The sequence below is a fragment of the Corapipo altera genome, unplaced genomic scaffold, assembly GCF_003945725.1.
Source record: "Corapipo altera isolate COAL_440 unplaced genomic scaffold, ASM394572v1 61085, whole genome shotgun sequence".
Lineage (NCBI taxonomy): Eukaryota > Metazoa > Chordata > Aves > Passeriformes > Pipridae > Corapipo > Corapipo altera.
Genome location: NW_020885021.1, coordinates 576626 through 648714, shown reverse-complemented (window position 1 = coordinate 648714; position 72089 = coordinate 576626). Strand labels below are relative to the sequence as shown.

Genomic DNA, 72089 nt, shown 5'->3' with positions numbered 1-72089 from the left:
AGCTCTCTTTTCCCCCCTAATTTCCTTTAAAATTTCCCTGTTCAACCAGGCTGACCATCTTCCCCGCCAACTCCCCTTTCGGCACACTGGGACAACCTGCTCCTGTGCATTTAAGACTTGCTTCTTGAAGCATGTCCATCCCTCCTGGACCCCTTTGTTTTCAAGGACTGTTTCCCAAGGTACCCTCTGAACCAGTTGTCTGAGTAGGCTGAAATCTGCCCTGCAGAAGTCCACGGTAGAAGTTTTATTGATGACCCTCTTTGCATCCCTGAATATTGAAAACTCTATTATTTTGTTGTCACTGTACCCCAGACAGTCTCCAACCACCACATCTCCCACCAGTCCCTCTCTGTGAACAGCAGGTCTAGCAGGGCCCCACCCCTGGTAGGCTCATTTACCAACTGGAACATACACTCCATGAATCTCCTAGACTGACTCTTCTCTGCTGTGCGGAGTTTCCAACAGACATCTGGCAGGTTAAAGTTGCCCACAAGAACAAGGGATGGCGATTTTGAGACATCCGCCAGCTGCTTGTAGAATAATTCATCACCCTCATCATCCTGGTTGGATGGTCTATAACAGACTCCTACCAGGATGTCAACCTTGTTGCCCTTCCCCTTGATTCTGATCCACAGGCACTCAACCTTATCGTTACTGACTTCAAGTTCTACAGAGTCAAGAGACTCTCTAACATATAGAGTCACCCCTCCACCTCTCCTACCTTGCCTATCCCTTCTGAAGAGCTTGTAGCCATCCATGGCAGCACTCCAGTCATGCGAGTCATCTCACCATGTTTCCATGATGGCGACTACGTCATAGCTTTCCTGCTGCATGATGGTTTCCAACTCCTTTTGTTTGTTACCCATACTGTGTGCATTGGTGTACATGCACTTCAGCTGGGCTGCTGATTTCACTTCTAACTCTGACTTTCCACCCTCAGGCTCATCTCTGGAGAGCCTGGTTTCAACCCCTTCCCCCTTCAAACCTAGTTTAAAGCCCTCTTGATCAACCCAGACAACTTACAGGCTAGAGTCCTTTTGCCCTTGCTAGATAGATGAAGCCCATCTGACTCTAGCAGGCTGGGTACCATAGAATTTGCCCCATGGTTGAAAAAACCAAAATTCTGCCGGTGGCACCAATTATTTAGCCACCTATTTATGAGTTTTCCTACTCGTCTCCTCATTCATCCCTGCTACTGCAGGAACTGAGGTGAACACCACTTGTGCTCCTGTCCCATTAACTAATCGAATCAGCACCTTGAAGTCCTTGAAGATGACCCCTCAGTCCTTGATTGTTGGAGTGTATGAAATCTTTATGACACAGCAGACATAAGAAATTACCTTAGCGAGAAACCTTGAGATTTAAACACAGACAAGGGAAACCTGTGTACACTATCTTTTAATTAAATAAACTTCTAGATTCCAGAGGTAAATCCCTTTTATAACTTTGTTTACCCCATCTGCTGTGATTGTGATAAAGAAATATCTGTTTATCTGAAGAAAAATATCTCCCTGGGCTTCCTGGACCTTTAACCCTAACTATGTATGTCCCTCCTTCTCTGGACCCTAGATATACCGAAAGTTTTGTACAATCATTCAGTTTTTGGACTCTCAGACTGGATCGTGTATTATCATTCAAACTGTCTCAGAAGATGACCCCTCAGGCTGGGTGTGAAGGTGCTAATACCTCCCCAGAGGGGAGTTATCACCACTGAGTCATTAGGTGTGCCCTGGGCAGTTGCTGCAAATGATCCATTATTAACAGTCCATCAGAAATTACAGAGAGTGTGTATAAGACACCGTTTTGGTGATACCCACTGTATTGGGTCTGGTTAAGCTGAAGTTCATTTCCCCACAGCAGCCCTCACAGTGCTGTGCTTTGCATTGGTAGCTAGAAGGGTGTTGATAACACACTGGTGTTTTGGCTACTGCTAAGCACAGCATCAGCACTGCAACATTCCTTCCTTAATTGAGGGCAAGATCCTGGGAGGGGAAACAACCAGGTCAGTTGACCCAAACTAACCAAAGGGATATTCCATACCATATGACGCCAGTTGGGATAAAAAAACCTAAGGCAAGGAGCAGGAAGGCAGGCATTCATTGTCTCCAGTGGCTGCCTGATGAGGAACTGTTACGCATACTGCTTCTCGGGAGTGGCCGACCATCACTATTCATGGGAAGTAGAGAATAAACCCTGCTATCTTTCGCTTCACTTTGCTTTTGTGCGCGCAAGCTTCCGCTTTAAATAAACGACCTTATCCCAACCCACAAGTTGTTTTTCCACCTTACTCTCTCCCCTGTCCAGCTGGGAAGGGGAGTGATAGAGTGACTGGGTGCACACCTGGCATCCAGCCAAGATCAACCCACCACAGTCCTTTCTGATGCCCAACCTGGGGCGAGATAAAGGTAGTTTTATATATATATATATATATTGCATGCTATAGTAAAAGTAGCTATTTGAATAGCAAGCTCCTGTGAGGGACATGGAGTTTGCTGGTTGCACTGCTTATCACTTTATTTTGTTAATTTTCAGGAACATACTAATATAAACAATGGCTCCGTGCTTTGCTTTTACACTAACAGCCTTGTTATGCTGGGGGAGTTATCTTCTGGTGAGCTATCTGGAGACAGTGGAGGAGTACACCCTTCCCTCTGTTATAAATTTGAGAGAGGAATTTTTCTTTCCCTGCTTCCCTGTAAGAGAAGTGGAGCTTCGAATAGGGAAGGGGGAAGGGAGGTAATTAGCCTTACAAAGGAACTGACTCTGCCAGACTGCATTCCTCGGTGATGGAGCATCAGGGAGGTTGGGGAGAGAGGGGGGGGGGCTGACGCTGTTCAGAAGGGAGAGTGTCAGACGGCAGAGTTGGCTCTTGGGGGGAGACAGGGTCTGCATGCAGGCATTTGGGGAGAGGGACTGGAATCTGGTTTTTTTGACTTCTCATCCTGGTCAACTCGGACTGCTGGCTTCGACTTGCCTGGTTGTCCCGCTCCCTGGATCTGCTGTGTTTCATCGGAGAGTTACGTGCCCGCAGGAGAGAAGGGAGGAGTTTTGAGACGCTGTCACCTGGGACAGAGGTGAGTCCCGTGGGAGTGAACTGCTTCCCTTCCCTTTTTTTCCTCCCACTGAGAGAAGGGTCCCCCATTTCCTTCTCGGCTTCTCCCGCAGTCCGAGACTGCTCCCTCTGGACCCCTCTCCCCACGTGGTGACCACCGGAGCCCAACAGCACCCCCTGCCGACCACGACAGAGAACTGCAGGCTCTGCACCTTCAACGATCGAACAGTTCCCCCTGCAGGCCACTATTAGGACTGCACTAAAGGACAGAGAAGTATTCTTTCAGACTCTTTCTTTTCTAGTATTACTGTCTAGTTTTTTTGTGTTCTGTTACTGTTTTTGCCAACATACATATATCTTTTAATAAAGGGTTGTTATTTCTTCTGTTTTTTCTACACTTCCTCGATTAAAGCCCCCTTAATTCTGATTTTACAATTACTGAGAGAGAGGAGTTTGGTCTATCTTATAACTCATCCTCTTTAGTAAACATTCCAGTCTTCTCAGACTGAGACACCCTCCCTCCCTAATGTTGATATAAATGGCTTTATAATGAAGTCTCCCGGGCTCCTTGTTAATCCTTATGTGAGCTGTTTAGTAATGTTACTGTTACTAATACTGTCAGCACATTATAGAGTTTGTGGAATCTGGTGTTATACTGGTGTAGGAGAAAACAAACTTTAGGTGAGGATATATTGGGATGCGCCCTAAGGTGCCCAGTTCCTGGGTGGCAGGGTGTGTGGAAGGATTTGGGTAAAGGAAGTCGGACAAAACAAACAGGAAACTGAGGTTACCCAGTCCCTGATCTCATCAGAACTCCGGGACTTGCGGAAAGATTGCAGCCGCCAGCCCGGTGAGCAGATTCCTACCTGGCTGCTTTGATACTGGGACAACGGGACTGATAGTCAACAACTGGAAGGTCATGAAACCCAACAGCTGCGATCCCTTGCCACAGATCACAAAATTGAAAGAGGAATTGGAAAGGAGAGAACAATTTGCAGTCTTCGGAGACAGCTCCTCCTAAGCATGAGGGAAAGGTATCCATTCAAGGAAGAACTAATGAGGTCCCCAAGAAAGTGGGCCACTGCAGATGAAGGTATCCAGTACTTGAGAGAATTAACAGTGCTGGAAATCACCTATAGTAGCCTAAGAAGGGATGATACCCCCAAAGACCCAGAGGATGCTCCTTGCACAATAGCCATGTGGAGGAAGGTGGTTCAAAGCTCCCCTGCATCATATTCTCACAGCCTGCTAACAGTATTGATATGGTTTGAAGCTGGTTTCCTGCCAAGTCTCCAAACCTTACCACAAGAAGTCCCCCCCCCCCCCAAACCTCAGGGAGAAGAGGGAGAAAAAAAACAACTAAGAAAACCCGAAACGAGAGAAAGACAGCTAAAGTGATATATATAAATATATTTATACTTATATTACAGTTATATACAATTGAAATATATATACAATTTCACAAGGGAAAGGGAAGGGGGAAGGGAAAAGGAACAAAACCAAAATAAAATATATATATATATATCCTAATCAGTAGCCCGAGATCTAGTAACTAAAGAGTTAGCAAAGAAATATCCCACCACTCTCCTTGGGACAACTGAGAGTTGCTCCGGAACGATCGCCGGCAACCTCTACCTCCCAAGGTCGACAAGGCCTTACCAGGCCTCACTCCCCAACACGGCAGACTCAACAGGGAACCTGCACCTCCAAGCCGCCGGAAGGAAAGAGAGCGAAGGCCTCTCCTCCTTTCTTCTTGTAGTCCAGCTTACGTAAAAATCGTAGGGAATACTGGGTAAATCTGGACCCTTCCTTGGTTACAAACTGGTCACCAAGGAAGGCCTAGCCCAAACCACCACACAGTATATTACCCAAAGATGGATCCACCAACTGTAGAGGTGATGTCCTCCTGGCTCCAAAATGTAGAAGAAATTCTGGGCACTTCCTCATTCCCACGGGCCAGCACCTCAGCTCTCAGGGGCAACCCAAGAGATCGGTCCCCTCCTGCCCCAGTCAGAGGGAAAGAAATCCCCAAGCGCAGGCCACATGGTGAACTCTGGTTCTTTCTGAGTGACCAGGGGGAAGACATGAAGAAGTGGGGTGGTGAACCCACCGCTAAGCTGGAAGCCCGAGTATGTGAATTAAGAGGGAAGAGAACGGTTAAGAAGGGGTCACCCAGGAAATCTGTCCATGTAGTTGCTGTGGAGACCCAGGAAAGAAATCATCGACCTCTCAGACGTAAAAGGGTTTAGATCAATTCCTTTGATCCTGGTGAGAAGACCTCTGGTCTGGCATCGCAAAGGTCAGACAGTGAATACTCTGACCAGGAACAGGAAGAGAGGCTCCCTGCCTTCAACCAGGAGGAGGAAAGGGATGATAGGGTCTACTAGACTGTGTGGATTCGATGGCCTGACACATCACATCCACAGAGGTAGATACGGGTGCACAGTGCACACTGATGCCATCGAGGCATAGAAGTGGAGAACCCATCTGGATCTCTGGAGTGACAGGGCGATGCCAGGAATTACTGGTATTGGAGGTTGAAGTGAGTTTAACAGGGTACAAGTGGGAAAAGCACCCCATTGTGACTGGTCCAGAGGCCCCTAGTATCCTTGGCATTGATTACCTCAGGAGGATATACTTCAAAGATCCCAAGGGGTATTGATGGGCTACTGTGAATACAGAGAAGATCAAACAATTATCTACCCTGCCTGGCCTCTCAGAAGATCCTTCCATCGTGGGATTGCTGCAAGTTGAAGACCAACAAGTGCCCATTGCCACCAGAACAGTGCACCAATGGCAGTATCACACCAACTGAGACTCCATAATTCCTATCCATGAGCTAATTTGTCTACTGGAGAAACAGGGAGTGATCAGAAGGACCCACTCACCCTTTAACAGCCCCATATGGCCAGTGCAGAAGTCTAATAGGGAGTGGAGGCTGACAGTGGACTATCATGGCCTGAATGAAGTCATGCTGCCTCTGAGTACTGCTGTGCCAGACATGTTGGAACTTCAGTATGAACTGGAGTCAAAGGCAACCAAGTGGTGCCACAACTGATATTGCCAATATGTTTTTCTCCATTCCTCTGGCAACAGAGTGCAGGCCACAGTTTGCCTTCACATGGAGCGGTGTCCAGTATACCTGGAATCAACTGCCCCAGGGGTAGAAACACAACCCAACCATCTGCCATGGACTGATCCAGACTACACTGGAACAGCGGGGAACTCCAGAACACCTGCAATATACTGATGATATCACTGTGTGGGGCAAGACAGCAGAAGTTGTTTTTGAGAAAGGGAGGAAAATAATCCAAATTCTTCTCAAAACTGGTTTTGCCATAAAACAAAGCAAGGTAAAGGGACCTGCATGGGAGATCCAGTTCTTGGGAATAAAATGACAGAATGGATGCCGTCATGTGCCTCTAGATGTAGTAAACGAAATAGCATCTATGTCTCCACCGGCTAAAAAGAAGGAAACACAAGCTTTCCTAGGCCTCGTGGGTTTCTGGAGGATGCACATTCCAGGTTACAGTCAATTTGTGAGCCCCCTCTATTGAGTGACCTGGAAGAAGAACCATTTTGAGTGGGGCCTTGAGCAACAACAGGCGTTTGAGCAGATCAAACAGGAGATAGCCTGTGTGGTAGCCCTGGGGCCTGTTCGAACAGGACCAACTGTGCGAAATATCCTCTACACAGCAACTGGGGAGCATGGTCTCACCTGGAGCCTCTGGCAGAGAATACCAGAAGAACCCTGAGGTTGACCATTAGGGTTTTGGAGCCAGGGTTATCGAGGATCAGAAACCCACTACACTCCAACTGAAAAGGAGATATTAGCAGCCTATGAGGGGGTTTGAACCGCCTCAGAAGTTGTTGGAACAGAAGTATGTCTTCTCTTGGCACCACGTTTGCCCGTGCTGCACTGGATGTTCAAAGGGAACATCCCCTCAACACATCAGGCAACCAGTGCTACATGGGGTAAGTGGGTAGCTATGATCACACAATGGGAAATCCCAGTTTCCCAGGAATCCTGGAAGAGATTATGGACTGGCCAGAAGGCAGAGATTCTGGAGCATTGCCTGAATAGGTGACTTGTGCCCAAGAAGCACCACCATATAACAAGTTACCAGAAAACAAAAGAGGCTATGCTCTATTTACTGATGGATCTTGCCATGTTGTAGGAAACCCTCGGAGGTGGAAAGCTACTGTGTGGAGTCCCACACAACAGGTCATCGAAGCTGCTGAAGGAGAGGGTGAGTCAAACCAGTTTGCAGAAGTGAAAGCCATCAAACTGACCCTAAAGATTGCCGAATGAGAAAAGTGACCTGTGCTATACCTCTGTACTGACTCCCGGATGTTGGTTAATGCCCTATAGGGGTGGCTATAGCAATGGAAGAAGGACTATTGGCAATGCAGGGTGTCATGGTTTGAGATAGCCCCAAAATCCAATTCTCTAGCTCCATCCCCCCTCCCACATCTCAACCTAATGTGAGATGGGTTTTTCCAGACAAAACACAACCAGACTCAGAATGGGGAAAGGGAATATATTACAATGACTGTACAAATAAATACTATAACACATTATACACACGATCACAACTATCTCTACCATGACATATAGTATTTACAATGGATCAGATCTCTTCTCCCCTCCAAATAAAAGTCCAGGAGGGAAAGAAGGACAGATCCCTTCCAGTCTCTCAGGGCAGCAGCTTCTTCAGAGTAGCAGAAGCAGTCTATCTCTCTCTCTCATGCATGCAGCTGTTGCTGGATCTCTGCCAGCACTCACGAGGGGATATCCAAGCCCCTCGGCCCCGTCATCTTTCAAGTGAGGGGTCTTCTCTTCCGTGGGCTTTGTAACCCCAGACAAGGCCGTTTCACCACGTCATATCACGAGACGCAGGGGTCTTCGTGATGGTCTGGTATCTCCAGGAGATTCAAGCTCCTTGCAGGACCTCTGTGCCCTGTCTCAGGCTGCGAGCTTCTTTGTAGCTTGCAGCAAGGGAGGGCCCCCCAAGGCCAACCTCCCACACCGTCCTGGTTCAGCTCTCAGGACGACTGAGCTTCTCAACTCCTCTCTGCAGTGCATGTTGCACTTCAAGGCTTTTTCAAGTAAGAGTCCATCATCTTCCTCCTTTCTAGGAGGTCTCAAAGGAGTTTGGGGGGTCTTGTATCAGTTCTTACCCCCAGAACTCCGTAGCTCTGCTGCGGGTTCTCTTTTCCTCGGCTCTCCTTCCAGGAGTCTTCTCTGCGGTGCTGCATGTTGTTCCTGCTGCTCTTTCGGTTCAGGTCTTATCAGTTGGCTTTTAGCCATAACTTCTGGACGCTACCGCCGCTTCTGCTCTGTCTCTGCTCACTCATGATGGAAAACATCTCCCAACTCACAGCTACAGACACATAGTCCAGCTTAACACTGTTCCAAGTCTCTGTAGCCCCCAACTGGGGCTGGGGGGCCCCAGAGGCCCCGAGGGGCTCCAGACCCCTTTCCTCGTGGCTCCTACAACATGGCTACTTCTACTACTACTCAAACTACAACTCTTCTCTTCTGGTGCTTGTGATATGTTTACATTTCTGCAGGGGTACTCATTGGACAGAACTTCAAAACTTCCAGGGGTTTCCACCCCTGGGGGTTACCACTTTTCTTAGCCTCTGGGGGAAAAACAAGGTTCAAACCACTACACAGGGGGACACCTATCTGGTGCAGTGTGGCAGGACATCGCTACATGGTTGGAAAAGATGACTCTGAAGGTGCGTCATGTCAATGCTCACATGTCCAAAAGTCGTGCCACTGAAGAACATCAGAACCATGAGCAGGTGGATAAGGCTACCAAGATTGGAATAGCCCAGGTAGACTTGGATTGGGAGCGGAAGGGTGAGCTATTTATAGCCCGATGGACCCAAGAAATATCAGGACATCTGGGAAGAGATGTGACATACAGATGGGCTCATGATCGAGGGGTGGACCTGACCATGGAGGCTGTCATAGGTTTACTTTTAAAAAAAAAAAAACAGCTTGGAATTTTTTCCCCTGCACCACTGTGAAAGAAAGGTGTTTAAGAGGGAGGGGGTTGCTAGAGTGATTCACACACACAAAAGAACTAGCCAGCAGTCCCACATTCAAAACTAATGGGTCTGAGAAAACTGTGGGGGAGGTGGTTTTTTTTTCTCCTCAGGAAACAGGATCCTATGGTACTTTTGCCTGGGACTCGGAGGAGAGTGGGTGTGGAGAGAAAAAAAAGCTCCAGGTTTGCATCCTTGTTTTTGGTCAAGTTACCTAATTGCCTTGGCCCCGGCTCACCTGCCCACTGCCTGATCTGCCTCAGATTTCATCGGAGAAGCCAGTGCTATCTGCGGAGGAACTTTTGAGGGAAGAGGCTGCCACTCCCCTTCTCTATTTCCTGTGTTGGCAGCAGCTTGTATCCATCGACGAAGGGGGGGACCCCAGCCAGAGTCAGACGTCAACAGCATGAGTCCATAGGAAGAACTCCTTTTCCCTCTTCTTCCCCTTTCTGTAGGGGAAGGGATCTCCATTCGGTTTCTCCCACGCACTGGGGCCCTGCAGTGCCCCCTGCCGACCACCACAGAACAACTCCACGGTCTACTCCTCCAGTGATCCAACATCGCCCCCTGCTGGTCGTGGTTGGAATTGCTCCGAAAGGCAGAAAGTACTGAACTGCTTTTGGTGGGAATCTTGGGTGGAGGATTGTTGGGGTTTTTTTGTTCTTTTGTTGTGCTGCCTATGCGCATATATTCTTTAATAAAGGGTTGTTATCTTTTATCTCTCCATACTTCCTCTACTGGAGCCTCTAAATTTCTAATTTACAATTACTTAGAGGGAGGAGCTTGATCTTCCTCATCCTCCTTAGCAAACACTTCTGTCTCATTAAACTGAGACAGAGGCTATCATATCGGTTATTCATGAATGTGAAATGTGTGTGGCAATTAAGCAAACCATGTCAGTAAAATCTCCCTGGAATAGAGGGCAGTGGCTGAGTTTCCAATATGGTGAGGCCTGGCAAATTGACTACATTGGACCACTGCCACCAACATGCCAGAGCAGGAGCTATATACTCACCATGGTGGAGGTAACAGTTGGCTGACTGGAAACATATCCTGTAAACCAGGTCACTGCTTGAAACACCATCTTAGGCCTTGAGAGGCACATTCTGTGGTGACAGAGAATTGAATCAGATAATGGGACTCACTTTCAGAATAATCTCATAAATTCTTAGGCAAAGAAACATGGCATCGAGTGGATCTATCATATCCCTTATCACCCACAAACCTCTGGGAAGTTTGAGAGGTATAATGGACTGTTGAAAACTATGTTAAGAACATTAGGTAATGGGACATGGAAGCATTGGGAGGCAAATTTAGCTGAGACCACTTGACTGCTCAACACTAGGGGATCTGCCCAAACAAAACCCCTACACACTGTGGGAGGGGATAAAATCCCAGTACTACACATGGGGAAGTGGTTGGGGAAGTCAGTGTGGGTTTCCCCTCTGTAGTGGTTTGGTTTTAGGCCTTCCTTGGTAACAAGGTCGAAACCAAGGAAGTACCATATCCCAGTATCTCATTCTATTTCTTTATGTAAGTAGACATATAAATAGGAGGGGAGAGAAGGTCGAGCCCTTCTTCTCTTCTGGTGTACTTGGAGAAAAGCAGCCTCCCTGCAACTCCTCCAGTCATGGGGTGTGGGGTCTGTGGTTTGTCTAAAGGCTGCTGCCAAACTGTCAAAAGGCTGTGTTGCCAAAGCCTGCTATGTATCAAATTTTTTAAACCAATGGAAGGAGGAAGGTCCTCCTATCCACTGTCACTTAATTACAGATGATGTGAAACCTCAGGAAAAAGCCTAAGTTATAATTAAAAACTTGCAAACAGGTCAGTGGGAAGGACCTTTTCCCATCATAACATGGAGAAGAGGGTATGCTTGTGTTTCTACAGGTTTTGGTCCATGATGGGTGCCTGCAAAATGGGTCAAACCAGCATTGCCACAACCATCCACATGATTTTGCAGCCTGTCTCCTGCTACGGTGTTCTGGATCTGCCTGGTTGGAGAGCTGGCTGACAAATGACAAATCCCTAAAGCACCAAGGCACAGCACAAAATCCTTCGGTGGAATGAGGGACAATTGGGATGGCTGGGTTCTTTATTTGCCTGATGCAAGGTTTAACCTATTTGGGGATCTCTTTAAGGGATGAGAGTTAAATAGTTAGTTAAATATATGTTGCAGTTAGGATTAGTTTACATGTATATTTTTTTACTATATTTATTGAAATGTTTATAATGTTTACAATTAAACAAGTGTCCTTAAAAAATAAAGAAGGTGGAATTGTGGGAAATAGGTAGGCTGAAGGTCTGGAATGAACCAGACCTTTGCAGAGCACAGAGTAACTCATCACAGGAATGAATTTGCAGCCCCGAGAACCTGTCATGTCTCCATGCAACAACTAGCAGACAATCAGATGCTGCGGTTACACTTTTTGCCTTATAAGGAATGTTTTCCTGTTTGTGTTGGTCATAAAAGGCTGTGTCCTTTTGAATAAAATGTCTCAGTTCTTCACCCCCTGAGTCCATGCCTCTCAATATGCCACACTCAAGCTTGTCCAGGTCCCTCTGGATGGCATCCCATCCTTCAGGAGTGCCAACCACACCACTCATCTTGGTGTCATCTGCAAACTTGCTGAGGTTGCACTCGATCCCTTTGTCAATGTCATTAATGAAGATATTAAATAACACTGGTCCCAATACGGACCTCTGAGGGACACCGCTTGTCACTGATATCCATTGGGACTCTGAGCTGTTGACCACTACCCTCTGAATGTGGCTGTCCAACCACTTTCTTATTCATCTAACAGTCTACTCATCAAATCCATTTCTCTCCAATTTAGAGGGAAGGATGTTGTGGGGGACCATGTCAAAGGTTTTGAAGAATTTCAGATAAATGACATCTGTAACCCTTCCTTTGTCCACTGATGTAGTCACTCTATCATAGAAGGTCACTAGGTTGGTCAGACAGGACTTGCCCTTGGTGAAGCCGTGCTAGCTGTCTCAAATCACCTCCCTGTACTCCATGTGCCTTAGCATAGCTTCTAGGAGGATCTGTTCCATGATGTCGCCAGGCACAGAGGTGAACCTGACAGGTTGGTAGTTCCCAGGGTCCTCCTTTTGACCCTTTTAAAAGATGGGTACAATGTTTCCCTTTTTCCAGTCACCTGGGACTTCCCTTGATTGCCATGACTTTTCATATATCATGGAGAGTGGCTTGTTAACTACATCAACCTCAGGACTTTGGGATGCATCTCATCAAGTCCCATAAACCCATGTACATTCAGGTTCCTCAGGTAGTCCTGAACCTTATCTTTACTTACAGTGGGAGGGACTTTGCTCCCCCAGTCCCCATCCTGCTGTTCATCCACTCAAGGGCTGTGGGAAAAGAGGTTGCCAGTGAAGACTGAGGCAACAGCATTGTTGAGTACCTCAGCCTTCTCCTCATCTGTTTTTACCTGTTTACCAGCATTGTTTATTGGGGGAGGGACGCCTTCTTTGACCTTCCTTTTCTGATTAACATTCCTGTAGAAACCCTTCCTGTTATTCTTTGCATGCCTTGCCAGGTTGAATTCCAGCTTCACCTTGGCCTTCCTCACCCCATTCCTACACAACTGAACTTTGTCTCTATACTCTTCCCACGTTACCTGTCCTTGTTTCTACTGCCTGTGCATTTGCTTCTTTCCCTTTAGTTTGACCAGCAGTTCCCTACTCAGCCATGTGGGTCTCTTGCCTTCCTTGCCCAATTTCTTGCTCCTGGGGATTGCCAGCTCTTATGCTCTATGGAAGACTTCCTTAAAGATCTGCCAACTCTGTTCCACTCCCTTGTCCCTGAAGGCCATCTCCCAGGAGATCTTATTGACTGTCTCCTTGAAGAGCTAGAAGTCTGCTTTCCTGAAATTCAGGGACCTGACTTTACTCTTAACCTGACTCATATCCCTCAGGACTGCGAAGTCCACCAATGCATGACACTGCAACCCAGGCTGCCTCCAATCTTGATGTCCATGATTAGCTCACTTACATCGGTGACTATAAGAATTGATATGCATGCAGGTAACCCAGAGAATCAAACCACAGCTAAGGTATTAAGGAAAAGTTTATTACGAAGTCAGAAACCCTGAATACAGTACAATACATCACTGAATGATCATACAATGGGTGGGAGAGCTGCGCAGGTCTGTTTTTTGGTACTTTTATAACACCTTTTGCATGCATGTAACTTCAAGGCTGTGTTCTACCTTGTGTTTTTTATGGACTCTCCCTCTCCCAGTAGGGGTCTCACAGCATGCCTGCAAGAAAGTGTTATCTCTACTCAGGAATCCTACTTCTCAAAACAGGCAGAGAATAAACATCTGTAGGTGTAATAAATGGAATTTTCCCACACTGATCTTTTCCCAGGCCTAGTTTTCCTAGCAGCGAAAATTTCCTTGAGCAAAGACTCTTTATCCTCCTTGAATAAATCTTCCACATTTAACTTTTCTGTCCCTACAGTGACCATCAGATGTAGTATCACATCCCCTCTGGTAGGGTCGTCTATTACCTGGATCAAGAAGTTATCCTACATGTGTTCCAAGAATCTCCTGGATTGCCCACAGTTTGCTGTGCTACTTTCCCAGCAGATGTCAGGGTGGTTCAAGTCCCCTAGCAGGACAAGAGCCTGTGAGGACGATGTCTCCTGTAGCCGGAGCAAGAAGGTTTCAATAGGCTCCCATTGATGAGATGGCCTGTAGTAGGCTCCAACCACAAGGTTCCCTTTGTTGCCTTGGTGTCTTATTCTTACCCACAGGCTTTCGACCTGTTTGTGGCTGTTCTTCAGAGACAACTCTTCACAATCAATCCACCTCTTGATGTAGAGGACAACCCCTCTGTAAGGATAATCTTTCCAGAAGATTTATGACGAGGAGATCAGAGCTTGTTTCACTTAAGGAGACTTTCTGCCTAAGAAGAAACTGATGGAAGGGAACGGACAGATGCTCTTAGGTCAATATGATCAGGTAAAATGTCGTCTTTATTAGGAGAAAGAAAGATTATATAGTGCTCATGACGCTTAGTTTCTTGTTCACACTACATTGGTTGCATAAGGAAAACATGCTCTGCTGTCCACTGCTAATTGGACCACAACAGGTGGTCATAGGAGATGAGAAAACTTTATTCACCTGTCAAAACTCTTCCTTGGCATCTGGCATGAATCCACTTTTGTTCTAACTTCAGATCCTGTAGCCATCTTAATGGCGCAGTATTTTTTACTGTCTGCACCCAATCATGCCAAGGCAAAAATCTCAGAAATGCAATAGAAATTGTTCACACAATTTCTGCCTTACGACAAATCCCCCTTTCGATTTTTGAACAATTTATATTGCATTTCTGTATCACTCTTTATTGTACCAATAACATATCAATAAACATGATTACATATTACAATAATAGTGCATTAACAAACTTAACTTATTAACTTCAAGGTTTGTGCTCTTAAATTTTTTTAAAAGTGCTTTTCTAAATATAAGATTTATCCTTGAAAATCTTTATTCAGTCTAAAACACTTCTGGAAATGGAACTTCATTCATTTTTGAGTTATGTGTCTTCTGTGTTTATTTAAAGATGTTTGTGTATTTGTTGGATCAAAACACATTAATCATCATACATTCACATACACATACATGCTCTCACAGTGGCCACTGTCAACATTCACACAAGCATACTTTTGAATTCCATATCACTGTGTTTTATGAGCTAAGAAGTTATAATTCTTTAGTACCTTATAATGTTAAAACTTCTTGACCAAATAGATAAACTTTCTTTTACTAATATATACTTAATAATCTAAAGTTTACACAACACTTCTTAAATTCTAAACCTCTATAATTATGTGCTTCTTCTAGACTTATGTGCTTTAAAAATATCAAAAAATTGTGTTCATAATACCTAAAAATTGTGCTTTTGTAATACTGAGAAAACTGTGCTCAAAAAATTGTGCTCTCAATAAGACTAAATACTGTGCCCTTTTGGTAATTCACTGTTACCTGCAACAGCAACAACATCAACCTTGTTTTGAAGAACCAGCTTCTTTCCAGGGTTTCATTTATGAGCAGATAACCAGAGAACACCTGTGCACAGAAAACTTAAACACATGAAACACTTTTGCAAGTCAATAGAGGAAAACTGAGATCTTTCTTTCCCCCTTTTTCTTTGTGCGAAAGTGTGTTAAAAAATTCTTAAATCACTGATTTCTTTACTAGATACTCTTGTACTAATAATCTTAAATCTATAACAGCTTTATTCTGTAACAAACTCCACTATACTAATTCTATTATTTAATAATTCTGAAAAAAATTCTAGGAATGTTGCTGATCTGTTCTAAACTCTAGCATTATTTTCTTCTTCATCATCATCAGAACTTGTGTCTGATTCTGAAGAGGTGTCAGTCTCCACAGACAAAAAAGGTTTTATAGCTGCAGTTATTGCATCAGGTAAATAGGCTGCTTTCTTTTGTTGGACTATTTTTGCAGTAGCTTCTAAAAACTGGGCTGTAGCAGCAGCTTCTAAAAACTGGGCTGTAGCAGTACCCCTAGGTAGTGTACCCAAAACCTGTTTTGTATTTTCATTAGCATTATTATAGGTCAGCATGTCTAAGAATTTTGTTTTCATGTTATTATCTATGTCCGGATCTGAATTGATCGACTCATGTAAACGAACTACAAACTGATTGTATGGTTCAGTGGGTCCCTGTTTGACTGAAGTACATGGGAGTCTTGACTTTGCATCCCTTATCATAAGCAATGACTTATAAGCTAAATCCTGACTAGTTTTTAATACTGCATCTGGAAACTGTATTTGCAAATATGCACTGTTGTACTGACCAAAACCCATGAGCATGTCAGCAGAAACACCAAAGAGAGGGTGTCCTTTCTGCCTAGATTGTGCAACCATTGCTGCACAACTGGCACTCCATTCAGTGAAGAATTCCAGTTGCTGGGAAGGAGAAAGTAACATAGATATAATTATACGAATATCATATGGTGTTAACAAATGAACAGTAAGAGATGCCACAGTACTATTTGTGTATAAGTACTCTTTAAACCATACTGCATAACAGTCATTTTAACTTCTTTTAAAATTTTCCAGTCCAAAGCTTTCCAGGTTTCACTCTCAATTAAAGTTGAAACATTAGAGGGGGCTGTATTCAGCTGAACAAACTGTCTCTCTCCTAATTTAGACTCAAGCTCTTGAAAGTGAAGCAATAAGGTCTTTGAGGTCTTTTATTGCAAGCATAGTGGCTTCCTGGCTTCCATTGTCCAAGCTCTTGTCATCAGGAGACAAACCTGAGGATGGAGATGATGAAAATAACTCTTTTGCATTACCACGATTAGGTTTCTCGTCCTCCTCCGGCAGCAGAACTGAAGCAGGCGAAGGAACCATGCTTGCTTCGGTGGTGGCCCCAGTCCCCGTCGGGATGGTGGTGGTTTCTGCCGAAACGGCAGCTCCTGCTAGGACGGCAGCTTCTGCCAAGGCGGCAGTCCTTGCTGAAATAGCTTCAGTTGCTACGGCAACGCTTGTAGGGGTAACCCCGACTGCAGCAACTGCAGTTTCCGTGATTTGACTTCCTGGTTCTGATGAGACGACTGCTGATGACGTAATTTCAGGTGACATGATGGTTCCAGGCAGTGGCGATGTAGTGACATCTAGTGGTTCGGAGGTTCCTAGCAGCTCTGTTCCAGGCGGCGCTTGCGCAGTGACAACTTCTAGCTCTGCTGACAGCACAGGCTCAGTAGAAGGTAGCAGTGCTGGCAACGCAGGTGCAGAGAAGGGCGGTGGCATTGGCAGGGTGACAGCATTGCTCTCCGCTGCTCCTGCTTTTCTTACAGTCTCTGCTGGCACAAGCGTGCTACTAAACTGAGTCAGTCCCGCTGCTTTTATTAGCGATCGCGACTGTGCAGCTGCAGGTACTAGGACCTCCTCGCAAACAGATCTATCAACTCGGAGACACGTCATAGTCTCACTGACTCCCAACAAAGTTCCCTGAGCAACTATAAGTTTTTGCTGATCTGTAGTTAACTCTTGCAGCGATTCAACGACCAAACGCCAAACTTTAGGGTATTTTCTATACTTTTTAACATTTTTAGACCCTTGTTCCATTTCTTCACATAACTGTTCCTTTATAGCATCCCAAATGGATACCTCAAAGGTGGTTTGAGTGGAGGGAAGTAAATTCTTAGCTCTCGTCCAGACTATTAACCCTTCAAGGGTTTTTTTATCATAATTTGACTCTCTTAGAGAGACTATATGTTGTAGGAGCCTTTTCACAACTTCTTCATCTTTGGAAAGCGTGACCCCCATGCTCCCACCAGCTGACTCACCGGATCAGGGCAAGATTCCAATTTTGACCGTGCACAGATTTGTTCACAGCACCGGGGCAGTGCTGCCTGTAACAACTGCTTCCTTCGGCTCTTCCGTTCGCCTTAAGTCCCGGAGAACTGACGAACTTTGAGTCCCTGTTTGGGCGCCAATTGATGGAAGGGAACAGACAGATCCTCTTAGGTCAATATGATCAGGCAAAATGTCGTCTTTATTAGGAGAAAGACAGATTATATAGTGCTCATGACGCTTAGTTTCTTGTTCACACTACATTGGTTACATAAGGAAAACATGCTCTGCTGTCCACTGCTAATTGGACCACAACAGGCGATCATAGGAGATGAGAAAACTTTATTCACCTGTCAAAACTCTTCCTTGGCATCTGGCATGAATCCACTTTTGTTCTAACTTCAGATCCTGTAGCCATCTTAATGGTGCAGTATTTTTTACTGTCTGCACCCAGCCATGCCAAGGTAAAAATCTCAGAAATGCAATAGAAATTGTTCATACAATTTCTGCCTTACGACAAATCCCCCTTTTTCAAAGATAGTTGGATATTTTCTCCTCTTGCATTCCAGAAGAGGTTTACAGTCTCTCTCTCTCTCTCTCTCGTATGAGGAGAGATAAACATTGATGCCTTAAAGAATCATTCGGGAGTCAAAAAAAAGACTCACCAGGCAATTATTAGTAGAGATAAGATAGAGAACAGTTTCTTTAATTGAAGACCTTCAACCATAGGGAGTACAGAGACGCTCGCCTACGTGTCCAGGGGTTCCAGAATTTATGGTATTGTCCATCCAATCCCAGATCTATCCACCCCCCAGATCCTCTCCAGTTCTGCCCCCTGCATGCCCCTCTGGAAATTGAGTCAGTGGACCTCAAGACCCCCATCCTTCCTCATCTTCCTCTTCTTCACAGCACGTACAGTCCTTGGAGCCCCTCCAAGGTTAAGGGCTTGAAGGTTGCTTTGTCTATGATGTATCTTGTTGTTCAGTCCTAGGGTGAGATGTTCTTAAACAGAATGAAGGCCTGACTCTAGAGAAGTCTAAACAAACTAAGGAATTTAGAAAGTTTGATACGAAATGGGGAAAAGGGTTTGGGTAAGTGGAAACTACTGTGCTAAAGCGTGAGAGATTATACAGCTACATTAAAATCTACATTTACTATACAACTACTTCTACAAAAAGCTAAAATTTCAAAAATCCATAGGCATCAACCCTCACAGATATTACAGGCCTTCACTTCGGAGAAGGTCTGGGGGGAGGGCAGAGAACAAGCCTTGAAGAAGAACAGGAGGCATGTCTTTCCCCAGGCCCAGTGCTTTGCAGCCTGGTGCAGTTTTCCTTTGTAAGTTTTAGTGTTCTCAACTTTGGAATAAATTGTCTTGAATTCCTTCCATTGCCTGGCCTTCCAGGGGGTGCCTGCATATTATCTTACTTTACATTCTGGCGTAATCTGCAGCCCCCCTCGGAATAACCATACAATGGTTATGGAGAAGGTCAAGGACTGGGGAAGCCATGTCAGTGATTCCCCGTGTCGTCAGATGGTCCGATGACAATTTTTGGGTCCCTGTGGCTGCCTTTTTTGTGATAGTGACTCCTCTGGAAGCCTGGGACTGTTGCCTAAAATGGAAGAAAAGAACTTTCTGGACAATATTAGTATAGATAAAGTAGATAGCAGTTCTTTAATAAAACACTTTAGGTACACTAAAATACATAAGTGCACATGAGTGTACAGGGTTTCTACAATTTTATAGCACTAATCCATCCAGTCTGAGAATTATCCACCCCCTAGAACCTCCCTCAGGTCTGCTCCTCAGCACGCCTTCCCAGAATTGAGTCAGAGGTCTCAAGACCCCTTTCTTCATCATCATCACCATCCTCATGTCATATCCCTTCTTTGGAGCTCCTCCAAGGTTTCTGGGCCTTCAAGGTTGCTTTGACTACAATGATATCTTATTGTGCACTTCCAGGCATATGTCCCAAACAAGATGTACTTGATAGAATCTTTTCCCTTGAAAAGAAAATTAAATAAAACTGGAAGAATTTCAGGAATTTGATATGAAGCGTGAGAAAGGAGTTTCAGTTAACTGCCATTCTCAAGTGTTAAAAACTATACAGTTATATTAAAAATCTATATGCTACAAATCTTAAGAATTTTAAGGCATCAGCTTGAGATACGGTCTATGATGGAGACTGGTCTGTAAACGATCTAAGCACTTCTGAGTACGTTGCCATGGGACTCAGCATGTAGCTCTGCTCGCACACTAGCAGGAAGGGTAGGTTGGTTTCTGCTCACTGGACTTAGAGCCCTGGACCAGAAGATCGTGGCTTTGCAGAGCCAGGTGACAGCCCTGGAGGAGCAGATCAGTGACCTGAAATGTGTGCAGACCTTGAAGCAGACTGTGTTGGCTGCTCACGAACAGCACAGCCAGGAGTTGCAACAAGTTGTGGAGTGCTTGGTGTCCTGCATCGCTGGTATGTGACCAATGGAGCAGCATGCAGGTATGGTCTCCCCTTCCTGGGTTCTTGCCCTTATCACAGATCCTTTTGGGGGTCCCGGGAAGTGGGATGTATGTCCCGGGAAGTATGTTGACGGAGTATGTATGTCCCGGGAAGTATGTTGACGGAGTCTTCGGACTCCAAAGTTGAATTTGAGCCTGGGTCAGCAGACGCTGGGTTAGTGCGGGCCCAACCCCGATGCAGCAAATTTTGCTCAGTAGGGCAGTGCAGATTACAGGGACATATTTCCAGGGGGAATTGAAACAGTTCTTAGACACATGTGTACTGACATGGCTTCGGCAAGTGAAGGATGGGGTCGCTGCATTTGAAAAGTTTTGCCACTGACAGAGACCTGCAGGGAGATGTAGCCCCCCCCCCCCCCCACTTTCCCCTCTCCTTCCCTTGCAGTTGGCCAGAGCTGCATCTCCTGGTGGAGGCTGGGGTGAGGGGGCCAGCGAATCACAGTTTTCCTTTGTAAGTTTTAGTGTTCTTGACTTTGAAATAAATTTTCCTGAATTTCTTCCATCGTCTGGCCTTCCAGGGGGTATCTGCATATTATCTTACTTTACAACCTCCACCTTTCCTTCCTCCCCTGTCTCTTCTGAATAGCCTGTAGCCACTGATAGTTGAACTGCAGTCATGGGATTTGTCCCACCAAGTTTCAGTAATGGTAACATTACTGGCAAATTTAATATGTAGTTTGAATTTGTTTTAGTTGGGAAATCTTGTTTAGGCTCAGCTTTTATCTCAGTTCATGAGTCCAGACTAGGGTAACAAGCACAACACTGCCACAGGTCTTTATATTATTTCCCTCTGGCTGTACCTCTCTAATTCTTTCCTTCTCACAAAAATATAGCTCTGGTGACACATATTTAAGCATGAGGCATCTGGGATCAGCTCAGCATTTTTGCAAGACTCTACATGCCAGTGTTATGAAAGTATCTCCCAACTCCTCTCTCCCTCACTCACTGTATTGGGAAGATTTTTCCTCTGCAGACTAACAGTTTGTGATGCTCCTAGCAAGGGAACTCAATACTGAAATCATAGAAACACAGAATCATAGAATAGTTTGGGCTGGAAGGGACCTTAAAGACCATCTAGTCCAACCCCCCCCCCCCCCCCCCCCCGTAATAAGCAGGGCCATTGTCAATGAGGTCAGGTTGCTCAAAGCCCCATCCAACCTGACCTTGAATGTTTCCAGGGATGGGGCATCTACCACCTCTTTGAGCAAGCTGTGCCAGTGTCTCACCACCTGCATAGTAAATAATTTCTTTCTTATATCTCATCTAAATCTCCTGTCTTTCAGTTTAAAACCATTACCCCTCGTCCTATCACAACAGGTCCTGATAACAGATTTGTCCCCATCTTTCTTATAGTCCCCCTTTAAGTACTGAAAGGTCACAAAAAGGTCTCCCTGGAGCCTCCCCTTCTCCAGGCTAAACAATCCCAACTCTCTCAGTCTTTAAAATGCAGACACCTTTTCTCCACTTTGCTTTTAACTGCCTGAGACATTTTCCTTCCCTCCTCTTTATTCATCACTGCCTCTTTCATCTCCAAGAGCCCATACTCAAGAATGCCACAAGCCCAGTTACTTGTCTTCTTGCTCCTAAGTGCAACTCAGCTGTCCTTGGAGTGTTGGTAACCAGATCTGTTTTCCTCTATATTCCCTCCTAATTTAAAATCTAATTTCTTAGTACTATTTCAGACTTTATCATTCTCCCTGCCCCCAGTACCATTCAAAGCCACACAAGTGTCTCCCCTTCCCACTAACATTATGCTCCACAGCTCCTGGTAGCAGAGACATCAGAGGAAGTCAAACCACAGGGACAAATGCTGGATGGCAACGATCCCAAGAAACTAGAAGATTTCCTGTTGGAGCACCTATGGAAAAGGAATGACTTATAATGACTTATAAATGTTCCCATTTATTCGTGCTGAATACTCCCCTATGTTTCCTGTCTCAGCAGAAGCTATTTGCTGTATTCAAAACCCTCTTTCAAAAGACACAAGACAGTCATATGCCATCAAGGTAGTTGCCCCTGGATATATTCTAGGATCACAGCATCAAATGGGTTGTATTTGCATTATTTTCATCAAAAATAATTCTCACCATCCTCTAAGAAGCAAGTTCAAGAGTAATATTTAAAAAGTAATAATAAAAAATTTCTTTAGATTATTTCAGATTTTATTGAAGATGACTTATTTTACTAGTAACAGAAATAATAAGATTTCAGAAACTATTTGAAAAACCCTTGCCTTGAGTAAATGAATCCCAGTACACTCAAGAAGTTACATCTACCAGTTATCAGAGGCCACACGCTTTTATAAGTACTTGTATATATATTGTTTCAAAAAACACCTTGCAGTATTAAATGCAGCATTTATTAGAGCTACTAAGTGCTTTAAAAAATATCTTTTTATTTATTTAAGAACTTAAAAGTTTTTTGTGGAAAGGCGTAATCCATTTTGGAAAGTTTGGTCCACATTTCTGAACCTGCTGATAAGGTCACTGTGGTTGCGCCAACAAATCTACCATTTCCCTGAAGAGACACAGAAGGTATTTCTATACTTAAAAAGTTGTGAATGCAGCTTCATGTATATATAATACATATAAAATGCCTCATTTTTAATTATGATAGAGTTGGATATTTCTATCACATCTTAATTATTTTTTCTTCAATAAACCAGGAATATTTTAATTTTCTCTTGATTTCTTGAAGCAAAGAGACTTCATGCATCATTTGGTAGCTCTGTGCAAGCAGTTTGTACTTGAATTTCCAGAAACAAGTGTTATTTACATTGCCAGTTGCAACACTTTTTTTCTGTGTAAAAGTTCCCCTAGAATTTACAAGTCTTTGCTTTTGGTTTTTTGTTTTTTGGGGGGGGGGTTTGAATAAACAGACACTGAAGGCAAGAACAACACTTCATGGCAGGAAAATAGCCCAGATACTCTTAGATCTGGAGGCTAAACACAAATACCACACTCGCTGCCAGCTTAAGTTGATAAATTTGCTTGGATTTCATGATGCAGCCCCAAAATTTCAACTTCCCAGTGACAGCATCGATGCACAAAATATCTGTCTTTTAATATGATATTTTCCAAAGGAATGTGTTGATTAGCCCTCAATTTGTAGAAAATGCATTGCTCACCACTGTTCTGCCCCGTGGAAGTCTTTGTGGATTCTTCAATGAGATGGTTGGGGAGGAGAATTGGCCAAAGTAGTGGTAGGGAAGATGAGTTGTAATAATCAAATAACACTGATGCCCAAATACCAAACTACGCAGATCACATATTGCCATCTGCTCCCATTCAAACACCGACTGCAGTATCTGTCATTGCTCTCATTAGAGCAGGAATCAGCTCCGCTTGAACACTCACGTCTTTCCAATTGCTTTCCAATGGGAGGCCACAGTTACAGAGAGATGTTATCCCTGGAAATACTGGAGTCTGCAAACATACCTGGTCATTTTTCTTTAAGCAAGTCAGATGTTATTAAATGGGAGACACCACATGATTGCTGAATTAAGAGTTGATATTCCACCTTTACAAGGTTTTAGAAACAAAACAAGAGTTTGAAGTAAACTAACCCCATTGGAATAATACGTAGAAAAAAAAATAAAGTCCTGGAACATATAACTCTGCAGAAGTAAGACATAACACCAGAAAAACCTACAGAAAGCTCATTTTTAACTCTAGAATTTCACATTTCCAAAACACACAGCTTGCCCTGTATTACCACCTCTACAGAGGAGAGGAGAAGCTGAAGGTATTGATCAGACATTAGCATCTATATTCTGCAAGTGGCAGATGTAAAGGAAGAGATTTATTTGCCCCAACATGAACCATCTAAAAAGTAAATGGTTGATAGTCATCCTGACTTATATTAAAATAGCTGATATGTGCATGTCTCCCCTGCTCTCTCCCCAGAGGTTGTAGAAAGCACTCAAATGCCTAACTTAAATAGGGGGTTGAAATTAAATCAGAGGTATCCCACCCTCAGAACAATTCCTAAATGCATGGCCTGAATCCAAAGTGCACTGGAGTCCCTGGAAAAATCACAGTTGTAATTCTGGAAGGATGTTTCAGTCATTTGTTGGCGCTGCCCAGAGGTTTGGGGAGGTCAGGGCAACTTGAGGTGCTGCGGTAGCTGACTAGAAAGACGTGTCGTGCTGGCTGGCAGAAGCCCCAGCATCCTGCATCCTCCAGGAGAGCACACCAGTGTCTTTTTGCTTCAATTCAAAAGGCAACGAAAACATGGAAGCAAGCAAGGTGCTTGCACTCTCAACTTCTCTGCTGAGATTAATTGCTTGGGATATTTTTAATGTTAGATACTGCTGACCTCTACCAGAGCAGTAGCATTGCTCTGCAAAGGCATGCTCTGAAAGCATTTGAATGAGCATCTCTGAGGTTCAAATACAGGAGCTATAGTCAAATCCAAAAAAAGTCCAACAGGTGAGGGGAAAAAAAAGAGGAAAAGAAATTGGTTGTCTTCCCCGTCGGCTTGCCTTTCGGCACACCGGTACGGCCTGTTCCTGTGCACTCAAAACTTCCTGCTTGAAGCACATCCATCCCTCCTGGACCCCCTTGTTTTCAAGGGTTGTTTCCCAGGGTATGCTCTGGACTAGACTTCTGAATAGGTCAAAATCTGCCCTCCGGAAGTCCAGCGTAGAGGTTTTATTGTTGTTTCTCCTTGAATCTCTGAGTATTGAAAATTCTATTATTTCATGGTCATCATCATCCCCTTCACTTTCTCCTTCAAATGCCCTTGGAGGGCCATCGGCCAATAGTCAGTCACCAATTAATTTCAGTTTATACAAGATGCTTCCTTCAAGAACGAAGTTCTCTTTAATCAGTGCTTGTTTTCACATAACTCGGCAGGAAAAGAACAGACTCTCACAGGTGGTTGGGCCAAACACAAACCAGAGTTAGCAGCATCTAATTAAGCACAAATATAGATATTTTTCGTGTTTTTCATCTATTTCATATTATCACAGTAAACCAGCAATTCATGGATATGTCCTGCTTTCAGACCTCCCAGCATCACTGAGACTTCTGCAAGTTTATTACAGTCCACAGAGGATTCAGTTCTTACCTCTAGTGACTAATAAGTGAATACAGGCTTTTTTAGCTCATTTTCCCCCCTTTTCAGTGTCTGCGGTGTTGAAAAATGAGAGTATCCGGGGCCTTCTTGTAGCAAGGGATCATGGGAGTTGTAGTTTGCCGGGTTCTCACGCATGCTCAATCAATACTTGATTGTCATTGGTTGAAAGATCATGTGACATGTTTAAGCGCTGTATTTAAACCTAAGTGTTTTGAAATAAACCTCAATTCTGCTCTGGCACTGGTTCGTGTCTGAGCAGGGTTCGTGCTTTATACAACACCTCATATGGTTGCCCGCATCGGGACTTCACCAGGCACCGGGAACCAAGAGCATTAAGCTCTGGGGTGCCTGCCAGAGGTGTCCATATCGCCCGGATCAAAAAGGAAAAAAAGGAAGAATACAGCACACTGGATTACCTCTGCAAAAAGGGACAAAAAAGGAAGAAAAAAGGACCGGAAGAAAGGACAACAGAGATTCAGCACACAGAGGTAACCAAAAACTGGCGAAATGGGAGGGAGGTATTCCCATAAGAGGAGGTTTTCCTCAGAAATTAAAGAGACAGTTGAAGCTATAATCCATTTTTTAAAAGAACAGAACAGAAATATAGAAAAAAATAGACTTTGGGACTTATTGTATTGGATTTCCATAAATGAACCCGTTCTACCTTTAACTGGCATTCACCAAGTGTTATCTTGGAGGAAAATAGGAAGCAGGTTAATTGAAAAAACAAATGAATGTGATATAGAAGCTATCAAAAACTTAGCAGCATGGAAAGAAGTTATGACTACCTTGAACTTACATTACAAAGAAGTTAAAACAGCCAAGACAGTGGACCTTTTTGCCCCCAGGTCTGCTCTAGCCCCAGTCCCCCCTCCCCCCCGGACCGTGTGGCCCGAAAACAATAGAGTAGGGATGGTGCACATTAGCGGAGAGAGATGGGGGGGATGGGGAGAAGGGGGAGCCCTGGGGGGGGACAGTGCAGTGACAGCGTGTAGTCTGGAAGCACATGGCGCTGGGTTCACCCTGGAACCACGCGCTCCTTTCTGCCCCCTCCTCCCAACCGCCGCCATTGGTATGTGTTTGGGGTCGCACGCGGCGCTTGTCGTGGGCGTTGCACCCCCCGCACGCTCAGTCACATGGTCTCCCGCTGCGCCGAGCCCGGTCCCTGCAGCGAGGGTTCTGTTGACGACCGGGGCTGCCATGGGACCCCATGCCTCTTGGGGCGGACCCGTGGTCGGCGGTTGGATCTGTGGCGGAGCCACTCGCAGCCGCACCGCCCCACCCGGGCTTGGGGGGTGGTGGTGCAGGCTCAGCAACGGGACTTTCGGCCGAGTGTGCCGGTCGGGCCACAGCATGGTCAGCGGGCGTTTTCGTAGTGGATCCGCCCACGGTCATGTTGCCTGCCCTTGGAGCTGCGGTGGTAGGAACTGTTGGCTTTGTGGGGACTGACTACTGCGCTCCATGTGCCGGCATCACCAACCCTGCAGCGGCAGCAGTGGCGGCGTTTGCGGCACGCACAGTACTGGGACGACCTGGAGCCAGGGCGGTGGTGGCGTGGGGGACTGCCAACTTTATGCCACCGCCTTGCAGTTTACAGTTGCGCCTCCCGCACCAAGTGCCAGGCCAGGTGGAACAGTGGCGGAGGGAGCTGGAGCAGTGGCCCGGTTGCTCGCGGGCAGTCAAAGACCGGGTGGTATGGCAGCAGCTGCGCTGCGGCAGAGCGGAGCGCTGGCAGGGGTGCAAACCGCCAGCACCGGCACTGTGGTGACTACAGGTGAGCTGCTATTGCAGGGGTCAAGAGAATCTGCTAGCTCCCTTTAGCTATGCGGTGTCCATGAGACCACCGTGGAGAGAGTGCAGGGACATGGCCAGGTGACTGGGGCTCGGGGCTAGGGCACCAGCAGCAGTGGGGGCTGCGATGAGGGAGCAACAGAAGGACTGCTATTGCGGGGGTCAGGAGGGTCCAATAACTCCTTTTGGCTGCGCAGTGGCCATGAGACCGCTGCAGAACAACCACACAGCAACGTGGACACAGCAAACTTACTCCAGCAGTGAGGCGGAAGTGAAAGGGCCTCTTCCGTCACCACCAGGTCAACCAACACACAACAAATACACAACCGTTAAAGCACCACCGTGGATCTCCTACCAAGAAACCAACCCACAGCCCTGGCCAGCCTCAGAACAGCTTCTACGCTGAAGACGGTCTGATGGAGGAGGAAAAAGAGAATTTAACACCTGGAAAATCTTAGCTGAGCTGTGGCAAACTGAACTCAGCGAGATAAGAGAACCAGAAAAAAGACAAGCAGTTTTGGATCCTGCAAAAGAGGAAGAATAGCAAACGTGGCTACAGTTACTACTTCAGCTCGAGGAAGAGAATGCAGACTGGGAAAGCACACAGAACATATGCCTGGTCAAGCCCAGACCATCAGCAAAGTCAAAGCTACCGACGTTGCTGGCGATGACAGTTGTTGGTTTTATGCTGCGAGAATTTCAGCTGGAACAACATGGTCCACCTACTGACACGACCAACAATCTAGAGGTAACATTACAAAACACAGTAGACATACAGCTATCAGCTACCATGTTTAATTTTCTAAATCACAAAAGGACAACTTTACTAATTGACAGATTATCTGCTATTATAAAAAGTTCTTTTGTGTTACAGGGGGTAAGAATAGTAATAATAGGAGGGGCCCAAAATCGAGTATTTACTTCTCACTATTTTAAAATGCTGTTAGACAATATGCCATACACAACATGGAAAGTCAAACCTAAACAAGTAGCAAAGAAACAACCAGTTACAATTTCAACTGCGGAAACACATAACCCTTTATACACAGTCACTGCAAGAGCCTTGATAAAGCAAAACAAACAAAACCCTCATACAACACAAGCCCAAAGATACTCCACAAAGTTGCAACACACAGCAATACACACCTCCAAATTCACTCAAAACACAAACATGCATAAATTGGCCTATACCGAAATTAAACAATTAGAGTGGGAGGCAAAGACAGGAATATCAAACATCTTTAGTAGCAAAACAGATATAACCTCACAATGGCCCTTAAAAAACATCCAAACCTATTTAACAAGTTTTCTTAAACTAGCATCCCCAAAGCAAAAGAGAGACATTATAACCAGCAATAACCCAGACAATAACTCTGTTTCCATTGGACTCACTGAAATCACTCATTCTGTAGAACAGAGACTGCCTCTGTCAAAGAGGAAATCAATTAACAGCAGATTTTTCCCAAAGGCAGCTTTATTGCAGCTGAACCCACAAGTGACCCAAGAAACAGGTAACCCTAAATCAATAAAACAATGGCCTTTCCTTAAAACAGAGGTGATGCATTTACATACGCTATTAGAAAACCATATAAACACAACCTCACTATGTACAAAAACCCTTTCGCTCATCTATCAATCTCTCAAACCTAAAGAAAGATGGGTTTTCATGCTTTTTGCCCCTATCTCAGAGTTAGAAAAGAATGAAGTTTTTGAAAACCGAGATTTTATAACTTACTTTTTAGTTAAAGAAAAGGGTAAAAAACACTTCTTGCGTGATTGCCTTTGCAAAAAAGGAAATAATGTGTTGCCCCTTTGTGGCAGTTTGAGCTACAACATTAGAAATCTAAAATCCAATTTCCAGGCTTCCCCCCACCCTTTTCCACAATTTATCCTAACACCGGAGAGAAACTTTCAGGTCAGAGGCTTCTATAGGAGAAGGGGAAGTATATACATTTATTTAAACAAATAAATATACTGTACAAACTAAAAGCAACTATATATATATATTTACATTTCTGTCAGTCCTTTTAAGTCCCTCCCTTTAACTTTAGTCCAGGAAGAGCTTTTCAAGGCTGCTGGGTAACCAGTCTCTCTCTCGTGGGAGTGTTCGGGGCCCGAATGCTCCCCCCTCACCAAGTTCTGGCTGTTTGTTGCAGTCTTTCTCCTCACAAAGTCCAAGAAGATAGCTTTGAGTCTCATTTCTGCTGTATGATCTCTCTCTCCCAGTCTCATACCTCGGTTCGTAGGCTGCTGCAGTGTAGTTTAGCTTTCCAAGCGTCTGCATCCTGGAATGTTAATTCCTCCTTGGGTTTTTGGCTGTCCTCCGTTTAGATCATGGTAGAGACATCCTCCGGGTCTCTCTTTGGTCCATCTCCAATTTCTCCTGGGATTCCTTTCCCTAGTTCCGAGTTGTTTCGTCAGCAGCCCATCCACTTGGCTCTGCTTAAATGTTGAGCCTTAAAATCCACCCCCCACCAGCCTAAATGCAGTGGGGGGAAAAAAGCCCCCTAGCCTTGGCCACAGGCAGCTTGGTTCAGTTATGCACTGTCCCAAGTGTCCTGCAGCTGCAGGGGGGGAGAAGAGGGCCTAGCCTCCTCCCTCTTACCTCAGGTGCTGTGAATTTCTTCCTTCACAGCACACACACCAAATGCTGCCTCCAACTCTGGCCCAGGCAGAGTTGGGGGGGGCTGCAGGGCTCCCCTCCTCCCCCCGGGGGGGGGGGAAAGAGGGAGCCCAACCACCCCCTGGCCTCCCACACCTACATGCAGCAGACACCAACAGCACAACACCAAGACTGCCAACAGCTTCTGGTACTGTGTATATATGATTTTGAGCAAAAGCAAACAACATGGATGGTGATTGGCTCTCCAGGCAACACTGCCCTGGCACCCAATCACCTCTGAGCCCCCCCAGCCTCTCAGAGGGGGTCAATTTCAAACCATGACACCCTTAAACATAACAACAATAATTTACTGTTTAACAACTGGGTGGAATTAGATTTTGTCATTTTCCACCACTATTCCTGTTCCTATAAAAATTTCCTACTAACTCTTTGGCTAAACAAACAAGTGACTTGCCTTTGGGTGAAGAAGATGACAAGCCCCTCTCATCTCTCACTCAGAATCTCCTTTCTTACACAATATGGAAAAAGAAAGCAAAACATAGCGAACTAAAACTTTACTAACTATTCACTCATACCACTGCATTTTACATTGTCAAGAAGATAGAAATTTTACTTGTAATATTTGTAGTTTTTTGTTTTCAAATCAGTATTCTTAAAAGTAGTGTAAATTGTTTTCTTAACAATAGAAATAAAGGGCAGAAAATAGTTTAAAAACATTTACACATGGAATGAAATTTAACATCTCACCATCTTAAAGCCCAATATATTCATTCATTCATATTTTTAAATATAAAACTGGCAGATACAAAACTTTTATTGGGTTTAGCAATTCCATATTCTTCTAGTTATGCTAAAGAATGTAAGATAAACCTTTTATCAATCATCAAACAAAATTGCTACACATATTACAAAAATTGAAGCAATATAAACAATTTACTAGGGAGCTAAATTTGAACTAAATAAATTCACCTACAGACTGTTTCAGCATAAATTGCATGCTGATTACCAATCAATTACTGAACCCAAGGTAAAGAAAAGGATTTGAAACCTTCTGTTTCATGGTATAAAAAGAGAGAAAAATTCTCCTTGTTGCCTAAAAGCTTTTGTAATTATTTTTCACTATGTGAATTAGTGTCATTTTAACCAAGAACATTTATCTCCACAAAACCAGAACACTACAGCTTCAAAAATTTTCCCTATTTTTTCATTAATTTCCCAGTAGCTTTAAGAATAAAAGTTATTAGAAGTTATTAAATTTTCAAATACATTCACATACATGCAATTATCACAATAATGTTATTCAAATAATAAGTATAGAATCTTAAACATCCTCATATGTTACATTCAAACATTCTCAAAACATTTTGCTATCACAAAACAACATACAGAATGTCAACAAGAGTGCAAAATAACTGCTTGAAAATTGCAACTACCTAAGAGACTGAATTAAACCTGATATTATTAAGAAATGGAGACTGTAAAACATTCCAGAAAAATTTAACAGGACCAACAATGAAATCTCCAAAGAAAACTACACAACGAAAGATTATCTTTAAAGCCTTCAGCCAAAAAGCAAAAGACACTATAACATAGAGTGACTCACCGCTATTACTTCAAAAACTACAGATTCACCTGATCCTCGCATCTATTCCTGCCCACCTTTCATCTGAAATAGACTGAACTGTTATTAACATGTTTGCCAAGATTGTTTTTAAGGATAAAGAACAACTACAAGAAATGAACAAGACACTGAGATCACCTGCGTCTGGACAAACAAAGAAGGACAATTTAACAGTAAGGTACAAACCTTGGACCAGGTTCTAAAGTGTTACAACTTACTCATGTACTTAGCACATTTAAGTTGTTTTGTAATTATGCTATGAATGTTGTAATTGATTCATGCTATGCTACAGAGTTACTTTCACATCTCGAAACCTCCTTCCTTCGAGATTTCACTAACCCTCATTTACCTAGAAAAATACACACCACATAATTCCTTGTTAATCACACAGAATCTAACTCTTACATAAGACACATCCATTCACACACACATTCCAAATAGAATAATACAACAACACACAAAAAATACTTCAAAGGCAAAAAAGAAGGGGATCAGTATATAACCCCCAGGAACACTTATAGAAAACATCATATGTTCTAAATTTCTTAAACTGTGATGATACAAACCATAGTAGGTATGAATACCAACATAAAACTAAAATACTTTCACCTTCCGAAACACCAGTTATGATTAAAAATCTAATATCTAGGCAATGATCAAGACCAGTAGATCTCATAACTTGAGGGGAGATATATGCCTGTGTATCAAAGAGTACCAAATTACAAAAGGTTCCTTCTAAATGTATCAGGCCTTATATTAGCCCTCCCCTACAACAGAAACAGTCACCAGAAAAAATGAGTGAAGTAATTGGATTTGAAGAAACACAACCAACAATAGTAAAAGGAACACACCACACATTGAGAAACATACTATAAAAACACAAAAAAAGGGGGGGAAAGAGATATGGATCTAGTCCCTGTATGCGTAAATCTACATTAACACTTCTTCAAAACAGGAACAATCACAAAGAAGCAATAAATGATACAACAGAACCAAAAGAAACACAAACAGTAACCAATACAAACCCAAAACTCCATGATTCAAACACAATAATGAGTTTAACAATGCATGTGTGAGGAGAGAATGAAACAGTGGCCACCAGAGTATGAATGAGAAAGTTGAGTGGACATATGTATGTGTGTGTGAACGCAAATACACTTTATAGCAAGACAAACACTACCTCAAACACAACATCTACAACCCAACACATTTCCCTTTCAAATAAAGATGATGCCATTACACAAAATCACCCTCAGATAAAAGGTTATTACCCTGGGTAATTTGAGGTTGCTTGAATATTGCATGAACCAATAAAATTGCAAACAGTTCAATAAAGACCTTGTGACGATAAACCCTGTTTTTTATAAATAGTTGAAATAAGATTGGTTATGATAAGAATGCTTCAAAAATGTATTGTTTTACAACTTGTTAATTATTTAAAGAAGGGGGAGATGTAGCAAGGGATCATGGGAGTTGTAGTTTTCCTGGTTCTCACGCATGCTTAATCAATATTTGATTGTCATTGGTTGAAAGATCATGTGACATGTTTAAGTGCTGTATTTAAACCTAAGTGTTTTGAAATAAACCTCAATTCTGCTCTGACACTGGTTCGTGTCTGAGCAGGGTTTATGCTTTATACAACACCTCACTTTCTGGTGTCAAACCAATGGGCTACAGGAATCACTCCTCCAGTACAGAAGAAGGTGACAGCTCGTACAACTTGGATGCAATCATTCACCAGCTGAACACATTTCACAGAATCATGTGTGACCAGGGTCTGGACCCAGAGATTGTGCAGCAGGTCTTCAAGCAGTTCTTCTACATGATCACACAGCAACAGGAAAGAACCTGGTCTCCTGGTGCCAGCTGTGCACTGCCCAGCATCAGCATACCACTTCCACAGTGAGGACAACTTGTCCTTTTCACGACTGATGTTAGGTACTCCTGTCAGAGGTGGTCACTGTGGTGGCTCCTCTCTTACAGTGCCACTAATGGCACTGAAGCTCCAGAAATCTGCAAAGATGAAAACCAGCCCTGAGGAGTTCATGGTAGAAGTCAGACACTTGGGATTTTAAATTCACCCACTGTCTTTTGCCAGGGTCTAACATGGCTAGGTCTGCAGGATGCCCACCAAGGATTCCTGTTTGGGGCAGGAGGTTGAGAAGTGCCCACCTAGCCTGACTGGATCCAACCTTAAACTTTGAGACTCCATTCCAGGAGAATATAAACTCACATGTTTTACTTCCGGATATCCTGACCTTAATTCGATAATGTTGTGGGAAGGGAGAAGCGAGAGGTGTGAGCTGACCTCCAGTGGTTCTTGAAGATCCTTTCTCCTGTATCTCCATCTCCCTGTCTTGAACATGTGTTTTTGAGAGAAACTGAGGGGTGGTAGGGGAGAAACAGGAGTGAGGGAGCATTGAGAGAAGTGTTGTAGAGGTGACATCAGAAGTACTGGGAAGTGGTCACCTGTATCACCATGTGCCAACCAAATGGAGTCTGTAGGGGCTTACTATACCTTACAAAAGGCAAAGAAACACCAGGATGATACTTGTGCTGCTTCTGCTTCTCGGTAGTGTCATGGAAGACTTGTTATGGCCATTATCAAGACAAACTGTTTAGTGGTGCTTTGTATTCTGGAAAAGTTTGGCTTCTCATGACTGCCTGTAATCCTATTTTGTTTTCAACAGATTGTAAAGATACTTAATCTCTACACTCCTGTGAATGAGTTTGAAGAACCTATGACAGTTGCTTTCATATGAAACACACAGGTAAATTAAAGGACTGTAAAGTGGAGGAGATGGCACTAATGACATCTGTATAGTACTAATGATATCTGTATAAAATCATTACTAACTCAGACATTTTGTAATAGACATACTGCAACATGTTGTCCTGAATTAAGTGTTCTGTGTGTGCACATGGTTACTTACAACATACAGCTGCAGGGATAACCAGACTGTTAATCACAAAGAACAATAAGCACTTAAGTTTCCAGCTCAGCTAATCCAATGCTTCTTAGTAGCAATGCAACTCAGAATTAAGGTTTCAGGAGTCAGCAAAGCATCGGTGAAATGGAGTTACTTCTGAAATACAAGGCAGAAATTGGTAACTAAAGGAAACATAAATAAATGAAAACCAAACATCCTTTAATGCTCACAAGGAGGACACAGGAAAAGGAAACAGAAATGTATTTGACTACTCTCAGAATATATGTCCATCACTGAACAACTGAATCAAAAGTGTTCTGCTGGTATTGTGCAGTGTTCCTTTTGCTGTGCAAGGGGGTCATATTGTTTCCAAGTCCTGTATCTTATTTCGTGGTCACATAGAAAATGTAGCCAGGTTCTTCTGAAGCAGTGTTTCCTACAGTCTCTGTAGAATTTACTGTAAATACTTGCTGAGAAGAAGGTTGCTGCAATAGAAAACAAAATGGTTCTGTAGTAGTTTGGAACCAGGTTTTCCCCCTGCAGTTGAAAGTGGTAACCCCCAGGGGGTGGTAAGTTTTGAAGTTTTGAAGTTTTGTCCAATGAGTACTTCTGCAAAATATAAACATATCACAACCAAACGGAAGAGGAGAGTTGTAGTTTTGGGTTGAAGAAGTAGCCATGTTCTGACTGCCATGAGGAAAGGGGCTCTGAGCCCCTTGGGGCCTCTGGGCCCCCCCCTAGCCCCGGGCTGGGGGAGCTGCAGGGATGTGGAACAGCATAAAGCTGGGCTAGGTGCCTGTAGTTATGCCGGGAGATGTTTTCTCCACCGTGGGCAGCGGAGACAGAGCAGCAACAGTGGCAGCAGAAGCAACACTGACCGGAGAAGGTGGCAGAGAGCCAGGACAGATAAAAACTGAACTAAACAACAAACGGCATGCACTGCAGAGAGAACTCCTGGAAGGAGACAGAGAGCCAAGAGAGAGCCAACAGCAGCAGATGAGAGCAGAATTAGCTCTACAGAGAGAGTTGGGGTAAGAACTGAACCAAAAGACCCCAGACTCCTTTGAGATCCCTCCAAAAAATGGAGGGAGTGGAGTCTTACTGATTAGAAGTCCTAGATGGAGTAAAGGAGCTAAGCTCAGGTGTGTGGAGGTTGACTTTGAGGCCCTCCCTTGCTGCAAGCTACAAAGAAGCTCGCAGCCATCTTGAAGCAGGGCACAGAGGCTCTGCAAGGAATCTGAATTCCCTGAAGATACCACACTGTCACGAAGACCCCCTGTACTTCGTGATATGACCGTAGTGGAATGACCTTTGTCTGGGGTGACGTAGCCCATGGAAGACCCCTTTGCCTGTGTCAAGGGACCGAGGGGCATACCCCCTTGTGAATGCTGGCAGAGATCCAGCTATCAGCTGCTGCAAGAAAAAGAAGAGAGAGCCTGCTGCCTTAGAGACATTGCTGCTCTGAAGAAGGGATCTGTCCTTCTTCCCTCCTGGACTTTTATTTGGAGGGGAGAGGAGATCTGATCCATTGTAAATACTTATGTCATGGTAGAGATAGTTGTGATCGTGTGTATAATGCATTATAATATTTATTTGTATAGTCATTGTAATATATTCCCATTCCCCCATTTTGAGTCTGGTGTGTTTTGTCTGGAAAACACATCTCACATTAGGTTGAGATGTGGAAGGGGGTTTAGACTAGGGAATTAGAATTTTGGAAATCTCAAACCATGACAGGTTCTCACTGGGTTTTGCAATAACCCTAAAATTATGTACATTCTCAAACCTTTGATTTTGAACATGACAAATGCAAAGAAAAGGCAACAAATGATACTAAATTTGTTTTCTTCTCCCACACCTCATAGATGCACTTGAAAGAGTGAAATGACCAGTTGCTCTTAGGGGAGGACACAGATGAACTGGGGCATCCAATCCCACCAGTTGAGATGTCACCACAAATCTCTGGAGTTTCTGCAGGCTATATCCTAAAGCTATCAAATAATTATGAAGATCAGTTTTTCCTTTAACATGTATATGTCCTGGAATGTGGGGAGTTTGATAAGACCTTGCCTTACATTAGTTCATAAGGACTTAAGTTGTCTCTTCTCCTAGGTTCAACCCAAGTTCTCAGGCAGGGCCTGCACCCGCATCGTTGAGGTTTCCTGACAAATTTTACTTATCTGTACTTAAGGATATAATTCATCCACTCAACTTTACCACTTGCTTGTGGTCTATAGGGTGTATGCACATCTGTTCTTGAGCAAGCAGCAGTCACAAGTATAGAGGCCATGCTGATGAGAACACAGCTGAGATGGGCAGGGCACATCTCCAGGATGAAGGACCACCGCCTCCCTAAGACCTTGCTTTATGGTGAACTTACCACTGGCTGCTGCAAGAGAGGAGCCCTGAAGAAAAGATTCAAGGACTCCCTGAAACAACATCTCAACCTTGGTCATATTGATCACCATAACTGGTCTACTCTGGCCTCAAATCGGGAGGCCTGGAGACACCATCTATAATGCTGTGGATGCCTTTGAGAACACACGCAGGATCACTCTCGAGGAGAAAAGGCAACGCAGGAAGAACCGTGTCTTGCGGAATACACCACCTAAGGAGTCTTTCTGTTGTGCCTTTTGCAATCGGATATGTCTGTCACGTATTGACCTCATAAGTCACCAACGTACCTGTAACAAATGTGGATAAAGCCTTCCCAAATCTTTGTTCGCGAAACCCAGCCATGATGGACATCCCAAACCATTCCTAGCGACTTACTGACTTCGTGTACCACTGCTACAATACAATGTGATCCGTATCTGATGACTTTCCTAGAGGAATTCCAAACCTAGGAATAATGTGGTTTAAGAGAACTTTCACTACTTCCCTTGCTTTTTAGGTGTCACAAGGACAGGCTTCTGACCATCCACTAAAAGTATCTACTAGCACTAGTATGTATTGATATTCTTCTTTCCGAGGTAACTCAGTAAAGTCCATTTGCCAATAGTCTTCAGGAAGATTTCCAGCTTTTGTGACTACTACAGTTATTTTATTGCTAGTGTTAGGGTTACTTCTATTACAAGTTTCACATCTTCCTATGACAGATTGTATAATTTTAGTCATTTTTACACTGTTTTTCTAAGATGCATTAATAAATTTTCTGTACCCCAGTGGGTGGTATCATGTTCTCTTTTAACTATTTCTCCCATAATTGTAGGTGGGACTATCACCTGCCCTGTAGGGGTAACAACCCATCCTGTAGCTTGAAAGTTAACTTTGAGGGATTCAATTAACTGAAAGTCCTTTTTATCGTACTTTGGGGTAATTTTAGGTAATACTACTTCCTTTTCTGGGATTAATGCCAGAATGCCTTTTTCTACTGCTTCTTTTGCAGATTTATCAGCAAAACGGTTTCTGATTTCAGGGAAGGTTTTCCTTTTTGGTGTACTCTGCAATGCATTATAGTAACTTCTACTGACTTCTGTATATTTTGTAAGAGTTCTTTAATTTTTGTGGCATGTTTGATTTCCATCCCTTGGGTTGTTAGTAGTCCTCTTTCTTTCCAAATGACTCCATGAGCACCCACAATGCTAAATGCATACTTAGAGTCAGTCCAAATGTTTGCTCTTTTTCCTTGGCTTAAGTCCAGGGCCCTTATAAGAGCAATTAATTCTGTTTTTTGAGCAGAGATAAGACTTGAGATTTGATTACCTTATCTGTGGTGGTTACTGCATACCCTGTCAGTTGTTAGCTACTTCCATCAGTATACAATTCCCAGTCAGGGTTTTCCAGAGGAACATCCTTTAAGTCTGGTGGGCTGGAGTAGGCTTCTTCAATTGTCTGTAAACAATTGCAAGCTCCAATGTTCACCCAGGTAATCAGAAGGTTAAACCATGGACTTTCAAGCAACAAACGAAGTTTATTTTGGGGACGCTACACAGCTACATGAACTCACAGCTAGGTGGCAAAAAACACACACAGACCGCAGGGCCTCTGGGTCATACATATTAAAGACCATCCTTGCCTGACATTGTCAAGTTGTTTAGAGAAATAAGCTACGGTTCTTCGCTGGTCCCCAAGAAATTGTGCAAGCACTCCTAGGGCAACATTCTGCCTCACATAGGTAAACAGTTCAAATGGCTTTGAGAGATCTGGCAGACCTAGGGTTGGTACTCTCATCATGGAATGCTTTAGTCTTTTAAAGGCTGTCTTTGCACTGTCTCTCCAAGTAAGGATGTTCTTATAGGTTGCTTTTAAAAGCTCATATAATGGTCTTACCAAAAGTCCATAGTCAGCAATCCAGAGTCGACACCATCCTACCATTCCTAGGAAGGTGTGCAATTCATTAATTGTTCATGGCTCAGGGAAGTGACAGATGACTTCTTTCCTTCCCAAGTTGTCGTTGTCCTTTAAGGATTTCAAAACCAAGATAGATTACTGTCTCTTTTGCAATTTGGGCTTTTTCTTTTGATACTCAGTACCCACTAAGCCCTAATGTAATGGTTCATGTTTCAGGAAGAATCTAGCAAAGGATTTTGGGACTTGTAGTTTTCCGGGCTCTCACGCATGCTCAAGGAAATACTATAATGTCATTGGTTGAAAGATCATGTGACACAATTTAAACACTGTATTTAAACTGATGCCCTTTGTAATAAAGTTAATTCTGCTCTCGCACTCCTTGGTGTGAGTAGTGGGGTTCGTGCAAGAACAAGCACTTCACCCTAAGAAATTTAAAAAACTGACAGTGAGTGAAATGCATTGTTCTCTATTTTCAGTATATCATACCGCAACATAACTCCTTCCTGGTTCTGTCTTCTCTAATCTTCTAATTCTTTTGCCAAAATGATAGGGCTATTTTTAAATCCCTGAGGCAACACTGTCCAGGTAAATTGGGCTTTTCTCTGGTTTTGGATTTTCCCATTCAAAAGCAAAGACTTCTTGACTTTCCTTGCTCAGGGGGATGCAGAAAAAGGCATCTTTAAAGTCTAATACTGTAAACCATTCCAGGTTATCATTTAAGGTGGTTAATAAAGTATATGGGTTAGCTACAACTGGGTCCATATCCTCCACTATTCCATTGATTGCCCTCAGGTTCTGTAGTAATCGATAATCTTTTCCATTTACTCTCTTTACTGGTAAAATGGGTGTGTTTTACTTGAATTCACATTCCTCAAGCAAACCACGCTTAACAAATTTGTCTATTATTGGAACCAATCCAACTTGGCTTTTTAATTTTAAAGGATATTGTTTCTGCCTTGCCAGTATAGCTCCTGGTTTAAGGGTTATTCTTACAGGTTCTGCTCTTTTCGATTTTCCTGGAATTCCACTGACCCACACAATAGGAACAAGTGCATCTTCAACTTCAGTCAGGATGTTGTCACTAACTGGAGATATTTCCTGCACAAGAAAAGTTGCTGCTTTGACATATTTAGTCTCAGGAATTACAATTTGAATATCCCCATTTTTAAATTTAATTCCTGCCTCAAGTTTTTCCAATAAATCTCTTCCTAATAAAGGTTTAGGGGAGTTTGGCAAATAGAGAAACTGGTGTTACCCATTGCTTTCCCAATTTAAATTTTATAGGTTGGAAAAAGGATCACGTTTCACAAACCTTCATTGCACCAATAACATTTACAGTGTCATCACTTAATTCTCCTTATACTGTGTTAAGAACTGAGTAAGTTGCACCTGTGTCTACGAAAAAAATTCTGTTTCTTCCTTCCCCATCTTAGCTACAACCAGAGGTTCTGCGAGGAAGGATCCCTCCCATCCCCTTATATGTCTTCAATAGACATCAGGGGATTTGGCAGGGAATTCTGCCTCAGTTGGGGACATTCCTTCTTCCAACGCCCCTCTCCCTTGCAATAGGCACACTGATTAGCTCCTATCCTTGTTGGAAAATTCCTTTGACCAACACCTCTTCCCTGTCCCCATCCTCGGAACCCTCCCCATTGTGGTGATCTTGATCTTTCTTTTTCTTCTTCTATCATTGCTATCTTCTCCACCCCGCTTCTATTTCTATAAGTTACCCAAACTATATTTAACAGTTTCCCCAAATCTCATGTCCTCTGCTGGTAGCTTCTGCAATTTTAGTCATATATCATCAGATGATTGCTCTATAAACAAGAGGCAATTGTTTTTTTCCATCAAGGTCAATAGTTGTGTATTGTTGGGTAGCCTTTTTAATTTTATTTAAGAAATCAGTGGGTGATTCCCTCAAATTTTGTTTTATTACATATAGTTTCAACCAATTTATTGTTTTTGGAATGTCTAAGAAACTGCCCTGGTCCATTTTGGTTAGGGTCCCAGTTCAGGTTCACTGAGGGGAAATGTTGTTCTACTGTCCCCTCTAAAGTCCCAGCTGCCACTTGTACTTCAACCTGGGTTCGAGTAGTTTTCTTAATCATTTCTCTTTCGGTACTATCAAACATTACTTTCATGATTGCCTCAATATCATTCCAGTCTGGATCTTGAGTTCTAATCATAATTTCAAATGCATTAGCAACCTTATCAGGGTCATCTCAGTAACTTCCTGCAGTTTGTTTCCAATTATTTAAATCTACGATTGAAAAGCTTTCCCTCCTGGTTGGTCCCGGCCCTGCCGAGGGGGCTTTCCCCCGACCAACCCCACCACACCGAGGGTGTTTCTCCCGGAGACCACGGGGGCTGCAGCCCCAGAGGAGAGGAGAGGAGGAACTTCAGAGCGCACAGAGGTTTACCAGTCCAATTTGGGGGAGTGGGAGAGGGTCCGGTGGGTTGTGGGGTCCCTGGATGGGCGGGAGGGCGGACAGGGCAGTACTACTTGGATGGTCACGGGTGGGCAGTGCGAGAGAAGTCCTGTAGTAAAATCTGTCCATGGGCAGGATGAACTCGCTAGCCTTCTGGCAGTCATCCTAGGAGAAGGACAACTCTAATTCCAAACCCGGGCAGATGGAGCTCACTTAGCCCTGTAAGGCCATCCATCTAAGAGGATACTCTAATTAAACCTACCTCCTGAGGACCTCGCTGCCACCGTCCAAGCTCACTAGGCCCTGGCAGATGAACCTTAGGATTAAATGGTGGGTCCAGTTCTGCGCATGCTGCGTCTCACCTAAAAAATCCATTTTGCAGGTCTGAAGGTTATACCCACATTTGTAAAGCCCTGTAGTGACAGGCGAGGGACAAAATGGCAGGTGATAAGGTGCACTGGAAGCCGCAGACCCAATCCTGCATGCAGGCGGTTTAGGACATTGGTCGCCTGAGATTGACCCTGGAGATGACAGTCTTGTTCGGCAGCATTCTGAATGACCAAGTAGGTTTTTTCAAGGAGAACACTGCTTGCTCCACTCAGAGAGGGGCCTAGAAAAGGTGACCTAACCAAAGCTCATCTCCACCCTTCACCCAGTTGGTTAACCACAGCTAACAGACATCTAATGCGGTCAAACAAAGATTAAAAGGCAAAGGCATACACCTGCCTTCAAAGGTGTACCCAAACTGACACTCGCATGCTGGAACATCAGAACCACACTTGATACTGCGGATAGTGGACGTCCTGAGCCTCGTTCTGCCCTAATTGCCCACAAACTGTCATGTCTCAACATCAACATTGCTGCTCTCAGGGAAGTTCGTCTCCATGAGGAAGGAAGCCTTAGAGAACATGGTGCCAGTTATACACTCTTTTGGTCAGGTAAACTCAGAACCGAAAGGCATCTTTCAGGAGCTGGCTTCATAATTAAAAACTCTATTGTCCCTAAACTTGAAAATCTGCCGACAGGTCATTCTGATCGCATTATCTCCTTATGTTTTCCACTACACAACAAGTAACATGTTGTCCTCTTTAGTAAATATGCCCCAACTCTCCAAGTTGACCCTGTCGAAAAAGATAAATTTTACACCGACCTGCGCCACCTTACCCAAAAGGTTTCCACAGATGGTAAGATCATTATCCTTGGTGATTTCAAAGCCAGAGTAGGTAAGAACTTGGAAGCCTGGAAAGGAGTATTAGGTAAGCATGGTGTTGGAAACTGCAATGATAATGGTTGCCTTCTGCTAGAGTTTTGTGCGGAGCAGCAGCTCACCATCACCAACACTATCTTTCAGCAGAAAAATAGACTGAAGACAACCTGGATGCATCCTAGATCCAAGCATTGGCACCTCATTGATTATGTCTTGGTGCGACAGAGAGATGTCCACGATGTTCATCATACCCATGTGATGCCTAGTGCAGAATGCCAAATAGACCATCGACTTGTGCGCTGTAAACTTAACTTCAACCTCAAGTTCAAACCTAAAAGGGGCGGTATTACAAGGAGGAGACTCCAAGTTAACAATCTTCAAACAGCTACAGTGAGAGATAGCTTTCAGGCAAATCTTCAAACTAGGTTCGAGGATCATTCCATAGATACCTCTCCTGAAACACTTTGGCACCATATTAAAAATAGCATCCTGCAGTCCTCTGAAGAATCCTTCAAGAAGAACAAGGACTGGTTTGATGAAAACAATCAAGAGATCCAGGAATTGTTGAGGAAGAAGAGATCTACTCACCAAGCACACCTTGCTCGGCCATCTTGTCATGTAAGAAAAGCAGCCTTTCATCTTGCATGCAGCAAACTCCAACAGAAACTCCGTGACATCCAGAACAAGTGGTGGATCAGTCTAGCAGGAAAAATTCAATTATGCGCAGATACGGGTGATTACAGAGGATTCTATAAGGCCTTGAAAACAGCATACAGGCCTACATACAAGGTCCAAAGCCCTCTACTCAGCGCAGATGGTCAAACGCTTCTGACAGATAAAACCTCCATTCTGAATCGATGGTCTGAACACTTTCAGACTCTTTTCAGTACTAACCGTGTAGTGCAAGACTCAGCAATTCAGTACATTACACAACAACCGGTGAAGAATGAATTGGATGTTGCCCCTACTATGGGAGAAACTCTTAAGGCCATACAGCAGGTGAAAATTGGCAAGGCAACTGAGATTGATGGAATTCCACCTGAAGTCTGGAAGCATGGAGGCCATGCACTCCATGTTAAATTTCATGCGTTTGTGGTGTACTGTTGGGAACTAGGCCAACTACCATCAGACCTCCATGATGCAGTCATCATCACTTTGTATAAGAAGAAAGGAGTTAAATCAGACTGTTCAAATTACCGTGGTATTACTCTGCTCTTCATTGCCTGCAAAATCCTGGCAAGAATACTTTTGAACAGACTAATACCCGCTATACCTGAAAGCCAATGTGATTTCAGAGCCAACAGGAGTACCACAGACATGGTATTTGTTCTCAGACAACTGCAGGTGCTTGGCAGATTTACTGGATGAAGGTCATAAGTTCCAACAGACCAACTATGACTTGTGTACTCACACTCACAATGGGAACTCAAAGAGTTTGCAGATCAAGGGTATGATTGACACTGGGGCAGATGTAACCATTATCACACATAAATAGTGGTCTAAGGACTGGTCCACAGTGGCAGCAGGAGCTGCAATAGTTGGAGTAGATGGAGCTACACAAAGTTTTCAGAGTAAATTCCCTGTGCAAATCCTAAATCCTGACAGACAAGTAGCAATGACACAACCCTTTGTTGTCATGGTACCATTGAACCTGTGGGGTAGAGACATGTTGAGCATGTGGGGTGTGTTCATGTGAACTGAGCAGAAGGATTTTTCCTAGGGGTCACTGTGTGTGAGGGCATTAAGCGACCCACCATTAAGCTGCAGTGGCTGACCACAACTCCTGTTGGGTAGACCAGTGACCCCTAGCACAGCAGAAACTGTTTGCCCTCCATGAACTAGTAAAAGAACAATTGGAACAGGGTCATATAGAACCCTCCCTTAGCCCATGGAATACTCCTGTATTTGTCATTAAGAAAAAATCAGGTAAGTGGCAATTTCTTCATGACCTGAGGCAAATAAATCAAGTAATGAAAAGCATGAGGGCACTACAACCTGGCATGCCCCCCCTACTATGATCACTATTGATTGGGATATACATATCATTGATTTGAAGGATTGCTTTTTTACCATTCCCTTGCACCCTGAAGATGTTGAGAAGTTTGCTTTCTCTGTCTCATCAATCAATAATCAGGAACCTTGTAAACGATATCAGTGGACCATATTGCCCCAGTAGTATGTAGTTCAGACCTTGTCAACAGTTCGATGGCAATTTCCGAGAGTATGCTGCTATCACTATATGGACGATATCCTTGTTGCTGCAACAATCCAGTTGCAATTGCACCAGGTCATGACAGTGGTGGAACAGTTGTCGCAAACATATAGGCTGCAGATAGCCCCAGAAAAGGTGCAGACACAAGCACCATGGAAATATTTGGGGGTCAAAATTTTAGATCAGATGATTCATTTAAGACTTTAAATGATGTGCAGAAACTTTTGGGAACCATCAACTGGGTACGGTCTTTACTTGATCTAACTGCTACTCAGTTAACCCCTTTGTTTCAGTTGCTAAAGGGTGACAGTGACCTGCTCTCCCCCAGGAGTTTAACTAAAGAGGTACGAGCTGCTCTTCGATTGGTTGAAAAGGCAATAGAAACAAAACAGGTGTGCCATCTTGTAGAGGACCATCCTCTTAATTTATATGTTGTAATTAATGTTTCTCAACCTGTTGGTTTGTTAGGACAGTGGAATGCCCAATGGTAGGACCCCTTGCATTTTTTGGAATGGATTTTCCTGCCCCATCAGCCCCGCAAAACAGTGAGCACCCTTATTGAACTCATTGCCACAGTAATTTGTAAAGGACGACGACATTGTCTACAACTTAGTGGTCAGGATCCTCAAAATATTGTTTTACCCATGCATCAGGATTACCTAGAATGGTGTTTGGCAAAGAGCACTGATCTTCAATTAGCATTGTTGCATTTTTCAGGAGAAGTTCTGTTTCATATGCCCTCTCACAAGTTTTTGCAACTCCATTTGGAGCTATGTTTAATGGAGAAGCCCCTAGTGTCCACCACACCGGTCAAGGGACTCACTGTGTTTACTGATGGATCTGGACGGACAGGGAAAGCGGTGGTTACCTGGAAAGAACAGGGTCAGTTGCAAGAGTTAGTAGGCCGAGAGGATGGATACCCTCAATTAGTAGAGTTATGCACTGAATGTTGTAACTGACTCTGCCTATGTAGTAGGTGTCTTGCAGCGCTTGGATAGAGTCACATTGAAGGAAGTAAATAATCAACAACTATTTGGTCTGTTAAAACTGCTTTGGCAGGAATTACGGTGTTGATCAGAGCCCTATTATGTTTTACATGTCTGTAGCTACACTGGTCTGCCTGGATTCATTTATGAGGGTAATGCGCGAGCTGATGCATTGGCAGCTCCTGTGTGGGCTGCACCAGTACCAGACAAATGGCAACAGGCATTGTCCTCTCATGCCTTTTTTCATCAGGGTGCGTGTGTTCTGCAGCATCAGTTTAACCTTACAAGTTCTGAGGCAAAGGACATTATAGCATCCTGTGGTGACTGTCAGCATTTTATGCCTCTACCTTCAGCAAGCGTTAATCCCCGTGGTTTGCAAAGTCTACAGATTTGGCAGACTGATGTGACACATTGTCGCAGTCTGAGTGAGACTTGACTGTTTGCTAAAGAGGATGAGTTATGAGGTAGACCAAACTCCTCTCTCTCTGCAATTGTAATGTCAAATTAAGGGGCTTTAATAGAGGAAAATGTGGAAAACCAGAAGAAATAACAACTCTTTATTAAAAGATATATGTATGTTGGCAAAAACAGTAACAAGAAACAACAATAACAACAACAAGTCTAAATGAATACTCCTCTGTCCCTTAGCACAGTCCTAATTGTGGCCTGCCGGGGATATTGTTGGATCGCTGGAAGGTGCAGGGTCTGCAGCGCCCTGTTGTGGCCTGCAGGGGGTGCTGTGGGATCGCTGGAAGGTGCAGGACCTGCAGTACCTGGTCGTGGTCGGCAGGGGGCGCTGTGGGATCACTGGAAGGTGCAGGACCTGCAGTACCTGGTCGTGGTCGGCAGGGGGTACTGTGGGCTCCGGCAGTCACCCCGCGGGAAGAGGGGCTGGAGAGAGCCGTCCCGGACCGCGTGGGGAAGCCGAGAAAGAGATGGGGGGGTCCTCGCTCCCGTGGGGGTAAAAAGGAAGGCAGGCAGTACACTCCCACGGGAACTCACCGCTGTCCCAAGTGGCGGGGACTCACCGCAGTCTCAGGTGGTGGTGTCTCAGCAAAAACTCCCCCTCCTCTCCCGCGGGCAAGCAGACTCTCCGTTGAGGTACAGCAGCTCCGGGGAGCGGGGCATTCAGGCAGGTTGAAGCCAGCAGGATGAGAAATAGAGCTGACCAGGATGAACAGCCAAAAAGAAAACCAGACCTCCGGTCCCCCTCCCCAAAAATGCCTGAGTGCACCAAGGGAGCCAACAACGCAGCTTCCGTCCTCGCCCCCGACCCGAGCCAGCCCCAGCGGCCCAGCCCCCCGGCCCGCTCCCCCGCCCCGGCCACTCACCGCTCACCCATTAAAACAGATCAGTCAGTTCCTTTGTAAGGTTAATCAACTCTCTTCCCCCCTTCAAACTCTGTTTTCTCTTACAGGGAAAACAGGGGAAGGGAAAATTCCTCTCTCAGATTTATAACCCATAACACACATGTACCTGAATTTGGTCGTCTCAAGTATGTGCATGTGTCTGTCGACACCCACTCAACTGCATTATGGGCCTCTGTCCATTCCGGAGAGAAGAACAGGGATGTTATCTCACATTGCCATCAAGCCTTTGCAGCCTTGGGTATTCCCCATCTCATCAAAACTGATAATGGTCCAGGTTGCGCTGCAACTAAAACCTCTGCTTTCCTTGGTCAATGGGGCATTTCTCATGTTACAGGTATTCCGCATTGCCCTAAAGGTCAAGACATTGTGGAACACACACATCTGACACTTAAACGGATGCTTGAAAAACAAAAAGGGGGAATGCACAGTGAAACTCCACAAAATCGAGTCTGGAAACCGGTGTACACGTTGAACCACCTAATGGTGCCTCCAAATGCAGAAAATCCTGTGATTCTAACACACTTTTTATCGTTGCAGAGAGCAGGGGATGAACTTCAACCTAAGGCTAGAGTGATGGTCTGTAACCTCCAGACGCAAGAGTGGGACTGCCCGTGAGAACTCATTACTTAGGGGTGTGGGTATGCTTGTGTTTCCACAGATGCCGGCCCCCGGTGGATTCCTGCTAGGTGTGTGTGTCCTGCTATTGATCATGGTTATGACCAAAGGCAACCTGGACCTGCAGCACCTGACATCGTGGAACAGTAAAAATGTTTGGGTCACCCTGATGAAGGTCTTAAACCAAACCACCTTTTGTGCCTCACTTGCACAACCCGAGTAGCCTTTTCACACCTGTTTAGCGGGGATTCCATTAAACAACAGTGAGGTCAGCCTTGTAGTGGCTGACCTTGGACCCCTAGAGAAGACCTTATGCAGTTATGTGGAATTGTACAGACAATTGGGATTTGTGGGATAATTCTCTTCTGCTTGCTTTACCGCCTCAGGAAATAGACATCTTAGGGAGTTTAACAGCCGAGAGTTGTGTTTTCTTTAACTATAACTCTGACCATGATATACAAGAGAATGATACAACAGTCCTACAAGATGTATCCCCTAGCATACCCCTTTATCAAAATCATTCTGCTTGGTGCCAATACCTGGGGCACAGTAAGACTGATCCTGCCCCAGGGGTCGGCGTTGCGAGACGATTGCCCCGTGGTCTGTTTCTCATATGTAGGAACAGAGCCTGGTTGGGAATTCCTGGAAAAATGAGAGGAGGACCTTGTGCCATCGGTCACCTAGGACTACTGACACCAACTCAGAAACTTTTGTTAAACCACACTTACCTCCACAAGCATATGAAATATAAACGACCTTTAACAGTAACATCTGAGTGCAAAGATGAAATACAATTGTGGAGTCATAGCGAAATTGTAGTTGCCTCACTGTTTCTCCCTGGAGTGGCAGTTACCAAAGCTTTGGTAACTTTGAATAGAATGGTATGTTGGCTAGGCAAGCAAGCTAATAAAACATCTGAAATTTTATATCAATTGACAACAGATGTAGATAGTGTACACCATGCTATGCTTCAAAATAGAGCTGCTATTGATTTTTTGCTTTTAGAGCATGGACATGGGTGTCAAGACTTTGAGGGGATGTGTTGCATGAATTTATCTGATCATTCTGAGTCCATCTATAAGAGTATAGCAGACTTAAAAGCAGCAACACAAAAGATAACCCAGGATGAAGGATTTTTTGCATTGATGGGTGGTTGGATAAATGGAGTCTTAGCATATGGGTGAAACAAGTGATAAAGCTAGGCATTTATTGTTTGGTGGTATTGATCATAATCATGCTGCTATTGCCGTGTTTGTTATCTTTTCTGAAAAGGGCCCTGCAGAGGATGATAAACTCTGCTTTTGTAGCAGAAAAACAAAAAGAGGGAATTGTAGCAGATGGTTGGGTTGCGGGTAGCTTTGACCTTGATCAGCTACAGTTGTAACCTTGCAAAAGAGTAAACATCAAAGGAAGGCGTGAGAAAAAGAAGAAAAACAGCTGCAGATAGAAGAATGTGTTTGGACACGAGAAGACATGCCAACTACCTATCAAGAGACGAAATAGGGTGCGTGAACAAAAGCAAGAAACCAATTAAAGATGAAATACGAGTATGTGGAAAAGGGAAAAAGAGATAAAAAGAACGAGTTTGTTTATAATAAAATCCTTGCCTCCCAACTTGCTGTCTGAGTGCATCTTTAGGTCGTTGCACTGGGCTTTGCATTGGTAGCTAGAAGGGTGTTGATAACACACCGGTGTTTTGGCTACTGCTGAGCACAGCATCAGCACTGTAACATTCCTTCCTCAGTTGAGGGCAAGATCCTGGGAGGGGACCCAAGTAGACCAGTTGACCCAAACTGACCAAAGGGATATTCCAGACCATATGACGTCAGCTCAGATATAAAAGCTGAGGCAAGGAGCAGGAAGGCAGGCATTCATTGTCTCCAATGGTTGCCTGCTGAGAAACCGTCACGCGTGCTGAAGTCCTGCTTCTCGGGAGTGGCCGACCATCACTGCTCATGGGAAGTAGAGAATCTTTCTGCTATCTTTTGCTTTGCTTCGCTTTTTGTGCGCGCAAGCTTCGGCTTTAGTTTTTGCTTTAAATAAACTGCCTTATCTCAACCCACAAGTTGTTTTTCCACCTTACTCTCTCCCCTGTCGGGTTGGGAAAGGGAGCGATAGAGTGGTTGGGTGGGCACCTGGCATCCAGCCAAGGTCAACCCACCACAAAAAGGTATGTGCAGTGTCTGAGCTATAGCATTAGCACTGAACTGTAGCCCCCCAGTCACCTCTGTTTTCCTTTTTTACTCTCTCTGTTAGTAAGTCAAGAAAATAAACATTTTCTCAATGTTTTTTTAAACCATTTTTCTCCTGAAATTCACTTTAGTTTCCTGTAAGCTTTAAATCCCATTATTAAATGTGTAACTGTGAGTTGCCTTCTTCACCTTTTTCTGAAGGAGTATTGGCTATGTGTACACTTTTCAGCAGTGACTCAGTGGCCCAAGCTAAGATTGGATTCCAGGATACACATCTGTTGAGATATTATTTTGGCAAACCAACAACTTTCTTTCTTTGTTAGTCCCATATTTTATGCTTCCTCATCAAGTAGCTGTTAACACAAACAAACCCTCAAAGCCAATCCAGACACCCGAGGATTTTTCCCTTCTGTTTAGTTTGTAAACAGCATTGTATCCCATATGCCAGCATTGTTTTTCCTTTCTGTCCTTCTGTTCAGAGAAACCATTGTTGACTGGTTCTATGTGTCAGTACAAATGCAAATGAAGCATTATCAGATTTGTTTTCTTGATCAGACTATCTGACTAATACAACCTTCAAAGCAAATGTAGAGGGGGGGTTTCTTTTGCTAGACTTCTTGATGTCATTGTGCTTTCTAAACTAGCCCATTCTTTCTAGTTCAGGCAACTAGCTTGTTTAAAAACTTCATAAATCGTATGGAGAAACAGTTAGTATCCTAACTCCTTAACACTACAACTTGTCCCCGGAAACTGAAAAAGACCAGATGAGATTCATCGACATGACAGCAACAGATCTGAGAACAGGAACTCAGTCTGAGCAACTGTCCTTTCACATACTGATAGTGATAGGGAGTCCTGCCTCTCAGTGTCTAGTGAGAGAATTCATTATTTTAGAAAAGAGAGAGATAGGGGGAAAAAAGTCTACTTGGCTGTCATTAATGGTCTTTGTATTGTCCGCATGAGACCCTCCCATTACTCTCATGTGTAATGGGCATACTAAAATCCATCCATAATGGATGCATTTAGAGAGCCCTGAGAGTAGCTCAGTTGGTTAGAGCATGGTGCTAATAACACCAGGGTTGTGAGTTTGATCTCCATGTGGACCTGAGATGGAGTTCATTTCCCCAAAGCAGCCTTCACAGTGTTGTGTGAAGGAGCAAGATTCAGGATGGGAGTGGTTTCAGGAGTGGAAAAAGTCATACAGCAATTGACAGGACTTTATTATATGGACTTTACAGCTATTATGTGGTTTTAAATATGCACACTGTATGTTGCCCCTATATTTGTATTTCCCGGGCATGCCCGGGCATGCCCACTTCCCTGCTTCCCTGATTCCCTCTGATAGGCTGAAGAAGTTGCAGAGAGGAGACAGTTACCATTTGCCCTTTCCTTCCCTGGTTCCTCCCACGTTCCTCCCCCTTTGCCTGTGTCCCTACCCCAATTTGTTCCCCCGTTTGTCTGTCTCATGCTCCACCCCATGTTCTAGCCCTTTCCCCACCTCAACTCATAAACCCCCTGCACACCTCAATAAAGGAATCCATTTGCACCTCTACCTTGACTCCGGACCCATCCATGCTGTGTCACGGCCCCATTCCCCTCCCCCTTCGGACCGTGGCAGTGCTGTGCTTTGCATTGTGCTTTGCATTGGTAGCTAGAAGGGTGTTGACAACACACCAGTGTTTTGGCTACTGCTGAGCACAGCATCAGCACTGTAACATTCCTTCTGGGAGGAGACACAAGTAGGCCAGCTGACCCAAACTAACCAAAGGGATATTCCATACCATATGACATCAGCTCAGATATAAAACCTAAGGAAAGGAGCAGGAAGAGGGGCATTCATTGTATCCAGTGACTACCTGCTAAGAAATCATCATGTGTGCTGAAGCCCTGCTTCTCGGGAAAGTGGACGGAGATCGCTGCTGATGGGAAGTAGAGAATAAACTTTGTTATTTTTTTGCTTGGCTTTTGTGCATGCAAGCTTTTGCTTTGCTTTTGCTTTAATAAACTGCCTTATCCCAACCCACGATTTGTTTTCCATCTTACTCTTCTCCCCTTTCCTTCTGGGAAGGGGAGTGATAGAGCAGCTGGGTGGGCACCTGGTTCCCAGCCAAGGTCAACCCACCATACCTTTTAAAAAAGCACACAAAGTTCTTTGGAAAGAAAAACTTGGGGTTTTGTTGTGGTTTTTATTTTTTTTAATCTCGTTTTTTTAAAAGCAGATTTATCACATCCTTTTTGTTCTCCACTTGATGGGCCAAGACCTTCCTTGGCATCCAGCCAAGGTCAACCCACCACAGGACCATTTACTTAATAATTGGACTCAATGATCCTTGTGGGTCCCTTCCAACTCAGAATAATCTGTGAAATCTGTGAGTCTACTATTAAGTCGCCTGAGGCCTTCTAATACTTCACCAAACTTTGAACTGGGCTTTTTCTTCTTTTAATTTTTTTGTCTCTTTGGTCATTTACTTAATTTTATGGTTTTTATTGTTTGAGCTATGAGTTTTCAGCACCATTTTTTGGTAGGGAGATAGCATTTAGGATTGTTAGCGTTTTAGAATTGGGTTTTTTGTATAATGATCAACTAACATCTCAATATCTTTGTCCTACTGGCACATACATAATTAACCCTTTCAAATTCTCTTTGAATGTGTCTTTTCTTAGGTAGCTGTACTTTGAGATTAATTTCTCCTAGTGGATTATACTAGGTTGTAGATATCAGCTTTCTTCCAGAGATAAGTTTTATTGTCAAACTCTATAATATTCTCAAAAAAATAAATCTTACTGTCTTTCAGTTGGCTGGGTCTTGGTTCAGAGGGAATATTGTATTGTTAGCTTTTTTGACTAGAAGATTTTCAGATATTTTAAGAACACCAAAACAACAATACTCATAACTAAACACATGACCAGCAAACTCTAGAGCAGCCTGCTTTTTCCTTTTTTGTATACCTGGAGGCTGCAAGTTGTGAGGAAATAATAAGCTGAACCAAGAGTACTGGAAAGGAGAATACCTCAAAACTGTCATGAAGTTCTTTTATTTGTCTTGGGGACTGTCACTTCTCTTGACTTGAAAGCTGTGCATGTGTTTACCAACATAGCAGTGCAGCAGTAGTGACACTCCTAACTTTCCCTGGTAGTATGCTGAGGAGGCTACCAAGTAATTTTTAGTTTTAGGAGTTCTCTTACCACTTAATAAACCAGGTGAGTGGCATATTCAGAATTCATTGGCTGCACAGAGGCTCATGGGAGGGGATCTGATGAGGCTATCCTATGTATAGCATGTTTATAAACCTTTATTTACTGAATTTTTTTCATTTAACTAACTGTGCATGCAATTTCCAAATAGGCCCTGTACCTGCAATTACCAAGGTTCTGAAGAAATCAGGATTGCCCCTGAAGGACATGGATTTGGTAGAGGTAAGAAGTTTTAACATGAACAGTGACATTATTCCTGATCTTTTTAGGAGAAACAGTCAACTCATACATGTAGCCTGTCACAAGGTAGGTGTTCCTGCATGTCTGGAACCTGCCTGACCTCTGTCCATCTGAAAAGATAATTCACAGAATTACAGAATATTCTGAGTTGGAAAGGACCCACAAGGATGATTGAGTCCAACTCTTAAATGAATGGCCCATACAGGGATCAAACCCACAACCTTGGCATTATTAGCACCACGTTCTAACCAACTGAGCTAATCTTAGGGTTATCTAGTTTCTAATGCACAGTTGCACAGTCATTACAAAAATCTCAGGCAAGTGGAAAATGAAAATGGTGTGACAGCATTCCATGGAATAAAAATATCTTCACGTGACATGATATTTTACTCTGTTTGCTGGACAGTAATGTTTTCAGTTAGTCACACTTCTCCATTTGTGAACAAGGCCTTTTTTTGTCAGAGCAACAGGCTCTTCATCGACACACTGCATCAGAATATACCACATCTGTTTTTATAAAATACACTACATACTTGCTTTGTATTTGAATTTACACTGGGTTAGCTTGACAGTTTGTATGTTGACTGAGTATGCTTTTATAAACACAATGTTTAATATTTTTCTCAAAGTGACCTGGAGAAGAAGCTCACCTCATTTAATCTTGTGCGCACACATACTGCTGAAAGCTTGTGTGGAAAGTTGTATCATTTCTCTGGTGCTTTAGGTAAATGAGGCATTTGCACCTCAGTATCTAGCTTTTGAAGAAGTTTTGGGCCTTGACCCTGAAAAAACCAATGTCAATGGAGGTGCCATCGCTATAGGTCATCCTTTGGGTGCTTCAGGATCACAGATCACAGCTCATCTGCTTCATGAATTAAGGTATGCATGTGGCTGTTAGCTGCTGGTAGTGAACACAGTGCTGATGTATTTATGCCTGCAAAAGATTTTTAACATGCATACTGTGTGACTAAACTTCCAGTCAACTGAATTAAACTCTCCTCACTGGTACATTTCTGTATGAATTTGTCACCTTTGTGCTGTAGTCCAGGTCCTGCAACTTGCCTCATATTCCATTCTGTTGTCATTACAGGATTTTTTGCTTCCTCTAAAGCTGATCCAAGCCCACAGGAGTCAGTGGGAAGGTTTCCTTTTTTGAAATGGCTTTTGAACAAAGTGTTCATTTCTTAACAGGGTGCATTTAAAAAGCTTTGTTGTCACCTTCTTTCTCCTTTAGTCCATTTTCAGAAATTTGGACTCTTTTGACTTGCTTGTGTGGCACCATACGTGTGCTATCCAAACCATCTTCAGATGGCACAGCTTCCAAGAGCTTAACCTTAGGAGGGGGTTTAAAAACTTTGATGTTGGCACCTAAAGGAAGCTTTCTCTAACCATTTTAGATGGAACAGTATTGGGATCCTGAAATATAAATTCTGTTACTAGCCCCACAACTGGAAGATAGCATTATTCATTTAATCTTTCATCAACAAATATTTCAGTTTAATAAAACTAAGTTTTAAGATGTGTCTGGGGCAATGTACAAGTCTTTAGGGTGCTTGAGGGTGAAAGACTTCTATCAGTAGGCTTTCTCAGGTCAGCTTCAACTGGTGCTTAATAATAAGGTTTTAATAAGGTATTTAAGGTTGGCTTCCTGGATTTATTTTGCACTTCACATCTTGTAAAAAGTATACCTTAAATGTTCAGAGGTTCATCAGAAACTCTGTTCCTGATAGGGACACACGGGACTGTCAAGAGGATGTTCTGCATCAGATCTTTTTTTCCACCATGACACGTGTAATCACTGTTCTGTGTCATTTCTGTCTATAGCAGGCAGAGTCTGCTGAAATGTCCTGGTGGATGCTCACAGCTAGCACTGTGGCTGAAGGGTTTTAGGAGAAGGCAGCAGCCACGTCTTACACAGGGGTTTGCTTTTAATTTTGTTTGGAATTTTTGTTTTCTTTTCCTCTTTTCTTTTAGAGAATTAAGGAGTGGGAAACTTAAGTCTTGCATTTCCTTCTGATAAGTGAAAAAGAAGTTCTTACAACCCTATTATAACTCCTCCTCCTGAAAAATGCAGGCATGTGCACCCCCCCTTCCTCCTGCTGCTGAGGCTGAGGAGAGACTGCCTGGGGGCTGCCAGCACCCTCAACTGCTCCATCTGAAGTAGCTGAATTTGCTCTGCGCTGCCACTCAGAGTTGTTTTCAGTATGTAAGCCCTAGTTTCACATTAGAGAAATTTAACCATTAGAAACCCTGGAAGTGTTCAAGGCCAGGTTGGATGTGGCTTTGAGCAACCTGGTCTAGTGGAAGGTGTCCCTGTCCATGGCAGGGAGGTTGGAACTAGATGGTCTTCAAGGTAATTGTTTTTCTATAGAAATATTTCAACATCAGTTGAGGCTTCATGATATTTTGTCGCAGTTCGAGGGGTTTCTGGGGGGTCACTGCCGGCCCCTCTGTGAAGGTTTTCAGGGCTGGAATCACCCCCCCGCCGCCCGCCCCTCGTGGCAGGGACAGGCGGCGGAGGTACTTAAGTTGGGAGACAGAGACCAAGCAGCACGCAGGGAATCCAGCAGCGAAGAAGAGAGTTTATTCAAATTTCCCGCAGCTTATGAGGGCTGCTGGGCCAAAGAGGGGATTGGCCATTTGTCTAGCCAATGCAAGGAGACAGTATAATAACTATGGCAACACAGAAACCAATGGTAGACAAGTGAATTAACAACTTCCAAACCCTGGCAATATTTTTCTAGTAAAAGAACAAAATACACGTTCTAAAATGTCATCTTTATCAATACCTAGTTGATAGTTAGTTTCCTTTCATAAAATCAGGACAAGAGCTACTATGGTTTCATATATGTAAATAATTTTCACTGTTGCTTTTTCTGTACAGGTATCATGGTGGGAAATAAGCCGTTGGGTCACCTGCATTAGCTGTGGACAAGGTATTGCTGTTATTGAGAACATAGACTAAGAGATTCTGGACACTGCAGTGTTGCCCGAATTACTAATTCCCTGAGAAACCTCTTCCTTTTGTGACATTAGAGCACCATTGCTGCAAGGTAAAGGGACAGCTGAGAAGTCTGAATTCTGAACAAAAAGATTCATTGATGTCTTTTAACTAAAGGAAGTGCAGCATCAAAATAATTTCACATTGATGAAGTATTTTCTTAAAGCCTCTTTTCAATCAAAGTTAATGTTTTTCTGTAGGCATAATTCTTTTCATTGCCTGAGGAAATTGCCTGTCAAATGTCCACCAAACCTGCCTTAAAATAGCAGTCAACACAGCTTTTTAAGCAAGTATTGCTTAAACTAATCTTATTTCAGCTACTGCTGCTGTCTGGCACATGTGCCTCTTTTATTATCAGGAAATGTGAAAATTTAATTGGAGACCTTCTGAAGTATATACTGATTATAGATTGATGGCTACACTTTGTACCCTGCTGTTTTTCAAGGGAAAAGAAAATGAACGAAAGCCAAAATTTCCATTGTGCCTCCCAAAAGAACAATAAATATAACAGAAAAAAAAATGACTTGGTGTTCATTTACTAATTTTAGTGAGAATTGTTCCTTCTGGGAAGTCAGTGTTTGCTTTTGGAGATACTGTTTCTTCTGGCCGAAGAATAACTGGTGTTTACTAGGTATTTTTTAGAGAACTCTAGCAAATCTTCCAGCCCTCCAAGAAGGAGGGTAGTTGCATCTGTGTTGCTGCATGGTAACTGCATACATACAGCAAACTCATTTTTTAACTTCCTCTGATAGTATCATCTGTATTTCTTGGATCACTGTAGAGGGTTGACCCTGGCCAGATGCCAGGTACTCACTAAAGTCACTCTCTGAGGCAGAACTAAGGATTCATGAGTTGAGATAACAGCTGGGAGAGGTCAGTTACTGATTACCTTCACAGGCAAAACAGACTCAAAGTGGGGATAGTACTTACGTTTATTACTAACAGGATAAGAGACAAAGAGTGAGAAAACAGTCTTAAAAACACCTTCCCCCCACCCCTCCTTCCTTCCATGTTCTCCCTTCACCCCCCCCAGTGGTGCAGGGGGACGGGGAATGGGGGTTACGGTCAGTTGTCATTTCTGCCGCTGCTCAGACAGAGGAGTCCTTCCCCTGCTCCTGTGGGGTCCCTCCCACGGGAGACAGTCCTTGATGGACCTCTCCGGCGTGAGTCCATCCCTTGGGCAGCAGTTCTTCCCAAACTGCTGTCCCATGGGTCACTCCTCCATGGGGTGCAGTCCTTCATGAATGATCTGTACTGATGTGGGTCCCACATAGAGGCTGCAAGTCCTACCCAGGAAAAACCTGCTCCAGAGTGGGCTTCCCTCTCCACGGGCTGCAGGTCTCTGGCAGAACCCTGCTCCATCTTGGGCCTCCCACAGGGCCACAGCCTCCTTCATGCATCCAACTGCTCCAGCATGGGCTCCTCCATGGGCTGCAGGTGGGTCTCTGCACCCCGATGGTCCTCCATTGGCTGCAGGGGGACAACCTGCTTCACCATGGTCTTCACCACGGTCTTCACCACGGGCTGCAGGGGTCTCAGCTCTGGCGCCTGGAGCACCTCCTCCCCCTCCTTCTGCACTGACCTTGGTGTCTACCTTTTTGTTCCCATGTTCTCACTCCACTCTTCCCTGGCTGCAATTCTTTCTGTGCAACAACCCTCTTTTATTAAATATGTTATCACAGAGGCATTACTATTACTCCTAATTGGCTTGGCCTTGGCCAGCGGCAGGAAGTCCGTCCTGGAGCCGGCTGGCATTGGCTCCACGGGACAGGGGGAGCTTCTAACAGCTTCTAACAGAAACCGCCCCTGTAGCCCCCCCACTACCAAAACCCAGCCACAGAAACCCACTACATTGGATTGAGCATGTCATCATCCCATCTGTTTTGCCTAGACGCTTGCCCATGGGAAACTGACGCTACATTCACCCTTGCTGACTTCCCTCTGGCATTTGCTTTTTCCTTCAGCTCCCATACTCGGGCTGCTAGGAGAGAGGTTGGTTTCTTATCCCACCGACTCATGTCTTCCCCATGCTCAAGTAGGAAGTACCACAAGTTGGTTTGTGGGGAGTATTCCCTCTCCCTAGCTGAGGGGCATCTGTTTCTTACCTCAGGAGCCCTGGTTTGCACTAGTGCAAGATGGAAGCTGTTCTCCTTAATCTCCTTAATCTTTTTGGTGGTTGCCTTTAATTCTGTTGTGACTCTCCTCTTTGAAACTCTGGAGGTCCTCAACCAGCTTTTCCACAGAAGAGACTTGGGTTTAGGATGGAGCATGGATGGTGTCTTTGTATGCTTGCAGCTTCCTTGCCATAGCACCCACTGTTTCCAGTGCTTCACCTCACTGAAGTGTGGTTAGGAAGTAGGCATGCATCTTGTGGTGCGAGTCATGCGCGTTTCAGCCACATTTGCGACGTATGTCGGATGTTGTCTGGACTTCTGGAGTCTGGCCCATTGTTGGGGAAAATTATCTCAATCACAGCTAGCTTTTAGTCATTGGATCCCTTGTTCTACGGTCTTCCAGGGGCCTTGCTGCAGCTGAAGATCTTCCTCGCAGAGGTATCCCTCCCTCACGCTCATTAGGAGGCATTTCCAGAGGCTGAGAGGTTCTTGATTCTTTGCATACTCCTGGTCCATACCTGCATTTCGGGACAGGGATCCTAGGTGTCTTGCTTCAGTACTATCCAGGATGGTGCCATCTCCAGAGGTGTCCCAAATTCAGAGCAGCCAAGTCAGTGTGGGCTCATCTGGTCATCAAATGAGGTCTTTCTGCAGATTATGCAGCATGTCTAAGGATAGGGACTTGGTGATGATTTTGGGCTCTGATTCCTCCACTGGTTGTGAAGGCCCTGATTCCCCATCCTCATCAACTGAGTGTACCGACATAGTTTTATAGTTTCTCTTTTGCACGAGGGCAACTACTACTGGCTTTGGCTGCCCTTCTGTTTTGGGTGCAGCCTGGGCTATCATGGTGTCTGTTGGTTTGTTTTCTGCTTCACTATTTTCCTTCCCCTCTGACTGTAGGTGGTGTTGTACAGTTAAGACCATTGTTCAATAAGCATTGGCCAGGGTCCAGCCTATTGCAGTGAGTTGACCCTCTATGGAACTGATGAAGCAATTTTCCCTCAAGCACTCTGCTATCTTACTAGGAATACGTGTTTGGTCAGGGGGGAGCTTCCAAACTATTGGGGCAGAATATTCCTTCAACACTCAGCCTACGTCCTCCCACATCCCCATCCAATCAGGATGGTTCACACCTGGAGCAGGCTGTTGGACAGTGTCCCCAGCCCCTGGGGCAGGTTTCTGGACAGCATCCCTAGTCTCTGGGGCAGATCTTGAGGTAGTTTCCCAGGAAATCCTCACCCTGTTTGAGACACTGGATCAGTTATTATTAGTATTTTAATTATTGGGTCGGAACCAACTTATGTGTGTATATGTGGGGGGAAGGGCCAGGCCTGCAGCCTCATGGCAGTCTCGGAACTCACATGTCTGGGTTGCAGCCCTGGAACTCATATGGAATAGCTGTCAGTCAAAAAGGGCTGCCTTGGAGACTGCCCACACCACGCCCCCTGGAGCCTGGGAGGAGTGGCCACAGAGGGCCAGACCACATAAATATAATAGCACATGAGGTCATCTCTCTTTTTCTCCTCTGGAGCCTAACATCTGCCTTGTGGAGCTGGATTTCCATAGGACTTTGATGGTAGCTATTTACTCCTGTTTCTTCTCTTAATCTCTTTATTTCTTTACTCTTTTAATCTCTCTCTACTTCTCTTTCTTTACTCCTGTTTCTTTAATCTTAATCTTTTTCTTTCTTTACTCTTTTCTTAATCTCTTTTGGGTAACTTAAAAGCAGTGAGTTGGATTCTGCTGAGTTTTGTGGGTTAGTGTGTGCTAGGTCAGTGCTGTGTGGAATGTTCTACCTCGGTTATGTTACCCTTTTTAAACCTTTGCTGAAATCCTTATTTCCTCCTAAAATTAAAAGTATCTCCTGTGAAGCATGTGGAGTGTTTTCTCCTAAGGCTATCTCAAGATATATTGAAACAAAGACAAAATAAAATAAAATAAAGCTTAACCATGTTAGCATAACTTTTGAAACTTAGCATAAGTGTGACTTTGCAAAATGTAACCGCCTGCAAGTAGGGGCCTGCCCAATTGTAGGCAGTTAGGATAAAGGGGATGTAGCGGCTTGCATGAATGGATAAGGGAATGTAATGGCTTGCAAAAGAGACTGACAAGAGGAAGACGGAAAAGAAGTGCTTTAGCACATAGCAGGAGTAATCAAAAACTTTTCAAGGGAAATGGGAGATGGACGGTGGTACAGTTCCTTGAAATGATAAGACTTTATGTAACAATCCTATAGTAATAAGAATAGGGAATAGGTAACCAAATGTATAATTAGATAAGATAGCTACAAACAGGACATTGTACCAATTCTCAAAAAATGTATATGACAGATAATATTTGAAACTTGCTTTCTCCAATGTATAAAAAGCTCTCATTTTTTTTTACTTGTCAGACACAAACATGGAGGTTCAAACCCCTGTGTGGCCCTGGCTGCAATAAAAGTGTGCTTTTCTATACAGTACATACTGTGTGTTACAGAGGATTCTATGAGGTCTTGAAAACGGCATACAGGCCTACATACCAGGTCCAAAGCCCTCTACTCAGCGCAGATGGCCAAATGCTTCTCATGGATAAAACTTCCTTTCTGAACCGATGGTCTGAACACTTTCAGACTCTTTTCAGTACTAGCCGTGTAGTGCAAGACTCAGCAATTCAGTACATTACACAGCAATGGTGAAGAATGAATTGGATACTGCCCCTACTATGGGAGAAACTCTTAAGACCATACAGCAGGTGAAAACTGGCAAGGCAGCTGGGGTTGATGGAATTCCACCTGGAGTCTGGAAACATGGGGGCCAAGCACTCCATGCTAAATTTCACGAGTTTGTGGTGCACTGTTGGGAACTAGGCGAACTACCATCAGACCGTCGTGATGCAGTCATCATCACTTTGTATAAGAGGAAAGGAGATAAATCAGACTGATCAAATTACCATGGTATTACTCTGCTCTCCATTGCTGGCAAAATCCAGGAAAGAAATACTTTTGAACAGACCAATACCCGCTATAGCAGAAGGAATTCTACCTGAAAGCCAATGCGGTTTCAGAGTCAACAGGAGTACCACAGACATGGTATTTATTCTCAGACAACTGCAAGAGAAGTGTAGGGAACAGAACAAAGGTCTCTATGTAACCTTTGTTGATCTCACCAAGACTTTTGATACTGTGAGCAGAAAAGGTCTATGACAAACTTTGGAACATTTAGGATGCCCCCCCAAGTTCCTCAAAATGATCATCTCACTTCATGAGGATCAGCACGGCCAAGTCAGATATGGTGATGCACTTTCTGAGCCCTTTCTAATAACCAGTGGTGTGAAACAAGGCTGCATTCTTGCACTAACCCTATTCACAATCTTTATCAGCATGATGCTCCAAAGGGCCACAGCAGACCTCGATGAAGAAGATGGTATCTACATTCAATATCATACTGATGGAAGCCTATTCAACCTAAGGCAACTGAAGGCCCACACTAAGACCTTAAATCACCTTGTCCAGGAGCTCCTTTACGCTGATGACGACGCCCTCATCACCCACACAAAAGTAAATCTGCAGCATTTAACATCCTGCTTTGCTGAGGCTGCTGAGCTCTTTGGGCTGGAAGTCAGCTTAAAGAAGACAGAAGTCTTCTATCAACCCACACCTCAAGAAGTCTTCCATCATCCCCATATCACCATTGGCGAATCAGAGCTCAAATCAGTCCAGCAGTTTAATTACCTAGGTAGCAGGTAATTAGCAGGAGAGATAGACAACAGGTTAGCAAAGGCTTATAGAGCTTTCAGAAAGCTTCATAAAAGAGTTTGGCGAAATAAACACCTGAAGAAAAGTACAAAGATCAGTATTTACAGAGCCATTGTGCTGTCTACTCTTTTATATGGTTCCGAATCATGGGTCATTTACCACCACCACCTGTGTCTCCTAGAACGCTTCCATCAACGCTGTCTCCATACAATCCTAAACATCCACTGGTCAGATTATGTGACTAATACATCTGTTCTAGAACAGGCAGCAGTTACGAGTATTGAGGCCATGTTGCTGAGAACACAGCTGCGCTGGGCAGGGCACGTCTCCAGGATGGAGGACTACCGTCTCCCTAAGATCCTGCTTTATGGTGAACTTCCCACTGGCTGCCGCAAGAGAGGAGCCGTGAAGAGGAGATACAAGCCCGACGGATTAGTGGGAATTGGGGAGACCTCCAGGCTTTAGGCTGCTAGCCCATTACCTGCGAGGTGAATGCCCTTCCCCCCACCCCAGCACGTGGCCCTGCGACCCCGCAAGGAGCACACAGACCACCAGGGAGGGACGGACGAAAGAGGAAGTTTATTGTGGGGTAGGGGTTTATAAGGCTTTCAGGAGGGTCAAAAGGGGACCAATCACAAGTTCAGGGTCACATAGAAAAAACCATCAGGTGAAGGGTCAACAGCCAATAGAAAGGGGTTAACAAAGGCCAATGGGAAAACCTCAGGACACCTTCCCAGGACACCTTGTGTGGGAGCACAGGGGATGTTGGGAAGAAGATCAGTGACTCTGCAAAAAGGTAAAAGCCATTTTAAAACCTGTTTAAACCACCTTAAAAACTTCGGTTTCTGTAACATTTGAACTGCTCTCATTTTCTTCACTAATCCATCTCTGACAGGACTTCTTCCATCCTGCATATGGCAAATCCATTGCTACATACAAGGACTCCCTGAAACAACATCTCAGCCTTGGCCATATTGATCTTCATCACTCCAATTCGGAGGTCTGGAGACACACCACCTATAACGCTGCTGCTTCCTTTGAGAATGCACGCATGTAGGATCACTCTAGAGGAGAAAAGGTAATGCAGAAAGAATTGCATCTTGCCGGTACCATCCAAGGGGTCTTTCTGCTGTGCCTTTTACAACCGATCTTGTCTATCTCGCATTGGCCTCTTTAGCCACCAGCGCGCTTGTAGCAAATGTGGATAGAGCCCTTCCCAAATCTTTGTTTGCGAAGCCTAGCCATGATGACATACTGTGTAGGGATTCCTTTGAATCAATATAAGAACCAAAGGCTCTGCAAAAGTTCAGTGGATGAACTCTTGGAGTCTTGAACATATTTTTAAAAGTAATACTCCCAGTTAAGCTAGACTGGGGTCTTACATTTTCTGAGTAGTTGGCAGAATACATTGAGAAGCCAGGAGATGTCTTTTGTTTGGGGATAACTGTGCATTGCAGCAAAGGGAGACGTTATGTTGGCTTGGGGCTGATCTCTCCAGCAGCTGATGGAAGTTAGAAACTTTCTTGAATGCTCCCCATTTAAAGAACTGTTCCCAGCCCTAGAAAGGTGGACTGAGGAAAACTGGTGAAATCTGCTATTTTCGCTGAGGAAATAATAGTTTTGGCAAAGGAAAAGCAGAAGGAAAAACCCCTGGTAGATTCTGTGCCTTTTTGCCAGGAGAAAGAACTGTTAGTAACACAAAAGAAGTAATTGCGTTGTATTGAGAAGTCATTTGTTGCTAGGCAACTGGGCAGGGTTCCTAATTGCCCTAGCTCCCTGGCTTGGGAGAAGATGAGAAACCAGTTTCTTGTGGCTGGGGAAGGTGTATTCTTTTGTCTTCTGCCTTTGCCCTGGGGAGGGAGAAGGGAGACCTTTCCCACCTCTCACAGGAGCTAGGATTTTCCAGCCTTGTGGCCTGAGGGGGTGGAGTGTTCTTGCCTTGTTCGGGGAGGAGGAGTTTGGTACGGTAAAGCCAAACCCCTCCCCTCACTCTGAACTCTCCTTTCTTGTGTCTGTGGCGGGGCAGAGAGGAGCCTTCCCTGCTTTGAGATGGCCGAGTGGCCTGCTAAAGTGTAGCCTGCCATCTGGAAGGCGGAGTTAAGGAAAAAACCTTCCTTGTTGCTGAGGTTTGGAACCTGGAACAGGGGGGCAAGCCCTCGGGATGGGGGGAGAGATTAAAAAATATATTGGTTTCTTTCCCTCTGAATATTAGGAGACTCTATCTCCTGGTCCTGGGGGGAAAGCCTGAGTGGATTCTAAGGTGAATGGAGACCAAGTTCGCCTTTGTTCTCAGTGAAGTTTTTGCAAACTGCCTCTACACTGCCACCTGCTGGGCATAGTGAATATGATGCCCTGTTGCCTGCTACTGGTGGTCAAAGATGGAATTGTGAATCATTGTATTGTTAATAACCTGGAATGTTCAAGTTTTTCTTCATAAGCTAGGATACTGGATGCATGTCTGGATGAGAGGTAGTGAGCCACTCGAACAAAAGTGGAAAGGACTGTTTCCAATTCCTGTCAAAACTACTCGTGGAAACTCCTAATAAAGTCAACTCCAGAAAAACAAAGAACTGCACTGGACAGTACAGTAATCAGTAAACATGTGAATAAAGCTACAACAAAATCAGAGACTATAAAATGAAAACATTAAATAGTTTGTTTTTGTGTTTGCAGAACACAGTCTCCAGCATTGCAACATGAAACTTGAGCTTGTTTCTTGTCCACAAGCAACACTTTGTAATGTTTGTGTTTCTTTTCTGGTAGTGAATCCAAAAAATCCAGTATAAAGAACTGCTCAGAGACTTTTGGATCTTTGAGCAGCAAAGGTATTTATTGACAGCGCTGGGAGCAAGCATGGTTCACACCACAAAGAACTTGCTCAAAGGTTTCACACAAAACCAGTACTTTTTATACAATTTTCATATACGATTAAATGCATATTCATGTGATTACAACATCTATCTATACATATTAATAACAGTAGAGGGTTTCAGTTCAAATTGCAGGGATGCACTAGAAGGCAGCAAGGATATCAAGGAGACACCAGAGAAGTTCTCATGGCTCCCCTGTGGCAGATTGTCAGGAACCACAGTCTAGATGCCAAAATTGGCAGAAATGAGACTGCTCAGAGACAGTTTTGAGTCTTTAAGCAGCAAAGGTATTTATTTTGAGCAACGTACTCTGGCTAGTTCGTTAACAAAAAGTGTGGGACTATTCTTAAAACCCTGAAGCAAAACTGTCCAAGTAATTTGCATTTTTCTCCCTCTGTTAACAGACTCCCATTCTAAAGCAAAGATCTTTTGGCTTTCCTGTGCTAGGGGTAGACAGAAAAAGGCATCTTTTAAATCTAACACTGTAAAACAAATCAAATTATCCCTTAATTTAGTTAAAAGTATATAAGGATTTGCTACAACAGGATGTATAGTTTTTACTGCCCCTAAATCTTGTACTAACCTGTAAGTCCCATTTGGTTTCTTGACTGGAAGAATTGGAGTGTTAAAGTCTGATTCACACTCTATCAACAGCCCTAATTTCAAAAAGTTTTCAATTATTGGTTCAATTCCTTTTCTATCTTCTAGCCTCAGTGGATATTGTTTCTTAGCCACTGTCTTAGCTCCTGGTTTTAGTTCTATTTGAATAGGAGTTGCCCATTTTGACTTACCTGGTATGCCAGTGGCCCACACCAGGGGGTATACCTGATTTGTAATTTGGTCATTGTCCTTCTTGTTTGATTTTGGTTCTGCGCAACTCATAGCCAAACTCAGAGCTGCCAATAATTGTTCTTCCTTTACTTTGAATTCAATCTTACCTTGTTTAAATTCTATTATAGTTCCCAGATTTTCTAATAAGTCTCTGCCCAATAAGGGTTTGGGTGAATAAGTACAAAAACTGATACACTCCCATTTTTTTTCCAACTTTAAATTTTAGGGGTTTCAAAAAGAAAACCTTTTCTGATTGACCAGTGGCATTAACAACTTGTACATAGTTATCACTCTTAGGTATCAATTCTTGATTGAAAACAGAAAACGTAGCTCCAGTGTCAATTTAAAAATCCAATTTTTCTTCTTCTTCCCCTAGCCGAATTGTAACCAGCGGGTCTGCTAGGGATAAACCAGACGGTCCCCTTCATTCACTACTCTGGTGGGCTATGATAACCCCTCCTGCATTTCTATTTGCCCAGTTAGGACACTCTTTCTTCCAATGCCCCTCTTGCCTACAATAGGCGCATTGATTTTGACCCACCTCTGCTTGTTGGAGGGGCAAACCTCCCCCTCCCCGTGTTGTCTGTCCTCAGTCACGACCCCTAATATACCATCCTGATGTTGCTGGATTCTGAGTTAAAACTGCAACCACCACCTTTGTGAGTCTTCTATCTTCCCTTTTCTCTCTGTTGTTGTACACTTTCCAAACTTCATTCATCAAGACCTCTAAATCTTTATTGGCAGGGTGTTCTGTTTTCTGCAACCTTTTTCTAATATCAGGATTACATTATCCCATTAATAACCCCACCAACTGTAGTTTACCTTCATCTGATGATGGATCTAGGGTAGTGTATTTTCTCATGGCAGCTCTTGGTCTGTCCAAAAATTCTGTGGGGGTTTCATCTCGTCCCTGCCTTACGTCATACAAGGTTGCCCAATTTACTGCTTTAGGTATAGCATTTCGTAATCTCACCTTAACTAAGTCTCTGTATTGGGCCAGCAGCTTATAATAGTCTGGGTCATTTGGGTCCCAATTAGGTTGCCGCAATGGAAAAATTTGATCTATATTCCCTAAGACCCTCGTTGTAATCTGTCCTTCTACATCTCATCTGACTGTTTTTATTACAAGTTCTTTTTCCATTTCTGTCAACTCCGATAACATCAAGTCTGTATCTGCCCAATCAATATCCTGATTTTTTGCAATGAATTCAAATCTCTTAGCCACTTTCTCAGGATTTTCCTTAAAACACTTAACTTCCTCTCTCCAGCTATTCAAATCACTCACTGAAAAGGGTGCTTTCACTTTTGTCTGAGTACCTGCAGGTGTTATTACCTGGTGCAGGGGTACCTGAGTGTGGCTCATCTCTGCTGTTTTAGCTCTTGTCCTGACCCCAGTCTTGCTTTTAGCTTTCTGTCCTGCAGTCTGACCAGGATGGGTGGTACTTACTTCTTCCTCTGGGTCCCCTACACTCCCTGCTACACTCTCAGAGTCCTCCGCCCCTAGTCCCGACTCCTGCGGGCTGCTTGGCCCTTGCCTAGCCAGTTCTGGTCCCCTAAAATGTGTCGGCTGCAGTTCCTGAGGGTCCAGGATACTTTCCTCATCACTATCTCTCCCAGCTTAAGACACCTCTAACCTATACTACAAGCATCACAGCAATGCTTTCTCGGTTTACTATTTTTCTGATTCTCTTCCAATGCCAACACAAGGGGATATTGGGGCCTACATTAATTCCACAACTTTTCTGCCACTCTGACTTGTTTCTTAAAGTGAAAAATGCCAGCATACATCACTTCGTCCCACTTTTGTTCCCTGCGGAGGAATAACATAAGCTGCAGGATTAATTATAATTAATACTCCCCTGAGGGGGCCATTTTTCGCCATCATCTAAAATATACAGGGGCCACCAATTTTGGCAATATTTTAAAAAGGTCTTTTTACTCATATTTCCCCCAGGAGTTCCTCCCAGATCTTTCCAGTACTTCAATATGCACCCCACGGGAGTCCTGGAATTTATCTCCTTACTTATTTTGACTCACATTGTGAAAATAGACAATTAAATCTAAAATATCCTGATAATCAAAACTATTATACTCCAAACAATATTCACCTCTCAAATCCAAATAGTGCTTTTTGACAAAAACCGCCTACGTTCACTAGTTTTACAACCAACTTGCATTAATACAAAAATCCACAAGATGTCACCCTTAGACCACAAATATGCCTGACTCTTGCAATAAGCCTGTATATCCACAAAAATCCACAGGATGCCGCTGTTGACCACCAAATGCACACTCTATAACATCTGTATACTTTTAAGAGACACAAAAATCTAAAAAACCCCACACATTCTATGACTCTAAACGTTTCAAAAGAAACACTTGGCTGTGAGTTCTGCAACAGTAATATCAGGTACACCTAGTTTCCTCCAAAGTCTGATTAGCTCCACATCTAATACAATATAAATTTAAAGTCCAATCTAATCTTATTTCCTGGGTAGATTGGGGTCCAAGAATGTATTTCAAACAATTATTACATAAAGTACACACATATAATGAACAATTGCAAAATGGACAGATCTTAATTCTAGGTTTCAAGCTATGTGGTGTATTCACAGTCAATTTTTCAGACCCCCTCCCCATACAAATTTAACAAGCTGTTTCTATGGTTGGTTTAGGACGAACAAACACTTCAGGAGTTCGATTTTGCTTCCAACACAGAGCAAGAAAACACAAAATTAGCAAAGTAACGTAAAACACACAAAATACTATGACAGTTGCTATTTTCCAAGAATACATAATAGGCACCTTAAAGCATAGACAAAAGAACAACCAAAAGGAAACTTAGATGCCTTGTTTCCCTCGAAATAAACAATATTTGGCCAAATACAAACAAAACCAGAACATACCAGCCCAGAGGGGATATTTCCCAGGAAGAGCGTCCTCTCCTGTATCCCCGCGAGAGACGGCATCCTGCCTTTGGCTTATGGGAATCCAGAACCAGAATAGAAAAAAACAATAGGCAGTGTTCTTGTCCAACCCCTGCAAGAAGCCTTCAAAGAAGGGAGCCCCTTCGAGTAAAAAGACTTACCCGAGGGCACCCAAGGGGGTCCCATCCTCCGAGTGATTCCGCAGTCGGGTGGAGAAGTATTGTCCTGCCGCGAGTCGCCAAATGAATCTGAAAAATCCGGTATAAAGAACTGCTCAGAGACTTTTGGATCTTTGAGCAGCAAAGGTATTTATTGACAGTGCTGGGAGCAAGCGTGGTTCACACCACAAAGAACTTGCTCAAAGGTTTCACACAAAATCAGTACTTTTTATACAATTTTCATATATGATTAAATGCATATTCATGTGATTACAACATCTATCTATACATATTAATAACAGGCGGAGTATAGGTAGAGCTCGGGCGGGGCTTGGGGTGGTGCTTCTCTTGGCCCTCAATCTTGATGGGAGATCTGCTCTTCCTCCTGTGAGTCTGGGGTCTCATCTCATCTTCTTCAACTTGATCTTCCTACTTTTCCATTGTTCTTGACCCGCTCACTGAAGTTTGGAGAAAGCCTTGGCTACAGGCCTGTTTCCCCTATTCAAATGTCTACTTTATCTTACTGTATCCTAATTTATTACCTCTAGGCCTATTGTATGCTTCTTCTACCATTCTTTTAAGTTTTGGTCCAGTAGGCAGAATATAACGAGCACAGATCCTTTAGATGTTGGTAGCTTTTTAGCAGGTCCAGATTTCTCAGTTAATTCTTTTGGGCCTGACTTCTTGTTTCAGTAGCCACATGTGGGAACAAGTTAAGCCAGCAGCAGCTGCATTCAGTTAATTAGGATCAACAAGGAGTGTTTTGGCCTTGACTGGTTGTGGGAAGTGATGAGATTGATTTGCGGGCCTTGCCGTGTTCAGCGGGTGTAGTGGGAGGCTACTAGAGGGGAGTAGCAGAGACTGTGGAAAGCTACCATAAGAACTAGGGGGCAGAAACATGATATAAATAATAACATTAACATGGTATAAAAGGTAGTGACTGTAACAAATAAATGTCTCAGCATCCCTAATGAGCTAAGTCCATGATTCAATAGGCCACAAATGGCACCCAAACAGGGACTTGAATAAGATGTTGGAGGGAGGGTGTCTTACCAGTGGCGTAGCTAGGCTGTATGATAGGTTGAAAGGAAGCCCAGGTGCACCGCAATTCCCACCGCCTCCACTGCCATCACCACCACTGCCAGATGGCCCCTTGGATCTGGGACTGACCGACCCTGAGAAGGAGTCGGATTTGTATCCACCTGATCAGTGTGATCGGTGGAGTGAAGTTTGGAAGAAAGCGGGATGCTGTGGAGGGGCGGTGGGCGCCCAGTGGTGGCTGCGGTAGTAGAAAAAGAAAAACAGTGGCTCCTGGCTGCTTCCCCCCACCCTGACGGTAGGGGAGCTGAAGTGGTGGTGGCAGTGGTATCAGCGAGAGAAAAAAAAAAATCGGCGCCCGGTCGTTCACCTCCCCCTCCTCGCACCACACAGGACAGTTCTGTCTCTCTCTCTCTGAGTCTCCGAGCCCGTCAACATGTCAATGTGTTGGGTCTGAACTTCAACTACACAACAGAAGAAGGAGAACTTGGATGCATGAGTCATCTGAAGAATGGACACACAGCATTGGAACCATTGAATCTATTTGATAATTTAAGTGCCTATAACTTTGTTCTTGGTAACTTTAAAAAAAATAAAGTTATTTTGTGTGTTTTGTGCTTTAAACCAACAAACACCTAGTCCTAGGTACATGTGTACAATTAGATGCCCTCACACACATTCCATAGTCGAGATTTAAAGAAAAAGGTTAAGAATAATATTAAAATTAATGAAAAAATTTATCATTGGTAATTCCCATGCGCGGAGGAGCTGAACTGTGGCTCCCAGTGAACCTAGCTGGAGCCTGAGAGGATAATGCAGGATACAGTAAATTAATGAAACTGTTAACACAATCAAGAAATCATCATTGGATGCCTAATTGCTTTTATCATCTCTCCAATAATCATAGCAGCTACCGCAGCCATGGCTACTGTTGCATTGGTCCATTCAGTGCAGGCCATACATACAGTGGTCAGTGTATTGGGTAATATATCAGCATCAGTAGCAGGTTTTTTAATAATTTGTCTGGTTTTAATATTTTAAGTACTCTGGAAGCACATCCAACAAGCCTGAAGACAAGAAGTCCGGGTCCTGGCCCTCTTCGCAGTGAACCCTATATGTTAAAACAAAAAAGGGGGAGATGCGGGAACAAGTTAAGCCAGCAGCAGCTGCATTTAGTTAATTAGGATTGATGCCTTAAGACCCTTTTAGTTTTTTGATTTTTCTAATTTTTATAAGTTTTATAAGTTTTATAAGTAGTTATATAGCAGAAGTAGATTTTAGAAACAGCAACATTTATTCCCTTACCCTTAGCATAGTAACTACAACCCTTTTACCCCAATTCCCCATATCAATACCCCTGAATTCCATTAGAAATGTTTAGTCTCTCTTTAAGATAGACCTCTTCTGTTTGAGGACATCTAATCCTGGTCTGAACAGCAAGAGTACAGTCAAGAACTGGGTAACCATGTGCCCTTTGTGTGCCGAGGAGGATGAGAATGACAAAGAAAAGGGTCTCAAAGACCCCAGCCCTAATTTCCAAGGGGCAGGACAGGGGGTGGACCAGGGCAAAAGCCAGAAGGTGGATAAAACCTGGGATTGGACAGACAATATTATAAATTGTAACACCTAAGGCAGAAGGGGCATGTGCGTTTTGTAACTTCTGTGTCTTGGAGACACGAATAAAATCCTTTTCTTATCTCATCTCTAATTAAATTGCTTTTTAGCAATTGAAACAAAGGGGCCAATTGAGCAGTGGTCAGACCAAGTAAGGGCCGTATCCAATTGATGGTCCCCAAAAGTTTTTGTACAACATTTAGTGTTTTAACCTCTTGTGAAATTTGGATGGTTTGTGGTTGAATTGTCTGAACCAAAATTTTGACTCCCAAATATTTCCATGGTGCTTGAGATTGCACCTTTTGTGGGGAAATTTGTAGCCCATATGCATGCATTGACTGTTCCACTACTGGCATAACCTGGCGCAATTGCATTTGGGTTGGTGAAGCAACAAGGATATCATCCATATAATAATAACAGTACACCTGTGGAAAATGCCGCCGAACTTCTGACAAAGTTTGAGCTACATACCACTGACAGATGGTGGGGCTATTCTTCATACCCTGAGGCACAGTAGTCCATTGATAATGCTGACAAGGTTCCTGATTGTTATTTGCTGGGACAGAGAAGGCAAACTTCTCAACACCCTCAGAATATAAGGGGATGGTAAAAAAGCAATCTTTCAAATCAATAATTTGTATGTCCCAAACAATTGGAATCATGGTAGGAGAAGGCATACCAGGTTGCAATGCCCCCATGCTTTTCATTACTCAATTTATTTGCCGCAGGTCATGAAGAAGCCTCCACTTTCCCGATTTTTCCTTAATCACAAACACATGAGTATTCCATGGGCTATGAGAGGGTTCTATATGACCCTGCTCTAATTGCTCTTTTACCAGTTCATGAAGGGCAGGCAGTTTTTCCTGTGCCAGGGGCCACTGGTTTACCCACTGTGCTGGTTTAAAAGTTAACCAGCAGGGGAAAACCAACCCAACTCAAAAGAGAGATTACAAATCAGAATAACAATTTAATAAAATAATACAATAAGTACGACCACACAGACAAGCAACCGGCCCTAATCCACAAAGCCCAAATGTA

General features: G+C 43.8%; 2 long non-coding RNA genes across 2 annotated transcripts in view; both read right to left on the bottom strand.

The window, feature by feature from the left end:
• The window catches only part of LOC113959090, an 18919-nt gene extending 12194 nt beyond the window's left edge, over positions 1-6725 (bottom strand). Inside the window, exons 1-2 of the long non-coding RNA XR_003531700.1 lie at positions 6628-6725; positions 3227-3229 (exon numbers count right to left, since the gene is read on the bottom strand). This is a non-coding gene — a long non-coding RNA (uncharacterized LOC113959090). The remainder of the gene's footprint in view (positions 1-3226; positions 3230-6627) is intronic.
• A 22323-nt stretch (positions 6726-29048) lies between these two features.
• Positions 29049-47581, bottom strand: LOC113959089. The gene is made up of 3 exons (XR_003531699.1): positions 47570-47581; positions 41327-41330; positions 29049-29541 (listed from the first exon to the last, which is right to left on the bottom strand). It is a non-coding gene; the product is annotated as an uncharacterized LOC113959089 (long non-coding RNA).
• Positions 47582-72089: the final 24508 nt, after the last annotated feature.